The 71,819-nt window shown below is 40.0% G+C and overlaps 4 protein-coding genes across 5 annotated transcripts; 3 read left to right on the forward strand and 1 right to left on the reverse strand.

Annotated features, from left to right (window-relative positions):
• The first annotated feature begins 929 nt into the window (after positions 1–929).
• On the forward strand, positions 930–15,333 carry pnoca (prepronociceptin a). Its single transcript, XM_023429662.2, has 3 exons — positions 930–1,019; positions 11,235–11,368; positions 13,638–15,333. The coding sequence occupies exons 2-3, from the start codon at positions 11,249–11,251 to the stop codon at positions 14,250–14,252; spliced, it is 735 nt and encodes a 244-aa protein (XP_023285430.1). The 5' UTR covers positions 930–1,019; positions 11,235–11,248; the 3' UTR covers positions 14,253–15,333.
• Positions 15,334–17,144: 1,811 nt separating this feature from the next.
• Positions 17,145–30,658, forward strand: pdpr (pyruvate dehydrogenase phosphatase regulatory subunit). The gene is made up of 18 exons (XM_023429665.2): positions 17,145–17,270; positions 17,940–18,213; positions 18,531–18,664; positions 19,184–19,265; positions 19,854–20,017; positions 20,178–20,299; positions 20,723–20,840; positions 21,518–21,667; positions 24,048–24,240; positions 24,472–24,596; positions 25,251–25,406; positions 26,120–26,253; positions 26,371–26,519; positions 26,603–26,715; positions 27,394–27,488; positions 27,686–27,775; positions 27,905–28,087; positions 28,934–30,658. Exons 2-18 carry the CDS (start codon positions 17,951–17,953, stop codon positions 29,339–29,341), a joined length of 2,679 nt encoding a protein of 892 aa, XP_023285433.1. The 5' UTR covers positions 17,145–17,270; positions 17,940–17,950; the 3' UTR covers positions 29,342–30,658.
• A 2,548-nt stretch (positions 30,659–33,206) lies between these two features.
• On the reverse strand, positions 33,207–36,095 carry mrps11 (mitochondrial ribosomal protein S11). The gene is made up of 6 exons (XM_023429667.2): positions 35,926–36,095; positions 35,638–35,742; positions 35,426–35,524; positions 34,826–34,955; positions 33,940–34,005; positions 33,207–33,389 (listed from the first exon to the last, which is right to left on the reverse strand). The coding sequence occupies exons 1-6, from the start codon at positions 36,012–36,014 to the stop codon at positions 33,282–33,284; spliced, it is 597 nt and encodes a 198-aa protein (XP_023285435.1). The 5' UTR covers positions 36,015–36,095; the 3' UTR covers positions 33,207–33,281.
• A 531-nt stretch (positions 36,096–36,626) lies between these two features.
• mrpl46 (mitochondrial ribosomal protein L46) lies at positions 36,627–43,536 on the forward strand. 2 transcript variants are annotated; one of them, XM_023429643.2, is made up of 4 exons: positions 36,627–36,893; positions 38,375–38,579; positions 38,997–39,167; positions 43,129–43,536. In XM_023429643.2, exons 1-4 carry the CDS (start codon positions 36,633–36,635, stop codon positions 43,374–43,376), a joined length of 885 nt encoding a protein of 294 aa, XP_023285411.1. In that variant the 5' UTR covers positions 36,627–36,632; the 3' UTR covers positions 43,377–43,536. The 2 variants fall into 2 exon arrangements, with proteins under 2 accessions (XP_023285411.1, XP_023285412.1); XM_023429644.2 differs by having other exon boundaries at positions 43,132–43,536.
• Positions 43,537–71,819: the final 28,283 nt, after the last annotated feature.

Below are 71,819 nucleotides of genomic sequence, written 5' to 3' on the forward strand. Positions count from 1 at the left end.
ATGTCGGTGGTACGATCCCCAGCTCTGCGCGTCAAAGTGTCCTAGTGCAAGATACTGATCCCACATTTCCCCCGATGGCTGTTCCGTCAGTGTATGAATGTGTGTATGGGTGTGATGTATGAGTGTGTGAGTGAATGGGTGAATGTGGCAAGACTGAAAAAGTGCTTTATAAGTGCAGTCCATTTACCATTTATCTCAGTTTAAGACATGTAAATACATCACACACATTTGTGACATCACAACATGCTCCAATAGACGTTTACACAAATGGAACCTTGAAACCTCCAGGTCACATAAACTGAGACTGGACTGAGAATCAGTGAAGCAGGAGACATCTTGTGTCCGGTGGTGAAACTTTTCAACTGATCAAATATTTGCATGTTCATAGATTCTGTATTTTCAATGATAATAAAGGAGTAAATCTAATTTTAAGGATTTTAACTGAGGTTAGGTTTTTTTTTGTGTGTAAAAACCATATCAAACACAAATAATTAATCAAAGTATAGAATTTTTCATGTATTTGATTTGTATTTTTTGTATTGTATTTTGTTTTTAACAAAATGTTTATCAGCAAACTCAATCAAAACTAGTCAAAAATTAAAATATGTTGTAGCCAAGCATAACACCCACCAACACAGATAGATATCCTCCCTCCTCTCCTCTTCCCCCACTTTTATTTTTCCACCTCTCCATCTCCGCTCTCTCTTTCTCTCCCTCCCTCCCTCCTTCCTCTTAACTCCCTACCCTTGCTCTCCCCCCATCTCCGTTCTCCTCCCTGATTTCAGTCCCACCCTCCTCCCCTTTCTCTCCGTGATGAAAGAAAGAGTTTTGAGAGAGAGAGAGAGAGAATCAGAGGAGGTTGAAGGGGAGGGGTGGGACCCTATAAGAGCAGCTGACTCCATCCTCCACGTCGCCAGAGAAACCCACACTGAAGCTGAAGGAGGGAAACATAAGCTGACGAACCTCAACCTGCACCCGAGGGACCCTCTATAGGCACCCACTATCTCACGCCAATACAGGTAAGAAGACACTGGGGAGGAGGCAGGAGGGGAAGGAAGAGGGAATGAAATGGCTTGACCTCTGACCTTTGATACAGAACCTTTTGCATTTTTGTCAGATAGATATCTGACATTTTGCTACATTTGTTAAGTCAGGAAACAAAGACCGTGCGTCACTCTCTTCCTTTGCATCCTCTCTAATTGCTTTTAATGTTAGTGATGTTGCACAGCCTGTTAAATAAATGGCTATAACTCAAATGTGAATTCCCGTCAATCTAAATTTGTCAGCCCTGCTAAGAGTAATGCTTATTATCCTCAATCAGTCAGTGTCTCCATCACTCCATCATCCACGACTACTGCTGGATGATAATTGCTGCCGCTATATTGTCACTGAGACCCCCTGACCCTTGTGCTCTTTACAGCTGAGTGCCTGTAACAATGATAATCAAAGAACTTAAGCCTAATCCATAGCTGACCTCGGGGACAGACAGGTGGATGAATCACACAGAGCGGGTTAGGACAATGTCTGGAGTCAGTGTAGTTAACAAACCGCTGATGTGTTTCATAGGGAGCAACTACAGACTGTTATGTCCTGTGATGCCCAAGGTTAAATAGGTGTTTAAACACGTTTGGGTGAAAAACATAAGGCAGCAATGATGTATACATTACGCTCAATCTGCGGATTGTACACATGCAGTTTGCGCGTTGATATTTAACAAAGAGGGAAAGGTCATAAATACATCCTGATTAGTCATTAATCCTCAAGGCCTGGTTTGCTGCTGCGCTTTAGTGCGTTTTTGCCTGAGAGGAAGTCAATATTTCGGTGCGCATTGAGACAATTCTCCTGCCAATTTATTCACTGTGGATAAAAAGTCTTAAAGTTAACAAAAAATAAAAAAATCTAAAATATTACACGAATAATAAGTGATATGAGCTTTCATACAACGAGCAGTGACATTCAGAACCTTCCAGGACACCCACAACAGGTAAACGGACGATAGAAAGACAGCAGTGTAAATTGATTTTAATGACCACATATAAAGCATCTGGGAACATCTGGCCCATAATTTTGCTGCAGATCTCTATGCTCTTAATGAACCTGAACTGTTCTGTTCAAAGGCTGGAGACTGAATGTGCGTGATTCAGAATAGGTCAGAGCTTTTATTAAATTTATTAAATCACAATGTTATAAAAGTGTAAAATATTTTTGTCATATTTTCTATATTATAGTTAGTTAATAAAGCAGTAAATAAAAGATAGAAGTTGTGCCAGTATTAGTGGTATTTATGGTGTATAAGCCTATTTCTGTGGTCGTTCTGCTAAAATTATTCTTATGCCCTCAGGCATTTATATGTAAATCTCATTATAAGGAGGTACATGCCTTTTTAAAGCTGTCAGGAAAGATTTATGAAGTAAATAGCAAACCTGAGTGTCACATTTTCATTTATTTATTTATTTTATATTGAATAATTGATGTAATGCTTTTGTTATAGCTTGGGGCTCACTTTTCATTGAAAGAAAGGCACAGTTCAAAATGGATTATGTGAGGTAAGCTGCAACAAAAAAGGCTCTTTAAACGACTATTGATGAGAACTTATTTTGAAAGTGCACATATGTGGCTGTGATTATCTCTATAACAAATCTTCTTGCGTATCATCATAAGGAGGCTGATGTAGGACTACAGATAACGCTCAGACTGAGAAAATGTCCTTTGTAACTGGGAAATCTAGAGGCTGCTTTCTCATTCCTTCGGGCAAACACCCAAAACATTCCTGTGACTGCAACAGATTTGGGTTTGCTGTGAAATTTAACTCTGATTAGCTCTGGGTCTGATTAGCTTTGTATGATGTTCCAGCACTTCTGTATTGGCTGTCTTTATTGAGGCTGCATGGAGGGAATAGGACCCGGCGAAAATGAACTAGCTTATATCTGAATGGAGATAGAATCTTAAAGGGAAATTTAATTGACTGAAAACTGAATGCTCGGACATGCAGCTGATTTTGGGTTAAAAAAACCCTAAGTATTCAGAGACAGGGATGTGGGTGAGATGACTAGATAGAATTGTTTTATATTTTAGCTGGATTGTAAATTGAAGCACAACAGCTGTTGGTGAAGAACGCTCTGTGTTGTTATTTTGTGGGCAATTTCACTGCGTTCCATGTGGATCGCTGGTCAAACAGAGGAGGCGACTGGGACCGAGGGAGAGAGAGAGAGATGAGATTTCAACACCTACTATAACAGAATTTTAAACTGAAAATGTTTGAGATGCCTGCTTTCGTGAACCTTTTGCTGCAAGTCCTTCAGAGAGAAAGGGGCAAAGTCTGTTTCACTGTCAGACTTGAAGATGACTCTCAGAAAGGTCTGTAAAGCAACAAGAAAAGACAAGTTGTGCTTTGAGGAAAGAGTGCCATTTCTTTTCTTTTTTTTTTTTACTTACTAGACTTAAAATACCCCGATTCAATTCTGTCCACCTACACGTGAAATAGCTGAATGCATCCGGTTTAACTGACTTTATCTGAGATTTATAAAAACACATTTGGATATCAGCAGAAATGGCTGTCGTCCAACAGTGACGGCAGTTGTGGAGAATACTGATGAAGACCTCATAATTACTAATGAGACTTATGAGCAATGAGAAAAGAAAAGAAAAAGAAAAAAAGAAAATCCAAGAAAAAAGAAAATCCATACTGAATATGTGGTATTACTTGCAACATTAACCTTCAGCTTCAACCAAAAGAGAAGAAAAGAAAAACACCAAACATTAGGAACACGTTACTGAGTTGCAGGCCCATTTCCACAGTTCATGCCTCATGTGTCTTATGGCCTAAAAATCCTGCTTAATCCATCTCCTCCTCTCTTTAGTATTAGTGAATTTGTTGCTTTCCTCCACAACACGCACATCTCATTAGCTTTATGGATAAACTTCACTGACCACGGGAAACCCAGGAAACCCAGGAAACTGTTCTCATGCAAAGGCTGCATGTGGGAAAATAAAGGAAGGATAAGGATAGGTATAGTGCCGGTTGTGAACTTCTCTGGTGGCTGCACCGAAATGGCTGTTAATGTGTGGAGTTAATCCAGGCATACAATGTTCCTAACACAGCAGGGTCCCTGTCCATCCTTTTGTGTTGGGAGGATTTCATAGATTATCCTTCGTGCCTCCTTGCTGCCTCCAGCTTGCTCCTGTTTTCCCCTCATCAAAGGAGACATCCGTCCTATCAGATGCAGTGGCACTCATTTTGATGCTGGGGGGAGAAATGTACATTTCTTATTCTGTTGTCAATTGTCTGAGTAGAAAGGCCCTGACCTTTCTTCATGCCTCGTAATCTTGGTCATCTAGGAACTGACGCATACGTATTTGATGGCCACACTGGAAGTTATGAGGTGTCAGTTAGGTAAAATGTCCATATATGTCTTGTGTTGAGTCAGTTGTTGCTAGTTGTCCCACTGCTGTTGTATGACAAAGAAATCCCTTGTGGCACATAAAAGCATTTTCCCCATACATACAAAAGTAGCTCATTCAGGCTCTTTCAGTAATGTGAGACTAGCAGTGGTGTTAACCATCGTGGAAGTTTGAAAAGTCCCAAGTAGGAATAACAAGAGATCTTCCTCTTTTCCCCCCATTCTGCTATTTAATGTAGTATAATGTGGATGTGCATTTGGGATGTACGTCTCAGAAGTATGCCAGGAAGACAGAAACTTTTTTGGTAAATGTACTTGGTGAGCAGCTTTCAATTAAATGAATGGGCACCATCTTGTATTCCAGTATTGATGATTTTATGTTAAGATGTAACAGCATCATCAATGGCAAGTTTCTATTAATACACCAGTGGCTAAAACTCATGAGAACACCAACATAATAATAATAATAATAATAATCATGACACTCTTTATAATATTCTTTATAGACATATATACACCTACATATAAAGCATAGGCAAAAACCATTTCTGAGCCATTGTGTCATAACATACCTGAATACCTCTATATTTTAGAAAAATGTAACCATGATTTGGTGGTGTCCAAATGTGTATGATTAGCATAGGTTATAGTGTAGTACACTAAAAGGTTAGCAAGGGATATGCCTGTGTTGTTTATTTGTTCAGTCACACTATTTCTTATTTTTTACTCTCACACAAACTAATGATTACAAATACGATGTCCCGCATGATGCTAAAGACCTTTAGAAAGGTAGGTAGATAATTCAGTGATTATATCTTTATCTCATTTTGACCTGTCACAGGAGAAAAAGCACAAACAAATAACATTGATGGCTCTTTCCATTTAGGTGTGTTGATGAGACAACAACACCTACACATAATGTAACCATTAGTATTTTTATTAGTTACACCTGTGTTCAACAAAGGCCTATCAGCAATGAGTTTGGAAATGTCTGTCCTTGCAGAGTCACTGCTTTGTCTAAATATTATATATATATTATAGAAATACAAAGGGGAAAACAGAGGGCAAACAAATAAAGAGAGAGAAGAGAGAGAAAAGTAAAACTATACAGGGCACCACCTCATCTCAGGACATGAACAAAAATCAATATGAAATAAATATGAAATAGATCTGGTAGGCCTGTGTAAGTGTGTGTGAGCACACCTCCCAACCATTACTCGACCTTAGGTGATTAGATACATTGAGATGGGTAATTGATTTAGCTGAGTGTGTCTTCCTGTAATGGCTTCAGCATGTAATCTACTGCCACGTCACACACAGTCTGACTGACAGGGAACATGTTGTGAAAGCACTAAAGGTCTCTTTTAAAGGTTTCTTCTGAATGGAGATATGTCACAACGCCCACTCTGCAGACACGTGTGTGAGCAGACAGGACCTCCAACCAGAGGAGAAGGAGCAGGGTCATAAGAAATAAAAGTTTTGGTAGTAGTTGTGTAGTTGCAATATTACTGCCTGGGCATATTTATGATGTTTTACTCAAATGAATATATGCATAATCACCGAAAATCTGATTTAATAAGAGGTGGCCATTAAGGAAAACTGTTTAATAGACATCTCATATTTTCTGCATATTGATGGGAAATCATTCATTGTTGGAGTTAGCCATCAAGGTTTTGCCAATGGAGTGATTATTAACATCTTGATACAAAAATAAAGGAGACGAAGTAGCAGGGAGAATAATGAGTGTGAAATAACCTTTTTTTTCATGAAATATAATGTAGTTGTTTTAGTGCAGTATTTTGTGTTTGTAATATGAACAGTGGGGCGGTAAGCCCCTTGTGCACTTCTATGCCAATGGTAGTAGTAGTTTTGTCTCGTTTTATATATGTGTGAAAGACAAAGAGTATGACAAGCTGGGGAGAGAAAGAGCTTGAGTGAGTGAGACGTGGTAACGACAGCTCAATCAGTAGGTAGATAATGCACATAGGTAGTGACGGCTGATTAACATATAGATTTGACATTTTTAATCAAACTGATTGGTAGTATAGATTTACTGTCCTGAAAAGTATCAAAAACAATGGCTGCTCTGCCATTTTGCTAGTTAGCTATCAATATTAGAAAAAAACAGCACAATGTAATTTGAGTGGGCCCGGGACAAGTTGTCAATCAAAGTGACTTTTCTGACGGATAAAGAAGTCTGCCATCTGGCTCCAGGCAGAAGACTAAATAACATTTAATTACTTGTCAAACTCTCATCAACTAACAAAGACAACATCATGAATACACTCTAATTATTCAATATTTGATTTTTTTTTCTTTAATATGATGGGCCTCTCTCCGTCAAGGGTTGAATGTTAGTGTTCTTCAGTTTATTTTTACAATTTAAAGCCATTATCTAAAGATGCAGTTTAATAGGTCATCATGTAGTTGTGCACAATAACTTCACGATAATAATAATTATAATAATGATTTAATATTATTTTTAATTTGGTTTTAGTACTTACCTAACTCCTATACCTGAAAATCTATTCAAGTATAATATCACAGTGATCTTTAAGTATGCATAGCCAATACAAAAATAAAGTGCGAACTAAATTTTTTATCATAGTTATTGTATCAACCTGATTTGTCAGGGTAGTCAGGGTTTAAACTACTTTGCACGTTTAAATGAGATTTTATTTAAGTCATGTCAGAGCCCAACTTATAATTGGATGCAAGCACTCTACCACAGAATACAAATAAGGCACTTGTGTGTCAAATGAAGTGATCATGAGGCCACATTGAACATCAATGCACAGAAAATTTCCATTCAATTATTTTTTGCTGTTACACAACTACAGTGTGTCCAGTTGTTCATCATTACAGACGAACCACAAATAAGAAAAGTTCCAGCCAAGGTACATGGTGTGTTGATGTGAGTTTGACATTAGGTGGTTATTACATTTAAGTTACGTATTAATCTGCGGTTCAACTTTTAAAAATAAAGACGAAGTCCACACCGCTCCTCTGTTCAGCCATCCGTGAATAATCCGGCTTTAAGTCGCTCTTCGACTGGAAGTAATTTATTTTGTACTTCCTGTTCTTGATGAGAAAAGGGCAACAATGGAGAAAAAATAATGGTGGAAACAGTTGATAACATGGTGTGAGAGAGTTTGAGAACTTTCTGCTCAGAGTGACTTGTTGTTCTAGGACGAGGAGTCCATGAATCAGACAGGAATATTTCATCAACTTTAAACTTTACTTAAATGTAATGACTAGACAAACTTTTTAATCAACAACTTGAAGATGGTTGTGGTATTTAACACTTTCTCCTATTAACAAGGCAAAACGCACGTATAGATACTTTTCTGGGAGACAGACTACAGATTGCTGATGTTCCCACGTAGTTAACTGTCATTTATTATTACACTATAGTTATGTTTCACAGAACATGGATGACACCACATACTATTGCTTTCCTTTGCTAACCTTGAACTGACTTGGTTTAGATGTTTTTCAAGTAACAGAACGGATCAAATGACACAAAATCACCTCATGTAGTCACATGTTGACAGGTAACACATTGAAGCTGGATGAAAAGTATATTTCTGTTGCAGAACTACTTCACCTCTATGGAGAGGTATTTCCTTTCATCTGAGAGACGGTCTTATTCATCATCTGCTGGAGGGTGAAACTTCCATCAGCAGCACCTCAGCACAGCACAGACAGTAATGACTTAATTAACTGGTTTATTTAGTGGTTAATCAGTTAATTAAAAGCAGGGTAATTGGGTTTTCAAGGCTCAGGAGAGAACGTGGCAGATGTCAGTATAAGACCACAGAAAACACTGGTCATTGAGAAGTAATGTTCAATTTTAGAGAGATTGTGACATCACAGAGTATTTTATGACAAGAGGACAAACAGATACTCAATGGAGTGCAATCTTGTGTGTGAATGTATTTGTGTCTGCACATATCTATATATTACCCTGAGTAAGGCCAGAGTGACTGCTTCCAGGCTTTATTCATTCTATGTTGTTCTGAATAGGACATTAGACATTTTTTCACCAGGAGTTAAGAAATGCCCAGATTTAACTTGGCCACCTGAATGTTTCCTGCATTTACCCCAAGGTGAAGCATTGAGACTGCTCCTTAAACCTCCAATGACAGCTGTCAAAATCTCTTTTGATCATGTTTTTCTAAGTTTTAAAAATCATCCTCAGGGGGATAGACAATGGTCCTGCCCTGCGTGAACCCTTGCAGTAAACATATAGCCTAAACATCTAATGTGATCTGAAAGGACTTGGTGTTCCCTTCCTTTTTCTTCCTCTAGTGCCACCATGAGGTTGACATTTGTGGTTTTGATTGAAATGTCTAAACAACTATTGGATGGATTGCCATGACATTTGATGTATAGTACATTCATGTCTCCCTAAGGATGGATTGTAATAACTTCCCTTAACCTTACATGAAGCCCCATCATCAACATTTTTAATTTCTCCAAACCTTTGGTTTATGGCCAACTACTTGCAATATATTTAATACTATTCCCATCAGCTCCAGCAGTACGTTGTGTTATGTGTTTTAATAAGCAAATGTTAGCATGCTAAACTCAGACGGTGAACATCAGTATGTTAGCATTGTCATTGTGATATTTGTTTAAAACTCTGATGTTAGCATGTAGCTCAAAGCAGTGCTGTGCCTCACAGAGCTGCTGGTGTGGCTGTAGACTCTTATACTTGTTAATAATAATTATTACACTTTGCTTTCGCTTTCACTTTAACTGTCTTCTGTCCTTACTAAATTATAGTGGCACACCAGTGTTTGCATCCTCTGGCCACACCTCAGTTGAGAACAGAGATGTGAAGATGTGGCTCCTTCAAGCATTAGGATGATGGCAGCTCATTTTTAGAGTCACACAGTCACTGACAGGAGGATGGACAATAAGATGCATTATGGCCAAATGAACACACCCAAGCTGTTTGTCTATATCCTCTGCCATCTCCCAGTTGGGTCCCGCCCTCAGCTGTCCTACAATATTTCTGTCTAAAATGGCTTTGCTGCTCTTTTGTCCTTCACTGACAAACACATTCTCTTTCCTACTAAAGTAAAAATTAATTGGACATGACACACACTTTCACTGTTTGCACATAAGAGGACTGATTATTTTTTTTAATTAATTTTGCAGAGTTGCTGTTTTATGGGTAGTTAGTGATTGGAATGAACTGTAGTGCAATTACACTTTTATCAGCCCTTAATTACTTTGAATAAATTCCACATTTCTAAGACATTACAGAGTAATTTTTGATTGAAGGCAAATTAGTTTTACTTTCTGCTATGTCAGTTCAATAGATAATTACAACCAAAAGTCAAAAGAGCAGAGTACTAGTGTGTTTGTATGTGTGAGTGTGAGTGTGTTTAATGTATTGTACAGTCAGCACACGCAGTGTGTACACTAGGCATGTGTAAGAATGCATGTATTTGTATGCATGCATATTTCAGTGCTGTGTAGCTTTGCTTGTCTGAATATTGTGTGTGTTTGGTGCTTGTGAGTTTGAGTGTGTGTTTGTCAGCAACAAACTGTGACTCAGTATGCTGCCAGAGGCAATAATTGAGGCATCAATTAAAGGAGTTAACGAGTTTGTTTAATGAGATGAAAACTCCGGTTGTGTCTCTGACGTCAGGCTCACCAGACTGGGCTGTTCCCTCCAGAATAAGGTCACACAAAAGTCTTTTTTGTCACTTTTTGTATCTGCTTTGCTCACTGTCGCTCCATCTGTCCCCTCGTCTCACTCAGAACTGAGCTTATTGTTTCTCCTTTTTCCATTAGTGTCAGATCCCTCCAACATTTACATATATACATAAAGTACTTCATCCATAGTAACAGATACATTCCCCCACACAATAACACGCAAACACACAGACATAACACAAACACATTTCCACTGAACCACTGAAGTGAAAGATATATGTTACAAATGACTCAGACATCCAATCACTCTCCTTCTGTCATATTGAGTTTTTTGTCTGAGATAATACTGAGTTGAGAAGCTAAGAAGACATGTAATGCTATGCTAACCCTGTACTAATGGGAATTTGACTCTGCACTCAATACCTCACCAAGGTAAACAGCTATTACTACTTTAGTATATTAAAAGTCCTCACTATGAAAAAAAAGCATATTGAAATATACTTTACATGTCACATTTATTTATTTATTTTTTTATCAATAGGAGCTAGCAGGTCTATAAAGAGTAACCTATTAAAATTTGTATATTCATGAAGAACTTGTCTTTTCCTTTCCATAAATGGCAAATAACCTTAAAGGAGCTACTTGTATGTTTTGCTATTACTACATACCCAGGATTAGCATTAACAGCTGTTTACTGACCAGTCTAGAAGAAACGTTCATCAAACTTCATTCTTTAGCCTTTTTCCAGCAGTGGAAAGCAACACCAGTGTCTCTGTAAACTCTTGACTCTGTCAAGTTAGCATGCTAACTAGCTAGCCCCATCTTGTCACTTTCCAATAGCAGCTCACTGTAGCCTCCATCCAATCTGCCCTGAAGAAGTAGCGCTGCTCAGAGGTTGTATTATGACCTCTTGTCTTGTAGACGCAAGATGTAAACCACATTCAGCGTCAGAAAAAAACGTACAAATAGCCCCTTTAACTTGGTCAAACTTTTTCACATTCTCAGTATTTGTCTGGTGAGATATTGAATACATGTTGACACAATGACCTTCAATGGTGTTCAAAACGACCCACTCAGATACCACTGCATTGTAGGCAGGTAATGAGAAGGGTATCCAAACTGTTGGACTAAATGTGTGTGTTTGATCTGTCCTGTGTTGTGCAGCAGACGGTGGGACCATGAAGACTGTGGTGGCTCTGCTGCTGCTCTGTCTGTGTGATCCTGGACACAGTGACTGCCAGGGAGACTGCCTGTCCTGCAGCAACATCCTGCCCAAACAGCTCAGTTTCAACACCATGGTGAGAAGTCCACACACGCACACACACACACACACACACACACACACACACACACACACACTGCAAGAGTGGAACTCCAACCCAAAACAGAGGGGACAAACTTCCATCGTGTCTTCGGGCATGAAAACAGATCCAAACAAATTTAGAATCTAGAGTACAGGTGTAAATAATAAAACTATAATAAACATATAATTTTGCTGAATTCCATTCAGCTGCTTCAGTCTCAAGGTCCTGGTCCATCACAATGTCTGATGTGAAAGGCCAGTACAGACTGTTTTGCAGCATATGCGAAATAAGTAAAAAACAAATCATGCTCTTATTAGATAGCAAACGCTCCATCTAGACAAAACTGGACTATTTCCCCTACATAAACATACATACAAACACAATGTGTCCACAGGGCTCTTTTAATTTGGTGATGAAATAAGTGGAAACCCTTCATCCCACCTCCATGAATCTATCCTTTCCTCTCTCCATCCCCCTCACTGTCTCTTACTCAACACATTAGCCTTTTGCCATTTGAGTTTTAATTCGTTGTGGCTAATTGATTCCTGAGGATAGATGTGTGTTTCTCCTATCAGTGCTTATGCCTGCTGGCTGTTTTTCTCTGGTTAAAGACGTTTAAGTGCACATGGCTCAAAACATAAAACTTTGGCGTAGTACTTTAGCATAGGCACTTTTAATTTCAAGGGATTCTGTAAAGACATTTGTCTTAAGGTTGGCACCTCGCTGCATGCCATCTATTGATCTTCCTTTGCTTATTTAAATGGTTTTCTTTTTTATGTCAATCTCATATTTTACTTATAAATCAATGATTGACAAGAGCCTCTATGATTAGCCTGATTCATGTAAACAGTGGCAATCAAAGCAATACAGTACTACATCCATAGTAACAGATACATTCCCCCACACAATAACACACAAACACACAGACATAACACAAACACATTTCCACTGAACCACTTGAAGCGAATGATATATGTTACAAATGACTCAGACATCCAATCACTAGCCTTCTGTCATATTCAGTTTTTTGTCTGAGTTAATACTGAGTTGAGGAGGTTCCACTCAAACAACCCTCACAAGGTGCTTAGAGTAAAACTGTTTCATGTTAATCTTGCATTAATTAAGGTTATTAGTTACACCTGTGCTTTTCCTGTATCAATATGTGTGACTATGTTTGATGTGGAAAAGTGTAGGCCACATTTTCCGCCTCAGATGCAACCATGACTTTCAAAGAGAATTGTGTTACAAATAGTCCTTAAAAATTATTTAAAGGTCTTCGACTTTATTAGTTTAAGTTTTACTAGGAAGGACAAAATATTTGCTTCGTTGAGAGTTGAGTTTTAAATATTTGAAAAAGCAGCTTTAGGTGTGTAAAGCGTTTAAAAGAAAATTGGCCGTAAGAAAATTGGGGATGCAGCCTTTGTCAGTTACCGCCCAAAGCTATGGAACACACTATCTATGGATATTAGAGAAGCCAGTTCACTAAGTATTAAGTAGTATTAAAGCTCAAAACTTATTTCTTCACTTAAGCCTTTAACTAGCTCTGAAATTTTGCACTTTGCGCCACATTTATGCACTGATCAGCACTTTTTAAAAAATGTCTTATTTAATGATTTATTATGTTCATGTTCATTATTTTATATAATTTAACATTAATATTTTTTAATGTTTTTCATTTTAGATCAATGCTTTTTACATGTTTCTATGCTCATTTTATGTCTTTAATGTGAAGCATGCTGTAAAACACTTCTTGCTACATTTCTTTTATGAAAGATGATACAAATAAAGTTTATTATTATTATTATTATTATAATTATTATTATATATTATTATTATTATTATTATTGTTGTTGTTATTATTATTATTATTATTATTATTATTATTATTATTATTATTATTATTATTATTAGTAGTAGTAGTAGTAGTAGTAGTAGTAGTAGTAGTAGTAGTAGTAGTAGTAGTAGTAAAGTTCACCAAATCACAAAGCACATGTTTTTCTGCTTTCCCTTTGTGGTATCTACCTTTGGCTTTATTGGCCAAATTAGTGACCTACTGTGAGCAAAATGCTAACAATGGCATGCTCGCAATGAAACTGTTAACGTGTTAATGTTTAGCAAGTACAATGTTTACCATGCTCACCATTTTAGTTTAGTGTTAAAAACTGTCTACAGTGAAGTCTGTCTATTTTGCCACATGAATCAACTGATCTGAACTGACTTCAGAAAGGAAATGATGATGATCTCTTGGCTTTGTCTCCGTCAGGTGTGTCTCATTGAGTGTGAAGGAAACATCTCCCCGGCTTTCACCTGGGACCTCTGTCGTAAAGCGTTGTCTTCAACTATTTCCTCCCTCAGTGGTACTATGCGGAAAAGATCTCAGGAGGAGGTGGAGGCCCTGTTTCCTGAGGAGGGAGAGCAGATGGAGGGAGGTCTGTTACTACCCATTGCATTGCAGAGGTTTGATCATGTGACCCGCGCACTTGGAGTGGACGAGAGCGATCTGGGTGGCAAGGGCAACCACCTGAACACTGCCTACAATTCCCAGAATGCTTTGTCTCTTGATGATGAGTATGATGAAGAGGCAGGGCAGGAAGAAGGGGATGCTGATATGGCAGCCGGACAGGGTGATGTAGGGCTGAGCGTCTCCAAGAGGTTTGGCGGTTTCGTCAAAGGGAGGCATGGCTACAGGAAGCTGATGTCTCCAGGAAGATCGTACCAGAAGAGGTATGGTGGCTTCATTGGCATTCGGAAGTCAGCCCGCAAGTGGAACAACCAAAAACGTTTCAGCGAGTTTCTGAAGCAGTATCTGGGAATGAGCACTCGGGCCACTGAGTTCAACAGCGTGTCGGAGGATCTCACCAATCAGAATGAAGTTTAGCACCTTTAAACCACTGCTGTAAAACAATTTCCTGATGTATTTTCACTGATCTTGTTTTGTATTTCAATCACCATGTCAAACTCTAACTGGTGTCACCAAAGTTAACCTATTGAATCTAACTAATTTACCAAAAAGTGAAAATTCCAGTGGAGTAACTAGAAACTTTGGTCCCCCTGAAACTCTGTAACTCCTGGCACCTTCCAGGTTCCCTCCCTGTCCAGGTCTGAGCGTCCTGAATCATTCAGACCTCCCATTTGGTGTCCCCATGGGATGTACCAGTTAAACAATCGTGTTTCATTTGATTAGCTGCCCGTGTACTTCATGACATTTGAAGGAAGCCCCCAAAGTGGGAATCATTGAGAGTCTTGGAGTAGTTTGCAGCAAAATAAATAAAGTGTCATCTACTATATAAGTCAACAATAAAAGTTAGTATAATTATTGCTTTTCTGATCCCCTGTATTATACAGTATATTCTACGTATTAATTTCTGTGCTGGGTCATGTGTAAAAAGTGATAAATCATCTTACATGGAGGCCTCTGGCTTTGGGGGGTCTTTGAGAAATGTGTAAGAACCTCTGTTATCGAGTCTAGCAGGAAAGCTCTCTTTCATACTACCAGCTTTTGGCAAAATGCATAACTCAGTCTTTGTGAAAGAACAATGCCAGTGTTTTTTCATGTTTTGGCATTATGGTTAGGCAATGTCAGCAGTTAAGTAAAGTATACTGTATGTAATTTGTGGTAAATCCGTGAAAACATGCAAAAACAGCTAAAGCTCACTGAGTTATCATTGTGCCAAAACACACCTGAGACATGGCTACTGCAGCAGGTTTAATTAAAAGATCTCACCTTCAGTTTGGTGCAGTGGTGAACATACTACACAACACTCAACATTCATAACGTTATACAAGTGAGAATCATCTCTGACTGGCTCTTGTGTCAAAATGCTAGACTCCTAAATATATACAAACAGTATTTGGTATTTTTGTTTTAACTGTAATGGTCTGAAATGTTTTTGTTGCCTACAATGAGAACTTGTAAATAGCTGAATTTAAACATGTCAATAAAAATAGTTTACTATTTCCATCGTGGCCTGTCATGCAGCAACTGATTCTGTGTCTTGAGGTGTTTTGTTCTCAGTATTTACAGCAAAGCCACTAATGGGGGTGGGTTAAGATAATCTCTTGACTTCTTTAAAGGTCCCATATTTTATGCGTTTTGATCCATAAGAAGATATATTTGTGGTTTTGAGAGCAAAAAAACATCTAAATTAGCCAATCTGATTGGCTGACTTTTTTCTGAGTGATCTAATAAAAACTCAGCAGATTTCAGGTAAAACATTCAAAGAAACAGAGACCAAATCCTGCAAATTTTGATGGTAGGTCTGGGTGAGTGGGGCTTGGGGCATGGCTGTGAGCAGTGGCTGCTTTGTTGTGACATCACAAAGTTACAGAAGTCCTAACGGCTCATTTTAAGGCTCAGTTTCTGAATACGATCTGTGCATTTCTCTGTGGACTGAGTACTACTCAAAGTATTTTTTTAAGTTCTGTTTTTGGGCTGTTTATGTCTTTATTATATTAGCAGTGAGAGAAAGACAGAAAAGTAGGGGAGAGAGAGGATTCAAACATGGGCCGCTGCAGTAAGGACTGAGTCTTAATGATACACATTCTACCAGGTGAGCCAACGAAGCGCCCCCATACACAGAGTAGTAATATAACACCTAGACCTGCTTTGTAATCAAAAAGGGCATGGAAAACTAAATTTATACAATATGGGACCTTTAAGTTACTTTTAGATGTTATGGAACACCAGTGCTTTGTAGAGCAGTTATAAGCCTTTTATAAGAACAGCAGGTTGTGTAATACTACTTTGATTGATTTGTCTTCATACTATTACGTAATAAGGCAGTTATGAATGTTGGTGATCCATTAATAAATCGAGGCTATCTAATTAACCATCATATTTGCAGTTGTAAATGTTCTTAAGTTGTTAATAAACAACTTATTCCCCTAGGGAATAAATAAAGTATCTATCTATCCATCTATCCATCTATCTATCTATCTATCTATCTATCTATCTATCTATCTATCTATCTATCTATCTATCTATCTATCTATCTATCTATCTATCCAACCTATTTTCAAGAGATCAGACACTCCATTGCAGGAGTCTACATGATGAACTTAAGAGCGAAAAAGACCTATTTTCCTATATTTGTTCGTGTAAATGGGTTATAACTGATCTATAAAGCACCAGTAGCAAGATTTATTAACCATTAATAAAAAAAAAAACTCATAACCCCATTAGGAAGTGGAACCAATTGGTAAAATGATCACAGATGATTTGGTAACTGTCTTACAAGTAAAATTAATGCTAAGATACATAGCCTATCTTTACAATTCATCCAGTTTTGAATGCTCGTTTGTCACTCAAAGTTTCATCAAAACGCTGTAACAACCATGCAGACAGTAGGCGCCCCTCAGTGGTCACACCTGTAGCTGCCGGTCTGCACATACTACTGCATTTCCCATATGTCTGATATTATGATATTGTCTGATATAACTATGCCTAGTGCTTATGCGTGGTTGTGTTAATAAATCCAAGTTTAACCAGTTAAAATAAAACAAGGGCTCCCATACAACCAAATATTGATCAAGGGATACACAAGCCTTATTTTTAATTCAGTGTTTTCAAAGATGTCTAATGGGTTTTAGCAAATTGGATATAATATATAACCACCTAAAATTATATAACTCTCTCTAATTCTGACGACACCAATCCATTGATTACACGTCCATTAATTAACCGACCGCTTGTTGGGTTATTACTGAAGAGAACACTCAAACAGTCTGGCGGCCTTAATTTTGAAGGTTTAAACCGGAAACGCCGCTTGTTGTTGAAGGTAGTTTGACATAGGACTAACTGCTACTGCACCCAAACAAGACTTTCTGTCTTATCGCCCAGTTACTGGTATTTACTTCTGTCTTAAAAATATAACAGCGTCTGGACTTGGCTGATTCCGTGAGTTTTCTGTTGTCAAAAACAATAAAAGAAGCGTCAGAGGAAAAAGTATCCCCACACGGTTAACGTTTAGCTGCTGATGTAGCTAAATAATCAACATTAGCTAGCTTTTCGATAGCTTAAGCTACGTTCGCCAGTTACACTACCTCTAAAGGTAAACGGTGACTGTAGGACCTCACAAGACTGAAAATATCAGAAAACTTTAATGAAACTGTAATTTACACGTCAGCTGAGCCTTTTTGCATCTAAGCTAAAGTTCCGGTATAATTTGACGTACTGCAAGCTAAAGCTAGCAGTGCTGCTAAATGTATAACTCCAGCGATGTTTGAAAGCTAACATCAGTCTGAAACATAATTGTGACAGCTGAAGGACTATTGAAAGTTAACCTTGCGGGCTTCCCAGGCCCCGTCTTCACCACAGCAAATGTTGAATATTGTATCTAATGTCATGCTGCGTTAGATGAGCTAAACCCAACAACCTGAGGAATACAGTCCGTAGTCTCCTAAAAACTACAACTGATATAGAATAACACTGCACCTTCATGCAACCTTATAGAAATAGGTAGTGACATTTGCAGTGTTGATAGCTCAATTTACCTTTATAGTAACCTTGAATTCTGAATACATGATCTGTATGTAAAGCTGTGTGTTTGTGTATATGTGGTTATAGAAAGCACAGCTATGTGCAGCTGTGTGCGGAGCTCCAGGGCTCTGTCCCCTATCCTGCTCCCCAGGCTGCTGCTTCCCCACACCGGGTACAGGTTGGCTGGCAGGGGTATCTGGACCTCACCCCACTGCATGGCTGTCAGTGGAGACTCCCAGCTGCTCCCACTGCCCAGCCAGGCCCGAGTGGTGATCTGTGGAGGAGGTATTGTGGGAACATCAGTGGCTTACCACCTGGCCAAACTTGGCTGGACTGATATTGTGCTGCTGGAGCAGGGCAGGTGAGATAAACGTCTTTGTGGTTTCATGTGTTGGGAATGTTTGCAGTTTTAGAGGTGCTGGGCAAGGTGTAATGAATTGTAAGGTGGCTCTTCAACTCAATGATCCATGGTTAAGCCCCAGGCTTGGCCAACCTTGAGAAGGTCACTGAATTCCCTCTAGCTGAACAGTTTGTGCTTTGTCCCCAACCCTGATCTCCTAAATCTTTGTGGAGGGGGCAAATAAGACTCTAGTCTCTACTTTAGCAAGCAATAGAGGATTAATGCAAATAGTTGTCGTTTGGATATTGTTCGGTTAATGCTATGTTTCCTGTTGGCAGACTTGGTGCAGGAACAACCAGACTATGTGCTGGCATTGTCAGCGTGGCCAAGCCTATTTCCATTGAGTGTCAAATGGCCAACTACTCCAATAGTCTTTACCAGCAGTTGGAGGAGGAGACAGGGATCAAAACAGGTTAGCCACTTTGACATAGTTTGCTTTCACTCATGTTTAACTAATCCTGATGTTATTCATGCAGACAAAGGTATATGATATGGCTATTACTATCCTCATTTCGGATAAGTTGCCTTAAACATCTAAAGATGAATATAACTACCTGGTCTTTATTTTATTTAATTGTTTTTAATCTATTTTACTGCTATTTAAACATTTATCTCCAAAGGGTTGTGCTGTCTATCCTACTTTTCAGACAGTGAAGCAAACAATTACTGCATATACTACATAGCATTGTGTTTCAGTGTATTCATTTTTATAGCAATGCAGTAATGCAACTAGTAGTGTTTGGCACATGCATGCATCTGTCTCATCATAACACTTCTGTATATTGGCCTTTTCCAAAGCTACAATGATCATTACCCTACAGTTTTGAGTTTATTACAATCACTTTGGCTCTGTATTTGAGTGGGGAAATAATCTTGAGTAGTTTCATACCTGCTGAGTCACATGATATGGGATTTGGTGTGTGTGTTTCAGGCTATGTGAAGACAGGGTCTTTGTGTCTGGCTCAAAATCAGGATCGCTTCATCTCGCTGAAGCGCCTGGCATCCCGACTAAAGTAAGACCCCAAACCTCAAGTCAATATTTAGTAGAGATACCTTTGGCAGAATATGCCTGTTTATGTGGATGAGATAGCTTTGCAGATACGGACACAGAACTTTTTTTTCCACACTTCTTTGCAAAGTTGGTAAGCCACAGATGAACTTTGTGTGAACACCAATTCAAGTCCAGCCTCAATTTCTTGGTTTAATTGAGGTCTTGACTCTGACTTGGCTGGTCCAGGACACAAACTTTGTGCCTGGTGGTAACATGATGCTTCAAGTGGCTTGCTCCAACATATCAACAAACCAGATAACTTTTATTCTTGGACTGGACAATTTTATTTCTGGTATAAAACCATATCTGTACTCAGCTCCCACATCTTCATCCTCTAAATTCAGGTGAATGCTCCTGTCAGTTGGTCTGAAGGTGAAATCAAGGCTCTGTTGCAGCTGTTAGTTTTATGTTTGTGTTACACTGCCCACATTTCTGATTTGTTCAGAGATTCAAATGTTTCAGAGATCTGGGACGAGGCTAGATATGTGGGCCTTTGAAATATAAACTCTGTTATAATATTAAAGCTTTGTCTGTTATTCTCTATTCTCAGGGTAATGGGGATCAGCTGTAACATCATTAAACCTAAGGAGGTGGCCAAACTCCACCCTCTTGTTAACATCCATGACCTGGTAGGGGCACTACACCTCCCTGCTGATGCTGTGGTGTCTCCTCCTGAAGTGAACCATGCCATGGCTGTGGCTGCTGCTGGACAAGGTAACTCAAATTCACAACTTGCAAATTCAAATTCAACTCATTTTACTGTTTTGTCTCCCTCTGCTCATCCTCCTCTTCATTCTCATCTCCTTCCTTCATCCTCATCCTTTTCTCCTTTTTGTCTCCACGTACATCTCCTCGTCTTTATCATCCTATCCAGGGGTTCAGATTCTGGAGCGGACCAGTGTTCAGCAGGTTCTGGTGGAGAAGGGTCACGTGATGGCGGTGGAGACTGACCGGGGCTCCATTGAATGTGAATATTTTGTCAACTGTGCTGGACAGGTAAACCTTGGAGTGGGATTGTGGGATACAAATCAGCATCAATACATCTCAGTGTCAGCCTAAATCAGAGAGTTTATGAGGGAAAGCCTTTGTAAGCGTATAGAAATAACCTTTATTTCTGCATTGATTCAATGTACAACTTGAACTTGATTCTTACCAACATTATACTATAAGATAAACACAATGTGACCAAACATGGGAAGGACTTGCATGACAGTAAATTAATTGTGTATCATTCTTATGACAGTAGTGGAGCCAGTTGCCAGTTAAATGGTGGCAGCTGAAGGGAACCTTAGCCCCTAGTTTTGAGTTTGAGTCCGTACTGTTAATAGTTAATCTTATTTAATAGGTTGTTATGGTCAATATACATGTCTTCTTACCAGCAGATAGATTTATTTTCTCTGTCTGTGTCTCTGTCTCCAGTGGGCTTATGAGCTGGGCCAGGCTAGTGAGATGAAGGTGTCGGTTCCTCTTCACGGCTGTGAACACTTCTACCTCCTCACAAAACCTCTCCAGGACCCACTTCCACCCAGCACGCCAGGTCTCACACATTAACTCACAGGAAAATTAACTTTTTCTTGCAGCAGGCAAAGTTACTAATTGATTTTAAATTCCAGTCACTTACTCTGTTTTACCAGCTAAATACTATGTGTGTAATAGAAAAGAATGTACTGTGCAGTTTAATACTGCAACAAGCATCGCCCAGCCTAAGATGAAGCCCGTAGTTGATACCCAGTGACATAAGGTGAAGTTTGATCTGTGATTATATGCAATTACACTGTCAATTTCTACATCCAAACTTCTACTTCTATAGCCAACAACTACATTGAATTAGAGGTTTCACCATCATTACAGTGGAGCGTTTGATAGTACCAACAATGTTAAATGCATCTAGTAGGAATTGGAGTAGGAATGCTTTCAGAAATACATATTGAAATGTAAACTCCCTTTATTTGTGTCTCTGGAGATTGTGTGTGTGAGTGTGAGTGAGAAAGAGAGTATAAAGTTTATGTCATTTATCATTTAATTTATTGAATTGAATGTCTCTTGATTCAGCCACTTGACTCTGTGATATTTTACAATATACTCAGAAAATGAAAATCATTATTTACTTTCAAAGTTAAGCTTTCTGCATGTTGATATTCATTACATTAGGTTGCAGGTTGGCTACACACAAGCTCAAGAAGGTGATCTAACCAACTTGTGTCTTGTCTCCAGTGGTGATTGATATGGATGGCAGGATATATGCACGGCCATGGCAGGGAGGCCTTCTGTCAGGAGGCTTTGAGAAGAACCCCAAACCCATCTTCACTGAGGGCCGCAACCAGCTGGAGATCCAGAACATGCAGGAGGACTGGGACCACTTTGGTAAAGAGGAGAGGGAGGGATGGGAGTCCACAATGAGGGGGAGAAAGGGGAGGTACAGACAAATAAAAGGAAAAACCCACATTAAGTATCGTAGTAAGGTATTGGGCCAGATAATGAACACCATTCTTCCAAAAGATGTTTCCTCATTTGGTGTTTTGATGATGAGTGTGGCCTAACACGTCAGTCTGAAACCTCTCATAGTTGTTGTGTGCAATTTGGTTTGAGATGTGGTGACTGTGATGGCCATATCATATGATTCACATAATTTTCATGATCATCAAACCATTCAGTGACCCCTCGTGCCCTATGGATGGGGGAGCTGCCATCCTGGAAGAGACCATCAGGATAGAAATGTTTCATCATAGGATGAAGGTGATCACTCAGAACAACTTTGTGTTGATTTGCAGCGACCCTTCCCCAATGGGGTCAAGAGGACTCAAAGTATGCCATCAAAAGGCGCTGCACAGCATTACAGAGGCAGTGGATCCCCTCAATGTAGGTGTCAGGCTTTCAGGCCTGTACTGTCCTGCTGCTGTACGCCACACATGCACTCGCCCACTTGTGGAGAATATGGTGAAGGGTGACTCATCTGACCATATCACTCTTTTCCACATCTCTGTAGACCAGTGCCTGTGGTTTTCGCACCACTGAACTTTCAAATGTGCATTAATCTTTGTAATTAAGTTTAATGCACTGCAACCCTAATATTATATCCCTCTCTATGTAATTTTTGACAGACCGTTCTTACTAACAGTCTGATCACGTCCTGCTTTGACATTCTCAATGACCTGAGGGACAGTTGCTCTTCTGTTTTTCTTTACATATCACACTCATGCACAAGCATCACAGTCATCAAATGTGCACTGTCGACCACAATTTCTGACCTTATTTACTGACGTCTTTCATATAGATCTCAATGCAGATGTCACTGTAGTTATTGTTGCTATAGAAAAACGAGGCAGTTGAACAGTGTTTGTGACTGCTTGTGAAGTTCCTGCCCCAATAATGACCCCTCTTTAGATCTTTTCCTCTCTCCATCTTGATGCAAAATCAGAATCAACTGGGTCTGCTCAGCATTTTTACACATGATGCCACAGAGCATGTTGGGAGGTTAAGTGCTTAATTGTACCATGCACAGTGCACACACGTAGAAGCATCTGTATTTGTAATTTTTCTCCACTCATTTATTTGGGTTTTTCCTTTTAATTTGTCTTGCATGATTTGTTGTTTGATAGATAATTGGCCAAATGTAAATGAGATGTCACAATGCCATCTTTTCTAGGCAGCCTCATTTAATACAAAACAGCCAATCTGAGTGAAATGCAAGATCTGTGTGTTTTTATGTCATGCTCTTAATTGGACTTCAACTGTAAACAATGTCCTACATTGGACTCAGTTCAAAGTACACATTTAAACACACACACACACACACACACACACACACACACACACACACACACACACACACACCTGTCCTTTGGCCTTGGCCTCACGCTAGTAATTTGAGATTTGAGATGAGTAATTCCTTGTGCAGCGTGACAGATTGTCAGAAAGACAGCAGTATATCACCAACCAACTCTGACCTGCAGCAGAGTCACACTGATGTGTACCGGGTCGTTCTACAGTTATTTTTCACATTTGCATATTGTATTTTAAAAGTAGTACTTTGAATAAAGTTTCATGAATGTATATGAACAAAAGGTATTTCAGATCATAAATATGTACTACTTTGAAGGTAAGCAAGGAAAGTTCAGGAATGACTGGGAAACAGTAAAAACTCTGTAAATACTGTGTTACAAGTCTGGGATTACATCTAAGAAACAAACTGAAATTGAAACTGAAATGTGTTATATTTTGATATCAAGAGATTGTCAAATTAATTTACGGAATTAGAGTTAACAAAAGAAACGTATAACACGGTGTCTGCTGGCCCTGCACTTTACATTGTTGCCCCTGGGTCAACTGAAAGAAAACCTGCTGGACTGTTTATAGCTCGACATGGGAAGAGGGTGCAGCTCCTGCTGTGCAGCTGGAGCTTTAGCTTGTTGAGGCTCTCGCTGTAGTAAAAGGTTTGGGTTGAGTGTTGGTTGAACAAAAGGCAATTAAAGCCAACCCCAGTATTTATATTTTCATTTATACGAGAGACAGTAAAGAGGGGCAGAAAGACATGTAGCAGCCTCATTTTGTGACAGGAAACAGAGTGCTTTATGGGAAATGTAGCCTGAGTGGCAGTACTGCTGGTATAGTTGCCTTTATCATGGCTTGGTTATGTAGCACTGTATGAAAGTTTCTGATTTGAAAATGCAGTACATGGATGTGGACGTTTTAGGGAATTTCTAAAAAGAAAATGTATATCAACCTTCCTGTCTTCTTCCTCCAGAGCCAATGCTCAGTGCTCTGCTGAGGAGAATGCCTGGTCTAGAGTCAGCGGAGATCCATCAGCTGGTCAACTGTCCGGAGTCCTTCACCCCTGATATGCGATGTCTGATGGGAGAGACGCCGGGTGTCTCAGGCTACTATGTGCTGGCTGGGATGAACTCCTCCGGTCTGGCTTTTGCTGGAGGAGCTGGCAAGTAAGCATGGGTATAAGTGTATTTGCTGGAGGCCTATGGTACTTTCGCGGACAAACATTACCAAATGGTTTTGAAGACTAGACTGAACTGTATTCTGTGCAACTGAAACATGTTTTACCCAGAAAATAATTCAGCCTCAGTTTCATAATGGCAGTGATCAGCACTGTGATGTGTGTTTTGATTTCATTACAATGAAGCACAAATGGCATGTTTGTCTGATTTTGTATCAAGGTACCTGGCAGAGTGGATGACCTATGGTTACCCCACTGCCAACGTCTGGCCACTGGACATCAAACGCTTTGGTAATCTGCAGAGCAGCCGAACCTTCTTGAGACATAGAGTAATGGAAGTCATGCGTGAGTACTAAACTCTGTTGGTGCTTCAGTGCTTGATTGGTCCAGAAAAATGTTGCTCTTTAAATGTCAGCCCTATATAATATATATAATATATATAATATAGCCCTATTGTGACAAGCTGGTTAAGATATTTAAACCATCTTAGTATTTTATTATCTGTTAAAGAAAATAAAAAAATTACACACTGAATGATTGACTCATTCTCTTAAGTCTAACTAGCTTATTAATTACCTGTCATTCATTCATCAAAGGTCATGCCAAGAGAAAATGAGTTTTCCAAATTTCGAAACTTTTTTTCTCAAGCACAAAGCCGGGAATTAAAAAGGGTCAAATTTAGGCCTCTGAGTGGAGAATTCACTGATTTGTTTCAGTTTTTCAGTGGGATTGTCTAATTTTTTTTTACAAACCAAATTTTATGACATCAGAACACTTGAAAGATGTTGAAAGATGCTATAATTATATAAAGATTCTAGTAGAAGAGCCGCACAGAACATTTGGTGATGACATTTGTAGGAGTTGCTACATAGTCATAATTTAGTATTTCCTTAACCTTAAAGGTGCTAATTATTGTATGAATGTGTGTTTGTTTTTCAGTTTTTGCTCTGGTCTGATTACGCCTGTGCTTCCAAAGTGTCTGTCTATGTTTGTGTCCAGCTCTGCTGTATGAACTGAAGGTTCCTCGCTGGGACTTTCAGACTGGGCGTCAGCTAAGGACCAGCCCTCTATATGACCGTCTGGACACCCAGGGAGCACGCTGGATGGAAAAACATGGCTTTGAAAGACCCAAATACTTTGTTCCTCCAGGGAAAGGTACAGAAAAGTCTTTAGTGAACCTCGAAAATAATTTTTTATTACATAAAAATACAAAACATAGTTTTCAGTGCAGTATAGGTCAGTAACTGTAACTCGTCATGCTCAAGTCATACATTCACGGATATTAGGCTACCAGTAGAGTTTACATAAAACCAGTAACAATTAACTAGTATTTTGCAGGTGGCTGCTGATAAATGTCTCTATCACTGTTAACAGCAGTAGTATGTTCTTAAAATACTGGGTGGTGTGGTAAAGTGCAACTGTCATTAGCCATCTTGGCTGAGGAGGAACCAGGTTTTCTTAATAAAAATGGCCAAAAATTTGTATCTTTTACACTCGCACAATCAGTTCCCTCCTGTACAAAACATTGAAATCATATGCTGCTTGGTTGGATTAACACCTTGTAGACCTGTTGATATTGTGCTGAAATGTTGTGCTACATTTTCTTATTGAAGGATTTAGGAGGGCTCAATTGGAAAAGGCTGCTCACAAACTCTATAAAGGATTTTAAGAGCTCTTTTATTGCAGATTTCATAGTAGGAAGTGGAAAATTTAAATCTAATGAAGCGTAATGAATTAAATCATCTGGTGTAAAAACCTAGTTTCTCAGCCGTCCTCAGCAAAAGATGAACTTTTTTCCCTAAAGCATGCCTGGATTTATGTGTTGTATTTATGTTGTATGTAAGTATTATATATGTATGTGTTTGTAGATCTGCTGTCTCTGGACCAGAGTAAGACCTTCTACAAACCAGACTGGTTCGATATCGTTGGAGCAGAAGTGAAATGCTGCAAAGAGGCTGTCTGTGTCATTGACATGTCCTCCTTCACCAAGTTTGAACTGACTGTGAGTCATGATGCACTATTGATGACTAGGGTTAATCAACACCAAATCACATAGGACAGAAATACATTTGATTGCAAAGTTTTCCAAGTCAAAGTCTGGTCTGTCCTGATGTCCCAGTCCACAGGAGACCATGCCCTGGAGCTGCTGCAACATCTGTGTGCCAATGACCTGGATGTTCCTGTTGGACACATTGTCCACACCGGCATGTTGAATGAGAGGGGAGGGTATGAGAATGACTGCAGTGTGGTCCGCCTCAGCAAGAACAGGTTTGAAGCACCTTGAGAATAAAACTGTAGACATGCAGTTTATAAAGACCTCACATTAACTTACATTTCTGCCCCCTGTCCAGCTTTTTCATCATCTCCCCGACAGACCAGCAGGTCCACTGCTGGTCCTGGATAAAGAAACACATGCCCAATGACCCACACCTCCACCTAGAGGATGTCAGCTGGAAGTACACAGGTAAGCACACAGCACCATTGTTGAGGTCCTGCGGGGATGTCGCCATCTACTGCCCACACAATATTACAGAGTGAAAGCAATGCATCAGCATCACACATCCACTTTTCTGCTCCTAACCCAGTTATTGAAGTGGCCTGATTCTGGTTTTGGTGTTTGTATAATCAGTCACTCATGGGACCATGTGGGTTAATTACACATCAAAAATATAATTTTGTATATTTGTAATGTAATTACCTTAACTGTCGGAAATGTGAGCAACATTAGGCTTAATTAGGCCTCTATTTTTATATATAAGATAAAACATAAACTGGCAATCTATTCTAAATCTTACCCTTAGCACGGTACACTGTGTCCTTACCCTAATGATCAAAATACTTTTTATGCTAATTGATATTAATTCCTGACAAAGTTACAAATAGAATAAGCTCAGGTTTTATAAAAATGATGATACATTCATGAAACACTGTTTTCTCAGGTTTTCAGACATGAATCCTTAACAGCAGTTTAGCTAGAAGGATAGCTAGTGAACACACATGAAGCCATGCTTAGAACAGATTATTGTGAGTTAACATATTAACAGTGGTTGTGTGATCCACGTCAGGAAACGTTAGGGTAAAAGTACCTGACTATGGCTGAGCTCAGTTCATCTGGTGATGAAGTCTGATCTTTTACCCACAGCTTTGAATCTTATTGGACCCCGTGCAATGGATGTTTTGGCTGAGCTGTCCTATGTTTCCATGACGCCCGACCACTTCCCTTCTATGTTCTGTAAGGTAGGAAACAATGGCTAATTACAATACCAATAGTAGAGTAGCTGAAGTAGCAGCAGCAGTTCTTTAGGTTGCACCTTTGGTTGTAGTTATGGAAATACATATTGCTAATTGCAGCACAGGTAACTCTTTATGACCGGTTATTAACCACAAATTTGCAGCTGTAGTAACTTACCATATGTGTGTATGTATGTTTACAGGAGATGAGTGTGGGCTATGCCAATGGGATCAGAGTGATGAGTATGACTCATACTGGAGAACCAGGCTTCATGCTCTATGTCCCCATAGAGGTGCGACCTGCACACACACAATCATTATCTTGTTACCATTCCACAGGATGGTTTGTAAAATCTTAGAAAGTGCTACTGTATATTTTGTACATCATGTCTAACATAGATATTTTCCTCTGCTCCCTACAGTACGCGCTGCATGTGTACAATGAGGTGATGTCAGTGGGTCAGAAGTACGGGATTCGTAACGCAGGGTACTACGCACTGCGCAGCCTACGGATAGAGAAGTTCTTTGCCTTCTGGGGTCAGGACCTCGATGCTTTCACCACCCCACTGGAGTGTGGACGAGAGTTCAGGGTTAAGTTTGACAAGGTCTGTTTCCAGTGCAGCTGTGTAAACACATCAAACTGCGTGATACCAGCCCACATGGAGTCTGAATTTTGCTTCTAGTTTTAAGTTACAAAAAGCTTTTTATTTGGCCTCATGGTGTTTCAGCAGCAAGTTTCCACTGTTACCATGGTTATTTTGATGAGGAAGAAATTCAACAATAATATGAGTATTAATGCTTTGTATTCCAGTCAGTCAAATTATTATTGTACATGATGCTCTTTTGAAGGTCTTGGTTTTACTTGACCTTTTTTTTACTTTAAAATGGTTGGAGCACGAGAGAGGAGCAGAATAACAACAGGCTCTGTGCCATCTGCTTTACTGAAACCTTCAACATATGGGTTGTAGTCTTTGACGGGATGGAGAAGAAAATTTGTCACCAGACTGCACCTGCACGCACAACAGGTGGCACTTTATGGTAAAGTTTACCATCTTTTCATTTTGAAAAAAGTGCGCTGTCTGCTGCATACATCCATAATGCCAGCAAAGTATTACTAATGGAGCCCACAGTGTAAAACTGGTTTCACAGATTGCACTCAGAGGAGCAGTCAGCAGCAGAGTCCATGTCTTTATCATGTTTTTGAAAAATGTGTGAAGTTAAGAAGCTGTGGTTCCTGTTGCTCCTGTAAACATCTCAAGATGTTACTTGTTTGTAGGCCAGGCCTCTAATGCTCCTTTGTTTCTCTCTTCTCTTCCTCATCTTTTGCCTCCTCTACTTCCTCTCCTTGATGTTTTGTCAATTTCCCACACTCTTCTTTCTTTTTTCTGCCACACCTTCCTTCTCTCCTGTCTTTTCTCTATTCCTCTCTCGTGTCCTCCTTCCTCCACCAGGACACAGACTTCCTGGGTCGTGAGGCGTTGCTGCAGCAGCGTCAGGATGGCGTGTTCCGACGGTTCGTCATGCTGGTTCTTGAGGATCACGACACTGAGCTGGACCTGTGGCCGTGGTGGGGGGAGCCCATCTACCGTAACAATCATCTGGCCGGGACGACCACCAGCAGCGCCTACAGCTACACCCTGGAGCGCCACGTCTGCCTTGGCTTTGTATCTCCGCCACCAGGCCAGGAGGGGCTCCCCACACCCATCACTCCGGACTTCATCAACCGTGGGGACTATGAGGTGGACATTGCTGGCCAGCGCTACCCGGCCAAAGCCAAACTCTACCCCTTCAGCTCCCTCTTCACCCAACAAAAACGCCGCAAGGAAGACATGGAGCTCAGCAACCTCCAGGGGAAGTGATGCAGAGTAATAGCAAACCCTCCGGTAGCCTCAGCAGGGGCTTCTGTGATACTCCTCCAGTTCACCAAATCCACTCCTGCACTTACCCCGCAGTGCCAACCTATCTTCCCTTCTCTGGCTCCTAATCAGAGGGCTGTTTGCACTATCACTCCTTGTTCCCCCAATATTTAACATCCACGTTGCATCGCTCTCTTTCGAAGTGCAATATTTAACAGGCATCAGATGCCTGAGCTATATCAAATACAGTTATTAAAGTCTGCAGTTCCTTTTCAGCCGTGCCCTGCTATACACTGTAAACACACTCCCCACAGTCTCAAAGGCTGCTTTACTGGGACAGTCTATGGTTAAGTGCCTTTGTCAAGGCAACATGAACACTAGCTGTTGAGAACTTATTCACTTTGTTCACTTTAACCCATCCGGAAGGGATTTTGAATGACAATCTTTTCCAGTAGTGCTCCAGTCACTGACGCTTCACACTGCACGGTCTGGAAAAGTCTGAAAGAAAGTCAGCGCTGATTTGCAAATGCCTACACAGTCACTGTAGATGTTGACTCTGTTGTCATTTTTCAAATTGTAAATTTGCTGCTGTAAAGAAAATGAGTGATGTGATGTGATGCGTGTCAGCCCCACTACATTATACTTGACAACGAAGGAACATATCCTGGAAAGGCCTGGAAAAGCCATGAGAAAGCATTAATAGGCCTGATATAATCATTAGTAAACCATTGTTTACCTACCTACCCCCCCCCCCAGTCACTGCTCTTCCAGTCCTGTTGAAAAGGCTTCCCAGGCTCCTGAAAGCCTGAAAGCCTTTTCCCATTTTTATCATCAACTATCTGATGTTATTTTTGCTGTGAGTCAAGCTTGTGGTAATGTATTTATGGTGATATAATCCAACCTGTTATTTACAATGCAATCAGAAAATACTCAGACCGTCTAATTTTTCACATTTTGTTATGCTGCAGCCTTATGCTAAAAAAGAAATTCCAGCACAAGGCTGCAACATAACAAAATGTCAAAAAGAGTAGGGGTCTAAACACTTTCGGAATGCACTGTGTGTTTGCAGTAGACTCAGCATTGCTATTGTGATGCTAAAGTTTTGTTTTATTAATGTTGTTGAATGTGTGGCTGATGTTAGGTGACCCAAAGATAAGGGAAGCTAGGATGGGAAAGCTGCGACCTTAGCTGTAATCCCAGACCTGTTGGTTGGAGTCCATGATATCTTACATTGGTGATTTGACTTTTACCTGAGTTTAGATGTTTGTGTAAAGCAAGGACTTCATTGCAATTTGAAATAAAGCAATGTATTTTTATATAGCTAGTGCGTATAAAATCTCTATTTTCTGTAATGCACATTTTTTCTACATCTGTTTTAAGTTTAAGAGCAGCAGGCCTTGAGCTGATAGGGTGTGTGGGTCTTTTGATGTCAACAGGCTCTGCACCAAATTGCGTTCTCACCAGATGGGAACTTGCTAAGTCACTGGGCACATACACTGAGTGCCTTGCTTTAGAAGGGTAGAACATGTTAAGATTAAAGGCTGAAGCTTTGATGCAAATGTAAACAAAAGCCCCAGCACCACCAGTCTTGCAATCACTCCCCACCTGATTGAAAGGCGTATGAATACACATCTCAGCAGTGGGCACCGGCCTATCTTTGTTGCTTATTTTCCATTTACAGTGTATTCTCCAACTTTTTGTTTATACCTGTAGATTATTTGTTTGGGAAATTACAGATTAGTCGCATTTGCTCAGTTTAAATACAGTACAAGATTTATTTATTTATTTCCTTTTTCATATCTTGAGTAGCAGCAGCACCGTTCCAGCTTGCATGTTGCAGAAAAGCAGCTGCTATGCTGACAAAACAAGAATATAGAAGGCCTCATTAACTTTTACGCCTCCACGCTGGTGACAGCCCGAGGCATTATGTTTTCTGGTTGTCCATACCATTTTTGTGAACGCGCAATCTCAGTAAGGCTTTCTTCAAATTTGGTACAACCCTTCATTTGGACTCAAAGATTAACTGATTAGATTTTGGTGGTCAAACGTCAAGGACACTATGACCCCACAAAACATGTTTTTGACCATAAGTGAAGCATTTATATACTTCTTATGACACAATTCAAAACAAATAGGATAAAATGTTGAAGTGATGACATGGTATATCCAATCATCAAAGGTCAACTTCACTGTGACATCATATTTATCCTCGTCTTGCCTGGTTGCTGGAGGCATACACTCGAGAGGCAGTGATTCTAGTTGTACTTGTTTTACTTTGACTTGGGTATGAATCCATATGTTCAGTGTACAGTTACAATTAATGAGCTCTTGCTCTTGAGATTTGACAGGAGCCAGTCTTAACAGTAGGATAACAGTGCAATTCTGTACATTTTACAACATGGCTGCTGCACAACTGCTGCCTTTGCTTGTACAATGAAACCAGCTGCGAAAGGGAGTCAGATGTTGCTTATAAAGGGCAATTTTTTCTTGATGTGTGTGCTTGTATGTTTGTAAAAAGGCAAATAAGAAACAAAATATTTGCATGTGAGAGTGCAGTGACCTATTATCCGTCTATGTGTCAGTACAATCTGGATTCAGTCAGTTTCAGGGCTGTCACCATGGTGCTTTGGCTCTTACCTCTATACTGTAGAACCAACAATTCTCTCGCACAGTGGTGCCCTGCTTTGGCTTGATGTGATTCACCTCTTTAACACTAACCTACATTAGACTGGAAGTCTAGTCTAATGATGCAATTTATCATTTCCAAAAATTGTGTCCAGTTCATATCACTACTGTATGAATAAGGCATCATAAATAAGTTGAAAATAATTAATTAGTTCAACCAAAGCTTGTCCCTTTAAGTTCACGCACTTTCGACAGAGCTCAGCAGCTCTCTGTCTTTTATCATCGCAAAATGCTTCATATCCAAGAGTCCAGTGGTTTGTGGAGAGCACACACTGTTCACTGCAAAAACCACTGCTGTGCTGGACTCATCACATGACCTGTTAGTCATTTCAGCTGTGGTGATTTATTTCTTTAATACTTGCATGGTAAAAGTGAAATGGTCCCAAACATTTGCACTAAACGTAGGGTCACAGGGTTTCTGTACAGGTTTGAAATGATTGATAACAGAGGAATATTGAATGTATCAGGTTACTTGGATTTCAAAGGTTAAAAAAGTGGAGAGAGCTATGGTCGTATAAGTATAAATATAACATACTGTATATCATAAAGTTTAAAGTATTAAGAGAAATGGTCATAATGGATGTCCAGAATAATATACTACATAAAGAGAAATCGGTTGTGTTGATGACTGACCAGTCAGAGGGTTGTGTTGTCTGTCTGAAATGCAGAAAGCAGTTTGGTGCATGTTTGTCTCCTATCTAATGTTCCCATTTTAACACTTGTCATACTGGACTCATCTGTAAATGCCAGTGTTTGCCCCAGAGCTTTACACTGTTGTACTGATTAAACAGATGTTTGGCTGTCTAATGTAAAATATAAAGAGAACTTTGTTCATACCAGAAGGTTGACTTGGCTTGATGTGTTAATTTCAGGTGTGTGTGTTGCATGCACTCAGGAAGGCTCTAACACAGCCAGATTCAAGGTTTCTGTCCCCATGGCTACCAGCTGTGTAGTGTTTCTGGTGTGAAACCTTGCATTGTTTAATCTTCCTACACGGAGCCATCAGTCTGGTTCTGTGCTGTGTGCAAACATCAGTCTGAACGCCTGCGGTGAGACTGGAGGTTTATTCATGTGTCAACAGTCACAGCAGAGGACTGACACAGCTGTTCTCTGCTCATTAATAACACAATCTCATATTATTCCCACAAATGAATTGTGTAAGATCAGCTCAGAGCCAGGAAAGTTACACAGCAAAACACTTTATTAACATATTACAACACAACAGCTTCCTACTGCAGTGCATTCTGGTTTGTGGAGATCACGTCCTTCTGGCTTTACGCGGGCGGCATCCATTGTGTGGCACAGGGGTGCCGTCCGTGATTGATACCACCTCCAGGCCTCCCATTGTCAAGCCTTTGATTGCAGACTGCACAACAGAGACAAATTGATGTATTCATTAACAAAACTAACCGGAACAAATCACAATGTTTGTGGCTTCATAAACACTTTAAAATGACCCTCGTTGTAACAAGTCTGATATGAAGCTTATTTCTTTATTTGTGCTGACCACTGTTAAAACACACAACAGGGTCAGTAGTGCAAGATACAAAACCTGTTTCTTTCATCCTGTTGTGTTGCGATTCCACTGTGGCCCTTTTTACACTTTCTAAACTTTCACGTGCTTAACTGTAAATTTGAAACATAATAACCAATTTTGCCAATGAAAGGACAGAGTGCGAAATATAAACTGAGTCTCTTTAGGGTTTTTGACTGTTCGACAGACAAAACAAACACTATGAAGAAGTTGGATTGAGAAATGGAAAATCTCTCTTTAATTACATTTTTTAGACTAAGTAATTAACTGAAAAAATAAAATCCGTAGATTAATCTATACGAAAATAATCTGTAGTTGAAGCAGCAACAACTTTCAAGATTCTGCAGATAATGCAGACCCCCAATTTACTCCTTGTACTCACCAAACGTCCAGGACCAAGACCTTTGACCACAACACGAACAAACGTGACTCCCTTCGCTGTGGCTTTCTGTTCAGAGGAAGAAACATTATGAATTAATGTGTATCATCAATCTGACCCTCCTGTTCTAAACAGCAGAGTCAGATTTAGGACTGAAAATCTTTTGGTTGGGGACTGTTGGTCGCACAGACATCACATGGGGTTTTCACAGAAGTTGTGTATAGCATTGTTTCATGACATTTTATAGGCCAAGAAATTAATAATTTTCAGAAAAAATAAAAAGATTAATAGGTAATGAAAATACTTGTTTGCTGCAGGCCTAAATTATAGTCAGTAGTGTAGAATAGCTTGAGGTTAACCAGCATTACTTTTAGTGATTTTTTAATTACTAACAAAACAAGAGACACTGTTCTTGTTAAATGTCTTCTTGCCATCTTTTTCATTTTCAGCATGACATGTGAAAACAACAGTTTAAAGGTCAGAATATTTTCACCACTTGACAATATACAATACTAAGGCAGCCTGATAATCAAACTTAATTTCTCCAGTGTTTACTGCAAGGAAAAAAACTGTATGACCTTAACTGTGTTCGCCAGCAGCCCTCTAAATGAGCTTTTAAACACCGACTGCTCCACTCTGTCAGAGTCCTTAGAGAGGGCTGCTAATTTACAACACACATTTAATATTCAGACACTACATGTTGTTAAACAGAGCAGAGAAACAGCAGGGCTGATATAACAAGGTGTTCTCACAATTAAAGACTGTCCTTTAACACAAAAGACAAAGCCCCAGCAGTTATGTGGTTGTTGTCCAAATATCCTTGAGAAAGACACTGGCCCTCCAAGCTGCTATCTCACATTAGGTTATGAGTGTCAATGTGAGAACTTACCTTTGCAGCAGAGATGCCTGCAGTCTGAGCAGCGATGGGTGTCGACTTCTTGATGTTCTTGAAGCCTTCTGTTCCGCAGGATGTCCTGACCATCGACTGTCCCGTGCTGTCTGTCAGCTGGATGTGTGTGCTGATACAAGACAGCACAGTTTACTAGGTCACTGATTCACAACTGATTGGCAAGTTTATTTTTTGAATTCTCAAAGCAAGCCTTATGTTCCCCACAACTGATGTGACTGCATCACATAACTGCTAATAAGAGGGCTGTCCTCTGTGAGACCTCTGTGCTTCCTCTGGTTTGAGTTCTGACCCACTCAGCTTGTGCTACACTCCTTAACCAACATCTACCATTTGTTTTTATCTCACCTGTTTAGTTAAGAATAACTATTATTTATTAAAGACAAGGTCAATGTAGAAATGTGATTTCACTGTTTACTTTCAATTTGAAGTTTTATTCAATTTTCATTACATTTCATTTTCATGTTCAATTTCTTGAAATAGCAGATTAAAGTGTCCTGAATTCTAAATGTGCAGAAGATGATGCCCAAAATATTTGCACAAATATTCCTGTTTATTATCACTTGCGCAGTTTCCACTTACTTGTTGTATGTGGCTTTAATGTGAAGGATTGGTAACTCATCAAACTTCTTTCCACCCCAGCTCAGTGAACTGTCCTGACCCGGCAGTGGAGGAAAATGGCTGCAGGGTTAAAAAGAATGATCTCATCAGCAGTATTCTACTGCACCGAGAAGTGCATCTACTAACTAAGCAAACTGCACATAACATTAAAATGGAAATACTAGAAATCTGACCTGAAGTCTTTGGAGGTTTTCGCAGAGTCGGTGGCGGATGCTGCGCTCTGCTGAAGTCGGGCAGCACTGCTACATAATGTTCGTTGCAGGCCGCTGCTTCCACATCTATAGACACAAAGTTTCATTAGCAACACCTTCATAAACCAGCGTTCAATTCCTTTAGTTAAAAACTAACCTCTGCTCTGAACATATGTACATTTAAAGACATGTTGCACAACTGTCAGAATTGATCACAACTAGCCGTTAGCTAACAAGGTTGCTAGTAAAACATGTCAATGAAACACTTACAGAGAGCTTCCATTTGCATTTAGACTTGCAGCCAGCTGTCGACATACGTTACTCACAGAACTAACTAATATACAATTGAATTTATACATGTTTGATAAGTTTATTAACGGTCAGACATTGAGCTCCTTTCCACACAACAAACGTGACATTGAAGGTGCTTCAATTCCCGATCAGACCAGTAAAAGGTTTATTTTTTCAGGGGTGGTGAAATCATAATAACATTATTTCTTACAATAACAAATACTATTTTTACTTGTAAATTTTATCGTAAAATGTGAGTTTTTAATTAATACACATTAAAATATATGTTTGTAGTACGTATAATGATGTATTTTTGTTTTTAAAAGGCATATTCATTTCATCTTACCCCACTTTTATCAGAATAGACTGTTCGTTTTTCTGCACAGGATTGTGGGTAATAATAGGAAAATGCTGCTTTCATGGACTTCTGTAAACTCTCGCAAAATAATGGTATTACCATGAACATTCACTTGAAGTAAAAATTAGTCTGCTTCACCCTCCAGAGAAATGACAAGAGAACGCATTTTATCAGGCACTAGCGTCAATATTTTATTTATAATTAATTGTTTTGTATTCTGGTGTCGTGAGAGGAGTAATGCGGCTAAAAAATCACGCTTCCATCCTGTTTTCATCAGTAATAGCCAGCGTCTCGATTTTCGCACATACCTTGAACGTAGCAGAAGAAGATGGCTGCGCCGTGTGGAAGGATGGCCAGTCGACCCATGTTACAATTTCTGTCTTGTTTTAGCAGGGCAGCGGTTGGAAAGACTGGGTTTCGTCAGTTTTCCGGCACTTCTGTTTGTCGGGCGACTTTGCAGACCAAAAGTGAGACGGAAAGAGCGAGTTCTCCGTGGGCTTTGATGGCGGCTGTGTGTCTGCAGAGGCTGCCGGTCATCTCAGCGGACAGCACTCCGATAGAGCAGCGGTTCAGTGCGATGATACAGCAGGTGCGTTTGTTGGGCTGAAAGAGGAGCAGAGAGCCATGTAGACAGAAACAAAATGCTTTACTATCTATGGTGGACCACAGGTGAGCAAATTCCAGGAAAAAAATACTCACATTTCCCAACCAGGTGATACAAAGAAATGTGTGACCCAACAGGCGAAATTGCATGTAGGAAAACCTGCGAAAACCTGGCATTTGCTCTTATTTACAATTCTGGTTTACCAAAGCAAGCAACTGACGAAGGTCATAGACCGCTAAAACCTAAAGTTACTCCTTCTCATTTTTGCCCACACGATTTGCACATTTGTCAGATATTTGCTCCACTAAAGTAGAATATGAACCATGACGGGTTGTCCACCCTCTTGTCTTGTGTCCCTGGTCTTGGAGAACTACCCTGTGTAGAATGTTAAGACCTTAATAATTTTACTTTAAATTGTGTTAATTTGTTATACAGCTGTGTTTTATCAAATTTCTTGAGTTTTCCTCAGTGAATAATACTACCCTGTGTGTCTTAATTACACAGACGTTAATATTATTCAGAAGAGTACAAGAAGGCATCAACTAACATGTGTTCAGTTATTTCCTTCAATAACCAATTGATTGCTTAGTGTATAAAATGTCAGACAGAAGTGAAAAGTACCAATCATTATTACCTGGCTGAAGCCCAATTAACATATTCAGATGTCGTTTTTTTCTGACCACCAGTCAAATACACAAACATGTTGTGTTTACTGTCATAGAAAACTGTGAAAGTAACCGATGTCAGTATTTCCATTTCAGAAGTTGGTAGAAGTGATTTATCAAATATCAAAATAGTTTCCAATAAATTTACTGGCAACCCACTAATTGATTAATCAACTAATCAGTCCAGCAGTAGTGTATTTCTTGGGGATATAAGAACAGTTTACAACTGGGGACACTAGTGGCACAACAAAATTTTTTCTCCAGGGCCCTGTAGCAGGTTAATCTGACCATAACTCATAACTCATGAAATATGATTCAAACACTTTTCTGAATATTTGCGGAAGTCATTCCAGCACATCACTTTTACCCTCTTCCTTTTGTTGTAATTATATCCTGAAACACTTCAGAGTTTAAATTAGTTGTCGTTTTAAATTAGTGATAAAAGACAAATAAGAGACTGTCTCACACTGGGACATATTAGATATGTTTTATCATGCTTATTATCATTAAAGTCTTTACAGTAAAATCTCATATGCATATGCCTTCAAGTGTCATACTAAATTAATGATGGAGTAATGTAGGATTATCATGCTTCTTATTTTCTCCATATATTTCTGTGATATTATCACTTTATATTGTTGTAGACCATCTATGCTGACAAACTCTGTAATCAACTGTCATAGTTAAATGCTGAGCTTGAATATGGGCAGGGATAAGGGTTCAATGTCAGTCATATTTCTCCACCACAAGAGAAAAATGTCCTGCAGTTTGACATGGAGACCTGCCCTGACTTGATTTCAGATGGAGTTGGAGAAAAGCTTGCTGTCGGATCACGAGCTGCAGCTGCTGGAGGATGCGGAGAGGATGAGTCGCAAGATGGCAGGCGACTACAACTTTGATGAAGATGAAGACGACAACAAGGACCAGAATATCGTGTTGGCTCAGGACAAGGAAGACTCCTGGGAGCAGAAGTTTAGGAACTTCCAGCCAGCACCGAGGGTCAGAGGTCAGTATGAAAATATTAACTCTTTCACCAGTGCAGTATAAGTGAACCAGAATATACACATTCTGAAATATACTTAAATATTATGAATGTGAATGATGAAAAAGCTGATATATTAAAGTATGCATCCTTTGTTTTGTTTCAATCATTAATCAAAGACGAAAGAAAATTGGATGATCTGAAGGCCTGTCACACAGCTGTGTTTAAAGTAGATCACCAGTGAGGGAAGAGACTTGTTTTACTCTCTGCAGGATTCTAATGTTTTTCTGACATTCAGAAAAACTATTTGCTGCAGCTTTTCCAATTTGCCTTATACTCCCTGTGACATTTCAAAAGTTGGTGTAAATTTTGCTCGACAGTCACAGAGAGACATCGCTGCTGTGAAGCAGCTGACGGTTCTGTCTCTTGCCTCTTGTTTAGCTGATGTGGATAAGGACTTGACCTCAGTGGAGCGCTGCCTCGCCGACTCGCTGGTTCTTCTGGCTGAGCAGCAGGTTGGCAGTGCAAAGCTGTGGCTGCTGCCTCAGACTCAGTGGCAGGAAGGAGAGACGCTACGACAGACAGCTGAGAGAGCCCTCGCCTCCCTGCCAGGTAACATGAACATGTTTAAATGAGCTGCTGATATTTTATGCTAGGTTTTATTTTAGTTGCTCAGTGTTTTCCTGTACATTCTGTCAAATCACAGAAAAACAAAACACTGAAATAACTTTTTCAGTGTTTTGTGCAGCTCCTTAATGCAGAGACACTTACCATTAACTTGATTTAAAATGTTGCACTAAAAAGTTAACGTCAGGTTTTCCAGCCTGAAGAAATGTCAGATACTTCAGAGATAGACAACATAGCCCCCATTTTTAGAAATTGTTATGTGATTATACTATTATTAAATTACTGTAAATTACTAAAATAGAAGAAGTTTTGAAATCCTACAGACCAATTAACCTTCAATTACAGGCTCATTTAGCATTGATATATACACTGCACTAAAATATAAACGCACTGCTTTAGTTTTTATTCCCATCTTTTGTGAGTTGAAATAAAAGAAAGAAGACTTTTTCCACGCACACAGACGGCCGATTTCTCTTCACAAATGTGTTTAAATCCGTGTTAGTGAGCACTTCTCCTTTAGATCATCCATCCACCTGACAGGTGTGATATATCAAGATGCTGATTACACAGCTTATTGCACAGGTGTGCCTCAGGCTGGTCACAATAAAAGGCCACTCTAAGACATGCAGGTTTATCACACAGCACAACGCCACACACGTTGGGACGTTTTGAGCTATTGTGCATTTGGCATGTTAAATGAAAAACCAGAGCTGTTTCCTGTGAATGGTCATTTCACAACCATAAACTGTCTTCAATGTTGTGCCTGAGAATTTGGCAATAATGCGTGGTGACGTGTGGTTACAACCGCAGACCACATGTAACCACGCCATCCGACTTCCTCACCTGCTAGATTGACATCTTTGAGACTGGCCACCCAAACAATTTCCGCAAAACTGCCTGAAACCGACTCGGGGAAGCTCATATGCATGATTGTCGTCTCCACCTGGGTCTAGACCTGACTACAGTTTGTCATCGTAACCGACTTGAGTGGGCAAATGCTCAGCTTTGATGGCGTCTGGCACTTCACTGATGAATCCAAGTCTTCCCTGCACCGGGCAGATGGCAGACAGCGTGTATAGCGTCATGTGGGTTAGCAGTTTGATAATACCAGCGAGTGCCCCATGGTGTTGGTGGGGTTATGTTCTGGGCAGTAAACAATAAACACAGGAGCATTTCATTAATGGTAATTTGAATATACAGAGATACTGTGACGAGATCCTGAGGCCCCTTGTCGTGCCGTTCGGTTGCCGCCATCATCTTATCCTGCAGCTTGATGATGTGCGGCCCAGTGTTGCAAGGATCTGTACACAATTCCTGGAGGCTAAAAACTTTGCACCACATGAGGCAAATGGTGGACACACCAGGTACTGATTCGTTTTATGATCCACAACCTTCCCAATCAAAAAAAAAATCTGTAGCCAAAGTCGTCCATAATCCATAGTTCAGTGGCAAATAAATGTTTTTTCAAAATAAAACTGCACATTTTAAAGTTGCCCTTTATTGTGACCAGCCCAAGGCACACCTGTGCAATAACCATGCTGTGTAATCAGCGCTTTGATGTGCCACACCTGTCAGGTGGATGGATGATCTTGGCAAAGGAGAAGTGCTCACGAACCCATTTGTGCGCAAAATCTGAGAGAATGAAGCCTCTTGTGTGTACAGAAAACAACTCGGAGCTTTTATTTCAACTCATGAAAAATGGGGGCAAAAACAAAATGTTTATATATTTTATAGAATATGTACACACACAATAGCCTGGTGTCGAGACAGCAGTGAACGCACAACATTATATTAAGTATATCTAACCGAAGAGGCTGATATCCTTCAGCTATTTGTATTGAATTACTAACATTGTCTCTATAATGTAAAGCAAATGGTAATCCATAACGTGTGTATTCACAGAATTATTAAGGTTTACCTTAAAGAGTCATGAGCATGTTTCATTCATTTTTATGAATGAAACATGCTGCAATCGGTGAACATTTTATCCTGAAAACAACTTCAGATTTCACTGCTTTCTGTGAGACCTACCACTTATTAACTCTGGAATATATTCAATTTGACTTTGAATTCATTTATAATGAAAAATGTGAAGAGAGCTTTTTTCTTTAGCTGTGGTCTGTAGAGTTGGGTGACTGGCTGATGTCAGGTTTTTAAAGCCCCCATGCACAGAGCTTTTATGTGATTGTATCTAAATTTATATTCATAACGGTACTTTTAACTCATAGAGCCTTTTTCCAGATTCTCAAACACGTTTGAATCCTATGAAAAGGAGCTTTAATAAAAGGTCTATTTGTCAATGATACATCAGCAAACTGAGCTTTTGTGTCTAAATACAGTTCATAATTCACAAAAATAGAAATAGGGGGCAGGGTGGGCTTTAGAATTCATATTTTTGAAAGAACACCTGCATCATGAACTAAGGGTGTAGGGTTTCAAAGATGAGCACATTTAATAGGTTAGGAGTGTCTGTCCGCTTCCTTTAACTGTTAAACTGTAGTTATTGTTAAAACATGCTGCAATCAGCCATCACACTATCCCTAAAACAAGTTTGTCCAACGTCCACAGCTTTCCATGTAAAACACAGTAAAAAACGTCTGTGAAAGTATTTCCTGTACTGATGCACGTTTATGTCAGTGCATTATATTCTTATTTATTATATCAATGCACTAATGCCACTTAAAATCATATTTAGTGGAACTGACAGAGACCTGATGCTTTATGATAAATAATGTTTTATAAACAACAGCGCTGTTCTTAACTGCCTTACCTTGACTTTATGGTTCTATCCTTTTTTAATTGAACATTAACTGTAATCAAAACACAGAATATTGAAGGAGAGCTTGTGGGAATCGGTTATAGTGTATTTCAGTGAGCCCCAAAATCATTGCTTAGAGCAGGATACCAGGTACTATTCATACAATAAATATCAGCTGTTATAGGTTTTGTTATTGTCAACACGCTTCATTTGCTGCAGTCTTACTGTATCTACATCCTAATCTCTTTTAGCAGTAATGACCCAGTTCTGTCCCACGGATCATTAAAGTTTGATGTGATTTTATCTCGAGCACCTCTGTGGTATTAAAGCACAATCATCTTTTATTATCGACAACAAGAGGGACAAACCATCTTTAAACCTCCAACCTGCAACTCATTTACATACACAGCATTTTTAGACCAATGACATTCCAGTAGTTGTTTCCAGCCTGTCATCTCCACTTAAACCTCTGATGGCTTCAGTTCATGAATCAGCTGCATTATAAGCGACTCATAGGGAGGGAGTTAAAGGTCAGAGGTCACAGCTGGCAAAGGATGGAACAAGTATTATATCCAGTGACCCTGGTGTGTTCCCTCATACAAGATATTTAACCTCAGCTGTGAAACGGGCTGGTTCTTCATATTTTTTTTTTGCATGTGGTGGAACGAAGCCTTTAAGCTCTTAAGCATTTAAATAAAACCAGTGAGTGAATATCTTAAACTGTTTCACAACATTGCTCATGAACTATTAATGTGACAACTCCATCAATCACTCCTCATAAAGACTTTCCACTTGACATTAACGTATGCCATTAGGTGAAGGGTTTTATTTAAAGAGTCTTACAGTAGCAGGGCTTGATCCATTTTTAATATAGCTGGACTGAGTGGGGATTGAACGTCTAACATGGCATGTTGAGCCAACTGGGGCCTTGGGATTTAGATGACATGAGATTAGATTAAAACTTAATTGAGAGAAATGTGTTGTTGCCCCGGCAGAGAACGAGAACAGTATTAGAGTAATATAACACTTAATTACAGCAGTCAAACACTGAGAATCCAGAGGAATACAGCAAAATACAACTGCAGCTTCATAAATTCTGTGCAACTGCATAAAGTTTAGGAACATCTGCACTTAAACTCACCTTTTGCCTCCAGCTGCATGAACTCACAGCTTGTTCTCTTCCCACAGCAGCCGGTTTCAAGGCGACTTTCCTCAGCAATGCCCCCTGCGGAGTGTACAAGTACAAACTCCCCAAAGCTGCTCGGACAGAGGGCTCCGTGGGAACAAAGGTGTTCTTCTTCAAGGCCGTCCTGTCAGACAGTGGCCCCCCCGCAGCCCCAACCTCTTCTTTTGTGTGGTTGAAGAAAAGCGAACTGCAGCGCTACCTGAAACCAGCCTACATGATGAAAGTCGACCGCTTCATCCTCGACCTGTGAAGCCTAAACTTTATTCCAGAGACACTGACTTACAGAACAATATTTAAGAGGCCCAGAAAGTTATTTTTATCACTTGTCTGTTGCCTTGTATCATAGAAAGTTCTCTCAAGTCAATATGACAAGTGTGTTTCATTGTATGAATAAATTGTTTTTCCACACATATTGTGTGCATCATGAGTGTTCAGATCTGACCTGTATCTTATATGACAGTGTAATATCTACACCAGTCTGTACTTTGACGTATGAGTAAAGAAAATCTTTATATAGCCTTATATAAGGAAGCTGAAAGTAACTTTAACCAAAGTCTGCTTGTGGTTCGTAGTTGCTGACTGCTGATTCCTCAGTGTCGTAAATAAAGGTCATGTCCTCCCTCAAGCACCGAATCAGCCAATAGCAGGCCTCCCCAGGGTGAAGTGTCATCTCTGCACGACATCAGCCCTCAGCCATCAGCTTCATGCACACCTGTTCATGATTACAATTACCCATCATGCATCGTATCCAATACAATATTCAATATATTGAAACATAGAGGGAAGCTCATGTAAGATGTTGGTTCATAAAAATGTTAAATTAGTAAACAGGGATCGTTTTGAGTGGTTATCTGTGGAGGTGCAATAAAATATCTGGATAATTGAAGTGTGAACAATAAAAAAATAACATAATGAAAAAAATTAAAAAAAGAATTTAGGGATCAGTATAAAAATAAAACATTTCCATACATTGTTCAGTGTGAAGTTGATATATTTAGTATCATTTTAATTTCTAATTTCTATGTTTTGGTCTTCATTGTCTGTCAAACTCACCACAACTATCGTATTTCAAAGTTTAGCTAAAATAATAATTATTGCCGATATAAATGTGCATAAATGGTGTGTGTATAGAGACAGACGCTTATCTTTTATTAATCTGAGTAGCTGCTGCCTCAGCTGGTGACTCCTCACTCCTCACACAGGAGACCTCTGAATTTCTGTAATTCCAGAGCAGAGACCAAGTTTGAACTCAGAGGAACATTTATGAATGACACAGATTCTTAGTTGTAAGAATAAGAGCTAAAGCATTCAGGGGTGAACAGCAGATGACTGTGTTACAGCACAGAGGACACGCTCTTTCCAACATAAATATTATTTTTGGAAAGATACAAGGTCTGTTCACGTAATCACAACATGAACAAGGTGAAATGATGTAATTCATGACCTGATGGATCCAGCACAATACAATTAAATGTTCACACACAGGAAGAAGTGGTTCTTCCTAATAATCACATTAGCCACATTTATATTAATTATAATTAGAAAATAATTCACTTTTTCTATTGAGTGGGTTATGAAATAAAGATATGGTTTTCAAGAGCAACAGTGAATGAAAAAAATGACAAATGAAACCAGTTGTAAATACATTACCCTGTTTTTATGGAAAGGTTTTCTTTTTTAGGTCAAACCCTGAGCTGCCACTAACAGTTCTCACCTCAAATGGTTTACTTTATCCTTCCTTTACTAGTTGTACATTTTTAAGAATAATCTCCCAAACATTACATCTGACATTGTCAACGTAAGTGCAGTGTGAATTATTTTGAATAGGCTTCCCTCTTGAATTCCTCTTGATATTGAATATAACATGTTGGATATAAGAGCTGTGACGGGACATCTCTGGAGGCCTGTTATAGGCTTGAGTGCCTGCTTGAATGAGGACATTTGGAGTAGACATGATTGTAGTCCTTATTTAACAACCCTCTGGAGTCACTGCACCCAACACTCATGAAGAATCACAATGGACTTTACTAAAAGTTCCTTCAGCTTCATTATGCAAAGCTTCTGAGTTCTGCTCTTTTTTTATTATAAGGTTTTATACATACTTGTCCTGTTCAATCATCAGTCAGAAATTCAGTGGGCAAGAGAAAAATTGTTAGCTTAAACAAATGCCACATTAACTCAGAGTAGTAGCAGTTGTCTTGTTTTGTTTTTTAGTGCTGCGGCTCTTAATGAGGACACATCTAACAATGAAAACTGAACACCACATGTTGGTGCAGTGCTGAGTGCACCCACACAGTGGGCAGGCCTGCTGGAGATGAACTGTTGAGCCTCAGCAGTGGGCCAGTGCTCATGCTCCAACAGAAGATGGCAGTATTTGCACACCTGCAGCAGAGGAGCACAGTGAGAAGCTGTGTAATTAGGCCTGTGTGTGTGTGTGTGTGTGTGACCTCAGAGGGAGACTGCAGAGAGAGCTTTTCTGATCAACTTGGCTTCCTCTTACTTATACTGAAAATATCCATCATAGCAGGCTAATGTTCCTTCGGAGGAGCTATGATAATTTGTCTTAGGTAAGAGCATTCTGATGTTCCTGACCTATTCTTCGCCTGCGATCTGCCTGTTCTTTCTATTTGTGTCTGCTGGGAAAAGGGGTTATTAATGTTGTAGACATTGGTATTAGACTTTTTTCCATCTTTTATTTTCAGGGATTGTTGAAAGCCCGAGCTGTCTGTGAGATTGGCTGAGTGCAATGCAACTGTGATCTGTCAGATGAGATGTGAGGTGTGAAGGTCAGTGCGAGCTGATAAAGGCCATTTCTAACTTTTGGGTAATTTGGACACAGAACCAGAGTTTATAGCTCTGCTCGCTGACAATGGTCTCCTGCTGCCCCCTGTCCCGCTCTGGTACCTGACGTCAAATCAAGGTGCAATCACAGGTACAGAAAGAGCAACAGTCGCTGCTTTCATCTCCAAGGGGAGTCTGATGAAAGTGTCTTTGACCAGTTTGCAGTGAAAGGGCCTTGGCTTGGGATCAGAAGGTTGCCAGTCCGTATATCATGAAACCATCATGGAGTTGTAAGTGACCAAATGACTCTATACCAAAAAACCAGAACCCTAGAGCAAGGCACTTAACTCCATTTGTTCTTTCTCACTGTACAAGAGAAATAAGTAGTTGCTCATGGAGGGATTTGACTCTATAAGGATAGGTAAAGATTAAAACGGTACTCCCCTAATTCTACATGCCAAAGTCAATTTACTAGTCATGAGGAGAGCTCTGTCAAATCTTAGGAAATAACCCCTGTTGATGTCATTAATGGCAGAATAACCAAGGATCAAACTAAAAGACCTTGTCAAGTCTAGCAAGGGAGGCGTAGAGGGGGATATCTCAACTACTGCTGCTTCAGATTTTGGTTATTCTTTTTAAAAAATCTGTCTTTTGTAAGTCCCCCAACGGAAGTGCAACACTAAATATCACGAGTACTCTTTAAAGGGTCACTGCAGTGCACTGAGTCCACAAGATGTTTACTAGTCATGAGGAGTATCATTGTGAAGCCTGTGAAATCAGTTGCAAAATGTCTTCCATGTCTCTGGAGGAGCTTTGGCAAAATAATCGTGAGGACTAATTAGGAAGGGTCTAACTAAAACATGCCGTCGAGTTGCATCATGGGACGTGTTGAGCTAAAAGTTAGGATATCTCATCCTCTGCTGCTTCTTTTTCAAATTTGTCTCTTGTAAGTCATCAAGCATCGTGCACCCCATTAAAAAAGCATTTTAAAAAATGGTCAAAATTGAACCAGCAGAGAGGAAGTTTAAAAAACACTGGATCCTACATTTCCCATAATGCAAATCAATATTATATTTTATTAGACTTCCCCATCATTTTAAATGCCCAATGCCCCTGTTTTTTTGTTTAAATCTGTAGCCTTACCCAATCAGAGATTACCCTGATGACATCACAATGACATCATGAGGGTCACTTTAGAAAGATCCCTCTGAAGTGACACAAGACACTATACGACTTTCACTTTTCACAGGCTGAGTAAGCTGATATTTATGTCTGAAAGCAGTGGAGAAATAAAGTCAAACGTTTTACTCATTTCCTACAGTAATTACTTTATTCTGTATTAACAGAAATTAGCAAAACAAATTTGAATATGTGAAAAGTTAGTTTCTAAAATTACGAGGAGGTTTTTCCCCTCTGTAATGTCGACAAACATAAATCAGCTGTCATATGAAGGAACGGACATGCAAATGCCAATGCACCTGAACAGGTAAAGACAGGGAGAGGTAGAAGATCACGACTTCATTCCAGTAAAGTATCTCACCTCCTCTTCCTGCCAGAGGCTGGCCCGCAGTCTACCTCTTCATCCAATTACATAGCAGATGATAGCACCAGGATAACAAATGTCAAAGGAAAGGTCTTGCAGTTTTTCGCCACCGGAAAGGGTAAAAGAGAGACAGTAAATGCCGAGGATGAGGCGTGTGGCTTGGAGGTGGCTGATGGCCGCTTTTCAACCCATGCTGCAGCTTTGGAAACAGTTGCACGTAGAGCAGGGGATGTTACTACTGCTGCTACACTGTCACATTCACACTGGCCTCGTTCTCACTGGGGATTTCAAACTGATTTTAAAGCAGACTGAATTTTTTAACCTTATTCTTGTGATCCTTTGAAGTTCAATGCACAAAGTGAGGCACTGCCAGGCTGAGGGGCTCAGCTCCATTGGGGTGACCTGTGCTAATAATAGTACACTCACTTGTGGGACTGTCAGGCACTATCAGGGGTAAAAGCTTCCACCAAATGGTCCTCATATCTCCTCTTACATGACACTGCTGGATGCAACATCATGTTAATATTTTGCATGACAATTCTCATATAAATATGTATGAAAATATACCATACAGATCAAATCTGCACACGATATTGCAGTTTGACAGGGCTGTGAGAATGTGCTCAGAGTAACAGAGCACACAGTCAAACTTCTCCACTCTGACCTGTCAGTGTCATCGGTAGTTATAAACAAAGCCTGGCTCCAGAAGACAGCAACCATCTGTAGAAAACAGGGCAGCTCTGTTTGGAGTCAACCTGACTTAGTGAGAATAAAGGACTGCTCCACATCTCAGCTCACATAAAAAATACAGCAAACCCCCACCCCTCCCCTCTCCTCTCTCAAATGTGTTTACACACTGCAGCTTTTATTTTTTAATTTTATTTTATGCAAATCTCTTATGACTGAGTGGGACGTAAGCAGGCCAGTCGTTCACAGCAGCTTACCACAACGTTTGATAAAGAAGCTTATTAAGACTCTTTATGTGAGACACAATAAAGCACAGGAACATGCAGGTAAGGGAGTGAGCAGGGCTTCTGGATCCCAGCCGAGCCAGACCACCTTAAGCGCCTTTACCACCACCCTCCTTAGTTCCACTCTCCCAGCATGCAATGCTACTACTGCACTATATTTCTTACCCTTAATCATTCAGTGACAGTCAGCTAAGCACGCACACTTTGAGCCCCATCCTGCTTTGCCTTATACAGCTGCACATACTGAAACAGACACCTGCTGTGGGAGTTTTGCCTTTTTGCTAACCACGTTTCAAGTGCGTTCACCCACCAGTGTTCCTACAACAGATTAGATTAGATTCTGCTTTATTGTCAATGCACACAGTCAGTATCAGTACAGAGTAATGCAGTTTAGCTTTGTACCCGATACTGCAAATCGTGGCAAGTGTATTTAGAGATGTATAAAGATAAACAGATGTGCAGTAATACACAATACTACCCCAACGCATCCCACGCTGCAAACAATCCCTCTCTTCAAACATGCACTCTGTAATCTTCAGAAATTTACTAGTTTCAAACTCTACCAGGGCGGGAAAAAAAATGACCTCATAGAGATTTATTAAAGCTAGCTTAAAAAGCAGGAAAATATCTGACTTTTATACCAGTAAAAACAGAGATAAATATAGGCTATGAAAATTCAGCAATTCCTCATGCAAGTACGCTTTAAAATAGATCTTTTAATTCAGCATATTAGGAATTATAGCTCTGCAAACTCTTGTGTTGATTATATTTACTATTCATGACCAAATAAGCAACAATCCAAGTTAAACTAATTTATTTCTTTATTATTAAGAATCTTCCACTCAAAAAGCTTCTGATTGCTGAATCCTGATTGGTGCACAGAAGAGCATGACATCACCTTATTCTAACTGCACATCAAGCACAAAAAAAAGAAGAGAAAAGCAGACAAAAACACAAATACGTTAATATGTTGCGTGAAATAATGACAACTGTTCTAACTTTGGCGGAAGATGTTTTCCTCATGTTGGATCTCACTGCTAATAATAACAAGCTGATTAAGAAAATATGTTCCAGGGCCTTTAATGGCTTAAACCAGGACAGAGTAAGTCTTTGACAACCTTCAAAGAAGACATGACTATGTGGAAGACAAAGAGCTTCACCAGGAAGATATTCTGACTGTCATGATTTCTTGTTTTTCCACTGCACTACTACCCCAGCACTGAGTACAAAACCCTCAGACCCCACCACCACCTCTACCCCAGAAGCCGGTTTTACAGCCTCAGAACACAGTATTTCTGTTCCGTGTTTAGAGAAAATGTAACAAATGCGGTACCTGCTGCGTAGCCGAGGGATTTAAAACAGCCAAGCTGGCAGACTGGAGGAGGAGGAGGAGGAGGAGGTGGGAGGTGGGAGTTGGGAGGAGGAGCTGGGATGAGGTGCTGTACACTGAGATGGTGGGGATCTATGACTGAGTGGGGGGGGTGGGGGGACGGGGGCGTGATGTGAGCATCTGAACTCATAGTCTACCATCCATCAAGCCAGAGAGGCACCAACAGGGGCAAGCAAACAGAGAAAAACAAATAAAAAAATGTATTTTGCGGCGACCTGTGGCTCTCGCGAAGGTCTGTCCTGTCGCAGAGATGTGATTTCTGTCTCTCCACCGGCTGGGAAAACATCTTCATCTCCAGTCAACGCAGAGTCTATTTTCCTGGATATAAAAGCTGTGGTTTTATTTGGAGCAGTGTGGTGGTGGAAATTGTTGAGAGGCAGGTCATGGATTTCATCATTGAAACAGGCCTCTACAATACTCAATATGTATTTGTGTTGCAACCCTATTTGCTTCATTATTCATTCTTCAATAAAAATACATCGTACACACATTTATGATATTAGTGGGAAACATTATCTTGCTATGAGGAATGTATAAAGTATATATCTTACACAATATAAACGATAAAATGAAACAATACAATTCTGGATCAACATTTTTAAAGAAAGGTTTCCCCAAAGAAAAAACATTTTCCGGTTACCTCTAGAGGTATCATACCATACAGATAGTTGTGCCTCTGAAACCTTTCCTTTCACTTCAGTATAATGTTATTATTTTTTACTTAAAAATAACGTTTGCAGCACATTTCCTCAGTTTCTATGAAAACTCTTTACACTGAGGTCTTTTTCTGGTTTCTTTTTTCTGTTTTTGACTTTTTAATTTTTTCTTTCAGTGTCGTAAGCAGTAGAAGCAAAACACATTTCACCTCTACGCTAACCTTTACGCTCTAATGTTGGATAATGATATCAAATTTTACAGCTGGATACTGTGTAACTGATATTAGGACCCTAATTTGCAGACTTGATGGCTCTTTTAGTTGTAGAAAACCCATAGAAGACCTTGATGTACATCTAAGTTGACACAAAGTAACATTAGCATCCGTTTGAAGTCGAGTCGTGTGCCGACCTGATGCATAAAACACCAATATTCAGTTTTCTTTTAGCTTTGGTTTTGGTCTCCACCAAGTCCTGAGTAAAAATGATCTCTTTAGCTGCTTAACGCTCCACTGTGTTCACCAACTAGTTGCCAACTATGTCTGTCTGCTGTTTGGTCTTGGACAGGTAGTGTAATGTTACAGTGCGTTTTTAAAGTGTTTTGATAGTGCTGATGATAATGAAAAACAAAATAGTCATTTTAAAAACTGGAAAACCAGAGCAATGAATTACAGGAGGCTAAATGCTCTGTAGTGCTATAGGAAACTGCAGAGTTGGGTAAGACATTATCAGTGGGTTTGTCACTATAAGCAACACTTAGTCCTTTGATTCATTGTTAATATGAAATATTGTCGAAAGCAGCTTTAAAACTGTCTCAAGAGAATCTTTCCAAATGAAAGCTAATTCGATGTGCCTGTAATTACTGCTGGTGGTTACATAGTTGTGCTAAAAGAAAACTGTGTAAAGATGTTAAGGGGAAGTGGTCAAAGCATTCAAATGATCCAGTGATCATGAGAGAAGTCATAAACGGGTTAATATCAGCAATTAATGTGACTTTTTTCTGGATCATATATTTTAGTCTACAAAGGGCTTTTTTTTCAATGGTTAAGTTTAATGCTGAAAAATGTAAATGTGTGAATATATGCGTGAATGTGAATTTATGAGAGAGGATTTTTATGCGACAGAGTTAGTCTACCATGATGCTGTATCTTTATTTGAGGCTCTGCATTAAATCATTAAACTAAATGTTCATATTTCACTTTTGGCTTTTCCTGCTTTGTGAAAGTCCAGCTTGAGTGAATCTGCATGGATAAAGAGAGAGCGAGAGATTGTGTGCGATGTTGTTGGGAGGGAACAGTTGGAGATGGCAGACGCTCCTCCTGCTTCCTCCTGTCCTGGTCTCCACTCTGCAGGATGAAGCTTTAGTCCTCCACACCTCCGTCTATGCTTCCTTCTCACCCTCCTCCCTCTATCCCTCCATCGAAACTTGTGTCTCACTCAGTCATTTGCACTATAAATATATCACAGATTCAACATTTTGTAAAACCTGTATATGTGATGTAATCTATCTTTTATTTTGTAAGTGTTAGAATAGAATATGTAAATTTCTTGTCTTTTCCTCTTTTTACTTATTTCTTTCTTCGCTCTTATTTATTTTCTTTTTCAGTCTTTCTCTCCACAAACACATTCAGCTCTCCTCCCCCTCATCCTGTCTTCCTCATCTCTTCCAACACACACACTTTGCATTTGCACACACACACACACACACACACACACACACACTCTCATGCAGATCCGTTCATACTGTGTCTGGCAGGCAGACCTCCGGCCTGCAGGGCGAGTCCTCCTCCCCTCCTCTGACTGTCTGGATCTGCCACCTCCTTCGCATCACCCAGATCCTTCCCCCTTACCCTGGGATCTGTCAATCCAAAACAGACTGTTGAGTGGGTTGGGTAGGGGGAGGGAGGGAGGGAGGAGATGGATGGATGGATGGATGGATGGATGGATGGATGGATGGATGGATGGATGGATGACAAATGTGGTGCTGGGGTTGGAGGCGGGGTGAGGAAGAAGAGAGTGTGAATGCACAGCAGGGAGGGTTAAGGTCACATCCTACTGGGCGGCAAGATGGCATCGTGTCAGGATGGACAGCCCCTCTGCTGACCGCGACTTCCTCCATCACTGTCACCCCTTCGCAGCACTCCTCCTCCTCCTCCTCCTCCTGCTCTTTGTAGCCTGCAGGCCATCTGATTGGCTGCTGGGGCTAGACCTTCACTACCAACCACCAGCTGGACCAGAGCATCATCACACCTCCAGGTGACTGGTAGCATATGGAAGGAAGGCTGGAACAAGTTCACTGGTTCAATACTGTATAATAATGTGTAAAGAGAGGAGACAGAGGTGTTTGATTTTAATGTGATCAAACAGCTACAAATGCAGAACAACTGCAGATACAAAACCAAATGAAGCAAAATCAAATCTGATAAATATAAAAATGAAAACTTCCCACATACTGAATACACTCACATGCAGTATGTTCATCTGCTGGTGTGGATATTTTGCTGGCAGTGGCCTGTGAAGGGGCGAGTCCCCTTCTAAAGACCTTTCTGATGACGATCAGTGCTCCCTCAGGGATTTCTGAACGGCTACGCTTTGGCAGCAGCTCCTGTGTGATGTCCCCTGAGACCGGAGGGACAACAGCTGCTACAGCAGGACCAAACATCTGGCAGAAAGGTAGGAAAGTCAAAGTCTCGTCCAGAAGGTTGTTAGGAGAGATTGAGGCACGGAGGATCATGTTAGACGGCGCTGTCATCGTTAACAGAGACTGCAAACAGCACGGCGCACTTCTCCCCAGACAGAAGAGTCATCTGTATCTTTCCTTCAAAGTGCTGCGGAACATTTCTGCAATGATAAAAGACACAGCAGTTTTGATAGGAAGGCCTCGGGGACAATGTTAGGCTGTGTTGCATACTGCATGCATGGTGGCAGCCGGTGTTGAAGGCCCATTTTTTTTAACTGGCTGCCTGAACTACGGCTGCTCTTCAGCTTCTTCCCCCTCGAGAGGCATCAGCAAGGAAATTCAGTTTCTATTCGTGTACTTAGAGGTGTCGTTTACACCTTTGAGATCACACGTGAGTCACTGAGGTCATGTGAGTCACAAGACGTAAGGTGTGATTTGTGGTGATTAAAGCTTGCAATTGCGTGAAAGGGTGTATTTATGATCCACTTGATAGGTCAGAGAAACACAGTAAGAGAGAAAAATAGTAACTGGTCAATACCTCAAGGATTTTGCAATCACAAGGACAAAAAAATCGTCCCATTGATACACGATATATACTGAGACTGATATCTTTTATGTCTTGCAAATAGTCAAACACAAGCAAATCATATCTTCATCAATATGGCAACACAAAGAAACACTGAAGATAAAGAAAATACAAGCAAACTGAAAAAATGCACAATAGAAATTTGGCTATCACTAAAATAGTTTTCATCATTAAGTATAAGTGTTTAGTCAATGATATGTTTGGTCAATAATATGAACATTGAAAAAGCAACCAACGCTCCAAAAGCTTAAAATGTAATCAGTACGGCTGAGTTTCAATTTGTAAGTGTTACTGCAATTCATTACAAAGTAAAACACAAAAACGGTTGCAAATTTGAACGCACTCTTTTGGAAAAGCTGCTGCACATTGCTTCATTCTGGGCAGCAGTAATCATAAAAAAAAAAAAAAAAATGGAGTGAGATCCTGGAGGGACTGGTGAGATACTTTCAGCTCAGCAGAACTTCAAATGCTTGATGTGAGGCAACACCTCATGCAAGACATCTGCCAGAAAAAACAGCCTGGCTACAAAAAAGATCAACTCCAGGCATTTACTCTGCCTTTGATAACGATTTCAAATACTGTTTCTGGTGATGTCAATGTCTTGTAGCTTTCATTTCATCATACACTATGCATTATTATAGCTAGTCAATGCATTTCCAGCCATTTTTATTTCATTTGCCCTTGTCAGTACTTACCCTTCTTCACTCTGATGGAGAAGTTCCACAGGAGGTTGCTGAGCATACATTCTTAACAGAATCCCTTTTCAAATTAAATTTAAATGACCCCCTCAGCTCATAAGCAGAGGCTCTCCTGACAACTTAATTCATAATTCAGTGCTGAGCCAGGGCCTTGAGGGCCATAATGGCAGCCTAAATGGAGGAGAGATGCTACTAAATGGGCTGTTTGTTTGCACCTAAACCTCTTTACAGGCTGCAAGTCCACAGCTCAGCACTGTGGTGGTGAGGAGGAGATGGGCTGATGTAGAGAGGAGGTGGAGGGCCTAGACAATTTGCTGACCAGCCTCTTTCCTGTCTCTGGGTCACTGTGGGCTGCTTGACCACAGTGAGCTTTGCAGAGGTTTTGCGTTTTTTAGTGTATCTTCATTTGTTAAGTTCAGTGTCAGTTAATGGCTGCGGTTTATTTGTGTGCCGGCGAAGGCGATGAGACAGAAACACACTCATGAGATATTTATATCAAGGAGAGGATGGTGTGAATGGTGACACAGTAAAGCTACCAAACTAGGCTGACAGTTACAAGAATTGGATAATGGGGGGGAAACATCTGAGTCTGTCACACAGCCTCCAACCTGTGACAGCTGAGAAAAATGCAACGTATAGATAGATGCATGAGGAGTAGGTGGAGGACCATTCTGAGGAGGCCGTGATGGTGGAAGATGAGAAGGAGAACGCTGCAGAGGAGAGGATAGTGTAAAGGATGTGGAGGAGATTGCTGATAGAGCGATACAAACAATAGAGGTGGAGAAAAAAACAGAGGAGGTAGAGAACACTTGTGTCAACCATTGCTATAAATGCAAGTATGAAAGTGACATGTGCTGTAATGGCACCAAGCAACAGAAGCAACACACTGTAGCCTACACTTGTCTCTTGCTCTCGCTCTCAAAAATAAATATTTATATGGCATGGCCATTCCAGCAGCAAAACCTGACGTGTTTACTGCTGTGATGTGAAGAACCCTTCTGCAACTGCCCTAACATCAATTAAAAGGTCTACAAATAAACTTAGAAAAAAGGTGTCTAAATAAATAAATGTAAAAAAAAATGTGTGATTGCAAACCTACCAACTATGACAGCAACCCAAAATGATTATCACTACAAACATGACAAAGAGCTAAATTGTGAAGCACAGAGAAATGTGATTTGCATCCCATTTGAAATCATGTTTTCCATGTGACTGTTGTGTTTGCCTGTTGGTGTGCAGTAATTTTGTTTTGTGCAGATGCTCTCAGGGTGGAATCTGAACATGGCTCTGCTGCCCTTCTACTGGTCAGATAAGCTGCTGGTTCTGTTTATTAGGAAACTGTCTTAAGAGCTCTGATCATGGTTATAATAAGACAGTTTGATGTGGTGCTTATCATTGCCGCTAAATTTCTAAGTTGTTACTAAGATGAAATATACCCCAGTGGCCCAATAATTATTTTCCCCATAGACAACCATGGTAAAACTGTTGGAAAGACACCTTGAACTGCAAATAAGGTTGATTATTACTCTTGTATTATCTAATTTGGCGCCTTCAGCCACAGGCTCATCTTCCCCAAGTGCAAGACGGAGTGATTCATACTGTACAACAGTGCCTGAGGCCCAGAGCCACTTCCTTTTCCTTAATTGTTCACTAGTTTGTTAGATATCTAGCAAGTTAACTTGCTAGCAACTAAAAATATTATTTGGTGCTAACACCAAAGCCTCATTGGCATTAACTTACAGTTTGAAAATGGTTAAAGTCTGGTCAGCGTAATATTTCTATCTGCAGCTCGCAAACTGTTAGCTAACGACATCAGTGGCTCACGTCCTCAAGTCTCTGCTCCTGTAGCTAAGTAGCAGCTAACTATCCAGCTTGTTTAATATACTACTCTCTTACCTTCTGAGTTTCTGTCTTAAATGTATTAAATATCTATGGATGAATGCTAATGTTAGTTTCTAATTTTTGCCATAAGTTATACTTTAGCTAACTAATGTTAGCTGGCTGATAGCGCACCCTTTCATTTCCAATGTTGGCTTGTCATTTCATTACCAATATAAAATGTCAATATTATCAAATTTTAGCAAACACTGGTGCTCAGTTCATTCCACACGCACCTGCACTGCAGTGGGTTTCCTTTCACCCTGGAGAAAAAGTTGACCGCAGTCTTTCTGGCTGCAGTATAAACACCTGAGTAGCTGCTGAACAGGTAAATGTTTTGTCAAAGCCTTTAGTTCTGTAATGGTTCACCTGAGTTGAGCCATATCAGGACACCTCTGAGTGTGTTACTATTTACTTTTCCGGACTGCTAAAGACATAATGTCTGTGCACACTGTAGGAAATGAGGGATTCAAGAAGTGGCTGAAAACAACTGCTTTCAGAAGCTTTCAGAAACATTTCTCCTCATCCTGGACATTTTTGGAAAGACAGCTCTGTGGTCTGTGGTCAACCCATAGACTGGATCAACCATAGCTGAGACTCACCATGACTCACTAATCTTACTACTACTTACTTCCCTAAAGACCATACAACTACAACTACATCTAACGGAGGCGCTGGCATTAGGGACTGAGTTAAAAGACAGACAAGTCTGCATTACAGCTGACAGTGGGACAAATATAATGATGGCCATTTAACTAAACAACTGGACCCGGCTGCAGTGCTTTAGGCAGCGGCTGCACTCAGCATTTGATCTCCTGTCTTACTGCTTCATTGCCTCATTGCCAAATGTAGAGTAACAATAAAAATGGTAATAAAATTTGAAAGCATGTATGAGTGCAAAAAAGATAATGCAGTGTTTAAAGGCTTAACACAATTCAGAAGGCAAATTATATAATTTATTTTAATGTTGCGTCATCTCTGTTTTATTATACTTATTTTGACTTAATGTTGTTTTACATTTTAATTTACTTTTCTTCCTCGAAGAGCAGATAAAGATAAGAGGATGAAATAAGCTGTTGACGTCTAAGAAAAGAAATGGTGGATACTTTCACTTTCTCCTGGAAACAGATTGCCACTCAGGGAGAACTTCATCTGCCTCCACTAAAAGCTGGCGGCAGAGTCAGCAACCAGGTGGGACAATCATCAAAATACGACGCTGAAGCAACACAAGGTCGTCTCATTAAATGTTGACAAGGGGACCGGGCACTTGATGTGCCTTAAAGGGCCTTAAATTCACTGCTGGAGTTGTGGTGAATCATACCTAAGTGTGTTCACCTCAATGTTCAATCAGAGAGAATGAGACCGAGGAAGAAGAAGAAGAAGGCAGCTGCAGCTCTAAGAGGAAGATGGCATCACTCTACAGTTTCCGCAAGAGAACACTCTGCTGGACCTCAGGACGCGGTGACACACACAGAACTGACAGACAGCTTGGGAAGTAGATACAGATGGCTGGAAAATAAGCTTCAAAGCTACAAGTCTGACAAAAAGCAAATGATGTGTACTGGCAAAATTTCAGATTTTACATTCGAATATTCTCTGATACACTCCTTTCCACAAAGACTGCATGTCCAGATTTCAATATATCTGATATTTGATTTTTTTCTTTTGAAGGTTGCTATTGTGCAGAAGCCTAAAGAAACTTTGCTGAAAGGATCTGGGATTTTAGTTTGTTTTGTGTCATAGAAATAAAATGAATAATCTGACTTTGTACTTCTGTTGGCAGTCATGGTCATTTTTTCATGCATTGAACACATAATCTGTTTCTACCAACTTACACATTGTTCTGTCTTGAACTGTCAGTAGAGTATAAATCTCACTACTGAGTAACAACACTCTGGTTGACTTCTGGTGATAGACGGCCGAGAACGCTACCTGTAATGTGTTGTTGTACCAAAACAAATCCAGAAATCCAGAAACTTGTACAGGTTATTAGGATGTTTTAGGATGCAATACTCACGAGTTTGGGTGACATCCTGGAACGGTTAAGCCAATAGACCCACACCCAAACAAACCTGGTCCAACAAATCTTATTCATAATCAGCAGCAGTCATAATGTCTTTCCTCCATTCACAGGAATCTTCAAGCTAAATGTAAATATTGACTAAATACATATCAGTATTAGAAGAAATTTAATAACTGTAATAAGATTTTTTGTCAAGAGAGTCAAGAAGAAAGGAAAAATAAAAGTTGCTGTGTTGGGTCATTGAATAGGTGAAGAGTGAGGTAGCCAAGCAGGTCCAGAGTCAGCTGCAGTGCCTCCAGCCCGAGCCCCAACCAAATGAATCTGAGCACCACATGGCAGCCCTTTAACAGTTCAGCTGGGTCGGGCCAGATGGGTCAATCCCTTTTAAATTTCTTTTTTTATTCCCCCTTTATTATAGTTCATACTCCTAGATGTGCCGCTGGACAGTCTGACAGCGGTGATGACCACTGGAATGACTGCCCCACCTTTGAAAAAAAGTATTCACACCTCAGGTTTTCAAACCTCACCTAACAGCACCTGCTCATTTGATGTTGGAGTTGTTGAAGTGTCCGAGAGCAACACCTCTAATTTATCCAATGGAGCTGCTCAGTGGCAGTTGGTATAACACTGTGGTTATACTGGTCAGCACCCAGTGTGACTGTGGGTGTGGCTGTGTGGGTGTGAGGCAGAATACTGCTGACACAGTGATAGTGCTTTTTTTGGCTCCATGTCACACTCTGATATGTGATATATCTCTCACACATTTACCACTTCAATGGTACAACACACATCATAGGTATTTCTGCGTTAAAAAAGCCAAGATGTGTTTTTTTTGTTTTGCTTTTGTGTGTTTGTGTGCTCATTGTTGCATAGACCCTTATAATATCAATATGTTTATCCTTTTCTACAGCTCTTTGGTCACTAACAAGAAAGGAAGAGATTGTTCTCAGCAAATTTAACTTGAATAAATAAAAGTTAAGATAGAATTGTGAAACAATATAATCCTACTATTATTCCTCTAGCTCTGGCGAGTTACTGTTATGATTGTCCAGTTTCTGAGGCAGTGTTTATGTATAGCCAACATATTCTAAGCTCCATTGCATGTGGGTTTTAATTAGTTTAAATGGTTTTTCAGCTTGCATGGACCTACACAGTGTTTCACCTCAGTTGGAGAAAAAATGCCATGCCTTCATAACAGCAGCTTTTATTTCTAATTTCACTTTTGTTTCATCAACCACTGTTTTTATCTTATTAGTTGGTAATAAGCTCTCTGCTTTCTAATCTGTTCCTTTCTGCTGTGTTAATTTGCCATTTCTGCCATTTGCCAGCAATACAAAATCAACACAGCAGCCCTGTTTTATAAAGAGCAACTTAACACCACGCTTTAGATAAAGAGTACCCCCTCCACATGTCCAAAAATACATTCAAATCCCCCAAATAAAACTCAAAGCAACAGTGGTGAGGTGTTGCACTGACACAATGAATGCCGTGGGAATGTACATTACACTGAATTAACCATGATAATATTTATTTTCCGGAAAAGTTAATGTTTCCCTCGCTTTATTTCCTGTCCTGTGTTTGGAACAAGACTTTATTTGGTCGTAAGGACCCAGGCTATTATGGTTTACAACACGAGACCTTGAATAGCATCTTTTATTTGAAATTCATTCTTAATTTCAAAAGTCACATTTAGTTATATTACAGCGAATATATTATTTGTTTTATTATTATCCATGGAAATAAAATATATTATTATTACGCACGTTCACATGAACTCATATCCCAAAATGAATGTGATATAAAAGTGAAATGAACTTATAAAAGTATTAAAAAGTAAAAAAAGAGAGTTTTTGTAAATTCTTATTTCAGCCTTGGGACAAAAGAGCTGATGTTGCAGTCTCAGCCTAATCCAGTCTATACATTTACAGAGTATCAAAGGGCCCTATAGCAGAAGCATTAGTCAGCATTGCATTGAATTGACATTTTTACATTTATATTTTTTAGGAATTTATCAGGGCAGACGAGGTAGAGATTCAGTCACTTGCACCAGGACAGTTTACCGCTACACTTTGACTTTGGCTCTTCATGAACTGAAGCTTAAAAATCTGTGTCTAAACACTGGACTGGCCTGCTGTCTCCCACACACTATGAAAACATGTCAGTGACAGGATCTAATATTATCTCTCTTATCTTAGTGAATGTTGTGATGTGAGCAGCAGCAGGAAGAATACCTTAGCACCATTTCGACTTGTCAAGCACATTGTACCTGCGTTGGATGACAATTTGACCTGATGTGGCTCTGTTTCAGCTCAGGTTGGTGTTGCTGTTGCTGGTGAATGCTCACTAATTGTTTCTTCATCAATGACCATTTTATTAATTACATGTATATTGATGCAATTATGTCATCTTGACACATACATTTCTATGCAGATGACACTTTGGTGAATGGTGACAAAAAACAACATTTCCAGAGCCACAAAACTTGATTATAACATGTAGATATGAACTTTATTGTTGAGAAAGCTACCTGTGGTAGATATCTGGTATTCTGGATGGGTTGAAAAAGATTCCTCACCAAAATTACAACAATAATCCAGTGAAATACAATAATTTACAAACACAGAACCCTCATGCCCATGTTATAACACAGGTCTCCAGTCGCCTCCTCATCGCCAGTTCTTCAATCATAACCTCAAATCCTATAGAACAAAGCACTGTGAGCCGTATAGAAGATAAGCCTTGCCTTCTGATTATCTAAAAAGAGTTCAACAGAAGTATCTGTATTTCTTTTTCAACTTTCTCTATAAACCTTTGTTGATAAATGTAAGTCACTACTCTCTCACTGCTAGACCTGATTACTGTACAGTACAATACTTAATAATGGAAATGGTTTAAGTTCCAGATGTTAACTTAGATATAGGACACTTTTGATTCTCAATTTTTTCTAGCTTTTAATTTCAATATCAAAAAGTCTTCACAGATTTGGCAGCATAAGTTCCTCAGGCAAGTCGTGGTTTCCAGCTGAGTGTAGAACACAGTAACACAGAACCAAACACACATCAACAGAGCTGCTATTACCTAAGGGGGCAGTTGCTTTTAAAGAGCCCGGACCACCCATGTCCTGCTGTGCCATTATCTGCTTTAACAGCAGTGATTTGTCGGTGACTCTCACTGGCACTCACTATGATGTAGGTTTGGGAGAGAGCTCTATTAAAAAGTCATTAAAGCAGAGAGGAAGCATGGTGGGCTCAACCCTGTTGGCAAAAGGCGCCTCTGGAAATTACTCCATCCATCATAATTACACCAACTGGACACTGTCTCACAGAGGTCAAGGGACACAGATCCTTCCGTGACCTCACTGAACCACACTGTGAGCTTATAGTGAGGAAGGAAGGAGTGGATAAAGAGGGGGATGGAGTGGGAAAAGACAAGTGAAAGAAAAGAGAAAGGAAAGAAGAAAGCAGACTTGGGAGGGGGAGGAACAGGAGGAAAGCTTCAGGGAGGGATGAAGGAAAAAAAGAAAGGAAGGAGGGGAGAACATATGACCCTGTTTGAGTGCAGTTTAACCGTGAAGAAAGACTGCTGTCATAAAACAGATGATAAAAGAAGGGAACATATTTCCTCCATATCTGTCTGTGGGCTCTGTATCTGTGAATCAGGATGTGAGTGCACGGGGTGTGGCAACTGAGTTTTGGTCATTTCAAGGCCAGAGGCAAAACAGTGCAGCTGGAAATTAGGTTGGATTTTTTAGAAATCCATTATCTGTGGATCTGGCTTCAGTCATGACCAATCAGATAAGCCCTTTTCCTTCCTTTTAAACTTGAAAATGTAATGATGTAATAGTCCAGGGCATCATAAAAGCCTCTCTTGAAAGGAAACTAATGTCCTTGTGTGCAAGGTAGAGAATTGCCACAAGTGAATACACGGTACCTTAAATAAACTGCCAGGGCTGCTGATTGTATTTGTTGCCATGGCCATAGGCCAAGGCCAATGGATGAAACGGCATTAGCAGAATAGTGTATGTACAGTAGATGTCTTTAAGTGAGATTCCATGTGAACACACAGAGACTTTCCCCTTGCAGCAGATGAATATTGTCAAACCCAACAGAACACACCATCAAACCAACCTACCTATTGTGGCTCCCCCACTGTGGCCAAGCCAGTGTGCCACCTGACATTATACTGGTGATATTTAGGTGTAACAGATGTCAGTTTAATAAAGTTACAAAACTGATGCAGCAAAAATAAGGAAAACAAGAGAATGTGCTCTAAATTTTCTTTATTACTTCATAACTTTCAGCTTCATAAAAGTGCAATATAACTTCTAGATAGAGTTGCCTGATTCAGTCTGGTTTATTAGAGACAGCACATAATAACACACAACGAAAGCAACGTTTAAAGCACCAACCAAACACTCTACATCATCACACACCACATTGTTCAACAAATTTTGACAAAACACCTGCCAAACAAGTTACATCATGTAGCCACCAGCCTTTTGTAGATACAATTTAATCTATTGTTGCACCCCTATATGATACATGTATTTTTAATTTGTTGTGTGCTGCATGCAAGACAATTGTCATCTCCTTTTGGATTCTGAGGGCTCACTTTGTTGTGTTGCTGTGTGCAGCTCGCTCTCTGGATTTAGCTACCTGTGTGTCTGGACTGATCTAACTCCTCCATCTCTCTGAGGCTCTGAGCCTGTCAGCGCTGCCAACAGGCTGGAGGAAACAGCAGCCTGGAGACACAGAAACAGGCAGCGAGAGGGACTGGGGTTATTAATGATGACCGCTGGAGCTCAGTAGAATGACAAAACAGGGAAACAAATAGTGTGTGAAATGCACACCTGTCTGCTGCAGTAGCAGGAGTCTTGGAGGAGGAGGAGGTGAAGGAGAAGGTGAGCAGTATGAAGATGGACGAGGAGGTGCGAGGCCTTGCAGAGATGTAGGGAGTGAGAGGAGTGCTGTAGAGACCAAAGGAGGAGGAGGAGGAGGACAACAAATAGGTGGTGAATGATGCAAGAGAAGAGGGGGGTATATTAAAGAAGGAGGTACAAAACAGAAGAGGAGGTGCAGAGGACTGTAGAAACAGGAGATTTGAAGAGCTGGGGGGAGAAGGAAGATGGGGTGTAGAGCACCAAAGAGAAAAGAGGAGAGGGAGGTAAAGGATCCAGAAGAAAGAGGAGGTGTACTACTGTTGCAGAGGAGTAGGTGGAGGAAGAGTAAACTGCAGAGGAGGCTCTCTTCAGCTGTTTTTGAGTCTGAAATATAGTCACGTCTGCAGCGTCTGACATGAAAAACAGGGAGAAGGAGAGGAAGAGGGAACGGTGAGAGAAAGAGAGAGAGAGAGAGAGAGAGAGAGAGAGAGATGCTAACCCATATTTCTATTACTATGTGTCAGTGGTCAGTGTGTGAGGTTTCCTGTTGCTTAGTTACTGTATTGCAACAGCAGCGTCAGTGTCTGTGTTTGTATGTGTCATCTTCCCAGTGGTGGGTGTCTGCACGACTTCCCCTCCTGCCGCCACGTCTGCTGCCTTGAAACCGCTGTTAACAAGAGTCGGTCTGTGACAGGGATCTTTCACCCCGAGCTGTTCCTATAGGTGATTCAACCGCCTTGCTACATATTCTGCTGCTCCAGACTTGTCGGTACAGTAGAGGGAATAGCGGTGCCCAGCTGGTGTCGAGGAGCCAACATGCTCCCAGGACGAGCCGTGTGCATTGGCCCAGTTGCCCTGTTGTAACCCCGCCCATCAATCACCATTGGCTGACAGCCGCAGCCATGGCTCCTGCCCTACGGAAACGTGAATCTCCCTTTCCCCCCCCTTTCAGGATGATGGATGAGGATGGAGCGCTGGGCCCCAAGGGCTGGGGCTCTATGGAGTGTGAAGCTTCGCGGAGGTAGGGGAGGGGGCAACCTAGGGAGAAGTTACTAAAGAACAAATTGAGTCTTATTGTAAGTCTTGAAAATCATATTTTTTCTTATAAGTGAAAAATGTCGAGCCTAGGAGTGTAATGATTCCACCTCCCTCCAGGACACATGAACCCATTTCGATAACTTTCTTCAACTGGGTGACACAGAAATCTCACACGATTGTCAAGTGACCCCAACTTTCTTGATATTAGTAGAAAGAAGACAAATCATTACATCTCATGTCAGCTTTATTTCACTTATCTGAGGAAAAATGAAATGAGACGAGACAATGTGAGATGAAATTACTTCTTTCTTTCTTTGGACTGTTTATGTATCATGAGGGTTTATAAGTGAGGATGACGGAGGAGAAAGGTCTCTTCTCAAAGCGATGTGTCTGATGAGACGTGCCTCTGACAATGAGTCTGCTGTTTGATCTCCAACGTGATGGTGATAACAGAACAGTAATAACCACTGTGGCACACCATGGTGTACTACATATATACTGAAGCTTTCTTGAATCAAAGGTTTGTTTTTAAATGTTACCAAGCTGAGCCAAATAATGAAACGGTACTGTGGTATCTTTTATCGTGACACACTACAAGGCCATTTCTTGTTTGACTTTCAATTACAAGAAACAGAAACAGACAAAGAAAAACTATTATATAACATCAATTTCTTGAAAGAGCTATCAAGAAATTTTGTGTGGACAGAGCCAAACCACACATATGTGTGATGTTGTGATGCATGTTTTTGCATATACTGTGATTATAACAGTGACTTGAATTCTCATTGTTGTCACTTCAGCATGCTAACATACTCAAAATGACAACACTAACGTGCTCGTCAACATGCTATCATTTGTTAATTAGCACTAAACACAAAGTGCAGCTGAACACTTAAAAATACTCAGCTGTGCAGTTAAACATAGGGACAGAATAAAAAAAAATCTAAAAATAAACTATTTATTATTATTATCATTATTATTATTATTATTGTTGTTTTTGTTGTTGTTGTTGCTGTTATATTATAGGAAACCCAAATAAAAACTAAACAGTCCTGCATCCTTCCCCTGTTACTGCAGCACTAAAAATGTTTTACAACAAGTCAAAGTCTGACTTGTATAAAGTTTGAATATGTGGTGGAAAATTGTGTCTAGAGACTTAAATTGAGCAGGGAGGAGTTCAGTGGATTACTGAAGGGCACTTTTACAGGCCATAATGACAGCTGATTGACACACTAACACTTGTCCGTTAACAGTCCTTTCAGTTGCTGGTCCGCCTCTTTTGCTACTTTGTAATTCTGACATTGCCACTCACAACTTCTGACACTTACACTTCCAGTTTAGTTGTTAGCCATGAATGCAAAACACTAGTAAAGCAAAGCAGTTGGTGAGAGCACTATGATGACCAGCTAAGAGGATAATTAATATATTTAGAATCGGCAAATAGACATCATTGAGATTAGGCCTTGATCAAAATGAATGATGACCTGTAAAGTGACAGGTGTCATTTTTTTCGTGTCAAATCCCAGAAGAAAGTACAAACAGCTCTGCAACTCGGTAGAGCTGTTAGCAGGATTAGCCTCTTTTAGCCTTTCTGCCCTGGGCTTTAATGCTGCACGTCGCGTAAGGTTGTACAAATCTTACTAAAACTTCCCACTTAGAATGAAATGGCAAAAAGCTGATGTAAACAAGTTAAAGCTGAACATCTAGCAAGATAAAGCTCCAGATATTTCTAGGTTTGACTTCAATGAAGATGTAGTGCACGTTGAAACGTTAGTTGTTTGCACCCGATCCTTAAACTGTTAAAGTGAATCATGTGCTCCAGTATTTCATTTGGGTTCAGTCGTTCAGAAGTGGCCCATTGAACTATTTGTGTCCCGTCCTACTCTGAGAGCACCGACCTCCATTAGTGGAAGGGCTGAAGCGCAAGAGACTCCGTTTATCAAGAGTCCTAAAATCATTTAATTTAACTGGCAACAGAAACTCCAAAGATTTAGCTGCCAAGTGAGCCAACTGGCACTGTAAATGTATGGCTTGAGGTTGTTCTTCTATGTGACAAACACTAAACTGAAGCACATGGTTGCAGTGGGCTTGAAGTGCCATGGACGTAAAGTTAGACTTGTAGTGGAGTCTTGAAAGAACTGTTGTGCCTCCCACCAACCACATACCAACTATGTCCGAAGATGCATTATATTGTCCATAGGCTTACTTCACCAAACACTGAGGGAACACCATCAAATTTGCAGGTATTGGGGAGTAATACTGCACAAGTGAATAAAAGTTATGTAAAGCTCATTCACTAATTCCTATATAACAGCTACTCAATATTTTACTCAACATTAAGCAGTAAATTGAGATGTCAGACACTTATTAATGCAAAACTTCTGGCCCAACATATGCCTGGGTCCTTGGCCCGTGCCTGGCCCATATACTTTTACATATGGGCAGAATCCAGCTGTTATCCTCCTGTATCAGCTGACAGCCGGAAGATTTTATGTGTTTGCGCCAGATGTGGAAGTAGCATCTGAAGAAGACAAGAAAAAAACAAACATGTGGCCCAAGTATGGGCCGGATTTATTTTCCCATCTACATGGCATTGACACAGCTTTTTTCACTCCATTGTGTAATTTTTAGGCAATATATAGTGGATAAATTTACACTCCAGTCTGCTCCTAATCTCTGCTTGAGGTTAGCAGCCAGATGCTACACAATGCTACATTAGGTACTTCTACCACAAACAACCAGAATCTCCAACTGAACTGTTGGCTGTAAAGTTGGATTGTGGGTAATTGTAAGTATTGATTTTGATCCTTTTTTTTTTTTTTTGAAACTATCCATCATGAGACCAACAGTGTTATTGGAGTGCAATGCTAAATCAGTGGAGTACTCTTTTAAAATACCCATAATGGCTCCAGAAGCCATTTCTACCTCAGTGGGATTCTCATGTTGTGTCTGCTGGTTTTACAAATATGTTATCTTTTTTTATGTTTTTTGTGTAAGCCATTAGCACTTGGTAGAGCGACAGTATCTTAGGGCTGCATTACTGTGAGTTTGCTCTGTCTTTATATCACCAGGTGATCATAAGTTGTTTGTTTTGACTGCTGCTACTTTTTTTTCTGACAATTTTTTATACAACATATGCAGTCCACTGGTCACCAAGATCACTTTCTTTTGTGCCCCCGTACACCGTGTATCTCTAGAAGATCTTGTTTTATGTCTTTATGACATTAAGACACTCTGGTGGAAACACTAGCACTCCTGAGGGCCTTGTCCCACCTTATCTAAAAGGTAGCCTTTTCAGTGTGTCGGTGGTTTTTCATGGCCTATTGTTTTTAACACACTCATAAAACAACATATGATATGTCTCTCCGAAGACACGCTCTCTAAATGAACAGTGGTAGCTCAGTGGATGCAGTCATTCTAATAAATGTGAAAGAGATGAATAGTTGATTTTTGCTGCTCCTATGTTAGCAGAGAAATGATGAGAGTGAAATTAGGGCCGTATGAGTTGATGTTGTTGCGGGCCAGCTGCAGCACTGCTCAGATTATGCAAATGTCTTTAATGCCTTATCCTCTAAATAAATTGTTGCCATCAATATTTTTCCCAACTCGTGTTGAGATGTGCTCGGAGCCACAGCTCCACTTTATTCCACAGACTTCAGCTAACTGCAGTGAAGAGGATTTTCCCTGTAGCATGTTGAAAAATGAGAAACATTGTCTTGAATATCATAATGGCTCTAAACACAAGGCCTACAAGTGGAGTTCTACTGAGCACATTAACTGCTTCATGAATGAGCTGACTTTGTTCGGACCCTATTAGATGCGTCAGTGACATGATTTAGATGAGGAGAAACCCTTAGTAGGGTAATGAGATCCTCATACAATGGCCTGTTTTGCATCTTCACCATCCTCAATCCTCAATGTAAAATATGGAGGCCCTCATCACAGAATGAAAGCTAATTGCTGTAGATTCATATGCAAGATAAGATTTTATGGGAGACATTTTCAGGCTCTGTATTATTTTGTGTAAACATGTCAAATAGAGAAGGTTTTAGGGCATTTAGACATTTAGTGAATTCTGAAAAATGACTGTAACACTGTTAGGCAAGGTAAAATTGGAACGTTATTGTGGGTTTTACCGTGGAGCTACCAGGATGGCAAGTAAATTGAATTGTTGCAGCAGTGTTTGGTGAGACAGACCATTTTTAAACCAGAAAGTCTACCTCAGGGCTAATGTGAATCAATTAACAGCAGTGCGTCGCTGAGGTAAGCACTAACACTCACTACCTGCTCTTACCATGTTGTACTGGATGTGAGTTTTCATTAAAGTCCATGACAGGTATAACTTTATTTAAATAGTAAAACACGTTTCATTTGCAAAGACATCAGTGGGCTTTGAGTGTACAAATTTAAGACTTCATTTGAAAATTAACATTTAAGTGCATATTACAGCCTTACCAGTATAAAAAAACAACAAACCAAATGTTTATTATTGTAGGTGTTCATATTAAAAGTTTTCTAAAATGCTATGCATTGATTTCTCTCTGGATCCTCTCAGTGTGATGAACATAATGTTATTTTAATTTCGCCAACCAAGATAACTATTATCCAACAAAGTAGTTCATTATAGTTTTCCTGCTTTTTAATTAGTGTTGATTTATGTTTCAAACAATGCAGTTTGAAATATATTCTTCTAATAATTTTTTGGCCCTGAACTCACTACCGTCTGACTCTGAGACTGCTGCACTATAGCTGAATGCAGACACACACACACTGCTGCTCGCTACAGAGAGAGGAAAATTAAAAAAAATTGAAACTGACTGACCTCCTAGACAGAAAGCATGTTGGATAGGATTTTATAGAGCATTGCCTCAGTGTGCCAGCTCCACAGATTCTCAGCATCGGTGTGACGTGTAGAGAGGAGCCTTTGTTATGATTTTAAGCATGACTGTATTAATTATATATCAACTTCAATTATTCAGGCTTTAAAGGGGACAACTCACAATGTCTTGCAAGAGTGCTCTTTTTAAACTTGTTATTTGTGCTACTGAGCTTCATGACTATCGAAAACAGCAGGGGAATAGCGAGAAAACAGTCTGCCATGTTACGGAACAGGAAGTGAATCAGCAGGAGTAGCATTTCTTCTCCCACGTACAGTAACTAATGATTTTCTTCAACTGTAGGAGGATAAAACGTACTGTTGTGAATAAAGCTTTTAGTAATGGGGGCACCTAATGTTTCAACATGTGAGCTATCTTTAGAGTCAGATGAGGCATTGGTTGTTGGGATGTTTAAATAGCATGCAACAGTTCATAAGTGCATCTCACAGGAGGGTCAGGTTCTGGCCAATGACAGATGAGGAGGGATGTTCAAGGAGGTAGGTTAGCGTTCCAGCCCCCCATTCCTACAGCACTCTATACAGTAAGAACAGACACACGGCCTGGTCACATCATATAGGTCACTGAAGTTTGTGTTACCTTGCAAAATAGACAGTGCTTTAAGCTCAGTGACATTTTAGTGACTTAGTGAATATTCACAGGGCTAGTTGGTGAATTACTGTAGCTGACGAGCTAATGAGTAACATTAAACACAAAATGCCTCTGCTGTTGCCTAGCAACCTTGACAACAAAATTTTTTTGCAAAAACTTGACGTTTTTCGAAGCTCTCAGTCAGTATATTATTTTCATTACGCAACAAATCTTAGGACAGGTTGGGCCACGAATGATCCACCTGTCGGAGCCTTCGTTGCCCGGACGAAGAAGGCCGCGTTTCTGGGCTGTATTTGAAGCAGCCTTCGAAATGGAACAGTCTAGTCACGTCGCTGTGGCACAGTCGGTCTTCAAACGCATCCTCCGAAGGATGTGGCCCCTGAATTTGAACACAGCTGGCGTCTTTCCAGACAGCATGAACTGTTTTTACCCGGGAGATGAATATTCTACTCTATTGTTCTGTCATTAGCACAGGTATACTGCAGTATGTTGCTCTACAGATTGTGGTAATATTTTGAACATGGATTAATTATCTTTCTGTGTTTTATAATACTGTAGCATGTGAAGTCATGTTGTTATGGAAAGGTAAAATACTAAAAAAACAAAAAGAAAATCTGTCTGGTGTGAGAGGTCTGTATGGATATTCTTTTGTTTATATTTTCTCACATTCACTTCTCACATCGATTTTATTTACATGAATTTAAACACATTATATAATCACTGCGTCATACATCATTTTATTGTACAGAGTATAGATTTTCAGAAATGTCAACATTGTAGGTAATCCTAAAAAGCAACGGAGGATTTGCCACCAGACAGAACATGCGCTGGTTTCGACTGTATTGTTCTGTTTTAAATGCAGATGAAAGCTGTTGTGGAATAAACCTGGTGTTACCACATACCTGACCAGCTCTGGTGTATTCATTTGGACAGAAGACATAAAGGTCACACTGACAACAGCATTCTTCAGTGGGGTTGGGGTGGGGGTGGGGCTGCGAGGGGAGACGTCACAAGGGGCAAAGATTTAAAAGAGTTGAAAGGCAATTAAGATGCAATGTAAACCGCTTACGGTGATCACGTCTGTCTGGGTCAAATTGATCACTATAAGCGGATTATCATTATTAAAACCGATTTGTTTTCCGTTTCTTTTATTTCTCATGCAGATTACCATCTAATTATCATTTGTTGTGTATATATATATATATATATATATATATATATATGGATAAATAACATATACTGCGCCGTGGCCCTCTCCTGCTCCAAGCCTCGTCTGAATGGTCAGGGTGAAAGCATTACACTCCACTCACGTAACACACTGCTGCTGTGAGACAGCGATAATTACGCACTGTAAAAGTCCCAAAACGTGAGCAGAGCAGGAACAGGAGGACAAAATAACTCACTGAACCATGGCGTAAAAGATATGACTTAAGGCACGAGTGCGCACAGCAACCACACACACACACACACACACACACACACATATATATATATAAATATATATATATGTAAACAGCATTTGTAGGGGAATGATTCTGCCCAACACTTTTTGGTCCAGCGGTTATAAGCATTATTTCCACTGTCAATTGCAAATAAATGATCATAACGTCACTTGCTTGAGATCATCATGTTTTTCTTCACTATCAAAGTAATCCATCCAGTGTTGTCTGAGCATCCATGGACACATTGCAAGCAGGGACTGTTAATAGCTAATTTTGAATACTTTCAATGGTGCCAATTTGTCAAAATCGAATCAAATATAGGCTAAAAAAACAGGGTGAAGTTATCTTGTCTTGTTTTTTGTCAGAGGGGAGGTCCACAGTGGCTGACAGTGGTCCACAGGCTGTCACATTTTTTTCAGACTTTAGCACCTTAAACAATTTCTTTGTTAAACTTAATTTTCTCATCATGTGACAATTGTGTGATGGGAAATTACAATGACAGGAGTGCCAGTGTGTGGTTATAGAAAGATGTCTCCTTTTTAAACAAAGTTTTACCTCTTCTAATTTGAACCAGACAATTGTCATCTACAGCCAATTAGCAAAATAAGGTTGGGTTCGGGTTTTTTTAAAACTGCTGTATGCTGA

This window comes from Seriola lalandi, unplaced genomic scaffold, assembly GCF_002814215.2.
Source record: "Seriola lalandi dorsalis isolate HSWRI2012SDOR001 ecotype SW California unplaced genomic scaffold, Sedor1 jcf7180002054898, whole genome shotgun sequence".
Taxonomy (NCBI): Eukaryota; Metazoa; Chordata; class Actinopteri; order Carangiformes; family Carangidae; genus Seriola; species Seriola lalandi.

What these genes read in the sequence shown, in the direction of transcription:
- mrpl46 (XM_023429643.2), top strand. Translation starts at nt 36,633, where the DNA reads ATGGCTGCGCCGTGTGGAAGGATGGCCAGTCGACCCATGTTACAATTT. An exon ending in GCCAGCACCGAGGGTCAGAG is followed by an intron (nt 38,580 to 38,996) that starts GTCAGTATGAAA and finishes CCTCTTGTTTAG; the next exon opens with CTGATGTGGATAAGGACTTG. An exon ending in AGCCCTCGCCTCCCTGCCAG is followed by an intron (nt 39,168 to 43,128) that starts GTAACATGAACA and finishes CTCTTCCCACAG; the next exon opens with CAGCCGGTTTCAAGGCGACT.
- pdpr (XM_023429665.2), top strand. Translation starts at nt 17,951, where the DNA reads ATGTGCAGCTGTGTGCGGAGCTCCAGGGCTCTGTCCCCTATCCTGCTC. An exon ending in GTGCTGCTGGAGCAGGGCAG is followed by an intron (nt 18,214 to 18,530) that starts GTGAGATAAACG and finishes TCCTGTTGGCAG; the next exon opens with ACTTGGTGCAGGAACAACCA. An exon ending in GGAGGACTGGGACCACTTTG is followed by an intron (nt 21,668 to 24,047) that starts GTAAAGAGGAGA and finishes TTCTTCCTCCAG; the next exon opens with AGCCAATGCTCAGTGCTCTG.
- mrps11 (XM_023429667.2), bottom strand. Translation starts at nt 36,014, where the DNA reads ATGTATAAATTCAATTGTATATTAGTTAGTTCTGTGAGTAACGTATGT. An exon ending in AAAACCTCCAAAGACTTCAG is followed by an intron (nt 35,525 to 35,637) that starts GTCAGATTTCTA and finishes TTAACCCTGCAG; the next exon opens with CCATTTTCCTCCACTGCCGG. An exon ending in GTCTTGGTCCTGGACGTTTG is followed by an intron (nt 33,390 to 33,939) that starts GTGAGTACAAGG and finishes TCTGTTGTGCAG; the next exon opens with TCTGCAATCAAAGGCTTGAC.
- pnoca (XM_023429662.2), top strand. Translation starts at nt 11,249, where the DNA reads ATGAAGACTGTGGTGGCTCTGCTGCTGCTCTGTCTGTGTGATCCTGGA. An exon ending in AGCTCAGTTTCAACACCATG is followed by an intron (nt 11,369 to 13,637) that starts GTGAGAAGTCCA and finishes TGTCTCCGTCAG; the next exon opens with GTGTGTCTCATTGAGTGTGA.